The sequence below is a fragment of the Bidens hawaiensis genome, unplaced genomic scaffold (genome assembly GCF_021521415.1).
Source record: "Bidens hawaiensis isolate Kalapana, Puna unplaced genomic scaffold, B.hawaiensis_p1.1 tig00002631_1, whole genome shotgun sequence".
Taxonomy (NCBI): Eukaryota; Viridiplantae; Streptophyta; class Magnoliopsida; order Asterales; family Asteraceae; genus Bidens; species Bidens hawaiensis.
Genome location: NW_027491143.1, coordinates 15,386 through 87,474, shown reverse-complemented (window position 1 = coordinate 87,474; position 72,089 = coordinate 15,386). Strand labels below are relative to the sequence as shown.

Here is a 72,089-nt window from a genome sequence, read left to right as displayed (position 1 = left end):
ATTCTAGGCCGTTACGTCTAACCACCTATCCTAAAGTCAACGAGCTCTGATACCAATCTGTAACACCCCGACCAAAGGCGGATTATACATCGGGGCGCCACATATTGTTTCATTACTCGTGACACTATTTGGTGTCAATATTTATTAATACACATTTATCGCGCACGCGCAATGCAACACAAGATAACATAAATCAAACATAATCAATATATTATAACTCCAAATATTTAATAACGATAATTTGTCTGGGTACATTTTAATCTAGGTCCAAAATAAAATAAAACTTCCTACGTGTCCTCAAGCTCCAAAACAGCTACTGCAAACCTGAACATGTGTTAAAATAAACGTCAAACACTTGCGTGTTGGTGAGAAATCAAGTTTAATACAATACATAGATATCAATAAATCTGCGCGCAACATGTGTGTGTCTGGTTTTCAACAAGGGTGTAATCTGATCGGGACCAAATCTAAGATTCAAAGACTACCAGTGCTCACAATTGAGCTCACAAACCAATCAACTATGCATGAGTAAAAGAGAAAACATAAACGATAGTTCTCCCGTGTCCACAATGGATCCATGAGAGCTTCGGAATAGACCGACAAGACGGTTAATGATCCACACATACAAATAAACAGCCAAGTCTACGTCCTCAACACATGGGATACAGCGCGACTAAAGTTCATAAACAAGTTTAAGACTCTAAGTTTGTATGAACACATGAACATCCCAAAACATTAAAAATAAAAAGGGATTAGGTACGAGATTACTCACCTGATAACCGGGTGAAGATAGATAAAGCAAGAACCAAACAAGCAAAGTTAACCTATAATTAAAGGTTATCGTTTTAAATGATTTGTCTTAAGACTTGAATATATGTTAGCATAATTAGTAAGTAAATTATTATATATAATATATTACCGGAAAAGCAGGGATGACAAGGAAGAAAACGGAGGCAGAGAGGAAGACGGCAGGAGGACAACGGCAGAGGGCAAGGGAAACAAGGGAGAAACAGGAGAGTTAATGTGTTTGTGTGTGAAGTGTTAGGAAAATAATATTATTACTTATAGAAAAACCCTAGGAACACAATCCCTAGAAAAGGGGAAAAGATTCCAAGACAAACAGAACAAGACAAAACAAAAGATAACAAAAGATATTAAAAGCAAAAAGTTCAGAAAAGCAAAAGATATGGCAGGACACGGCGGCAGCAGAGAAACAGGGAAAAGCAAGGGAAAGCTGACAGGAAACAGTAAAAAGGCATGGGAGGTGTCAGGAAAAGGTACAGGTCAAAGCATGGAAAAGCAGATCTCAAAAGATTATGTCAGACACTTTTCTGTCAACCAAAGGGGTTGGTGCGCATGCTGCGCCGAAAGTAACTTTTCAGACATAAAGCAGATTAGGTCAACAGCTCAAAGGATAAGATATCACAAAAGATAAGCGGCTGGATAAAACTGGAGAAAGACAAGGGTCTAGCGCGAGGAGGCTGAGTGCGCGAGCGCGAAGGCAGGCACAACAATCCTTAGCGCGCCGCGGGAAGAACTACAATCCTCAGCGCGCCGCGGGAAGGATTACAATTCCTTCGCGCGTCGCGGGGAGAATTACAAATCCTTCGCGCACTGCGGGAAGAACTACAGTCCTCGGCGCGCTGTGGAAACAGCTCGCCTTAAACGGCTGGTCTTCACGCAGGCTTCCTTGCAAGGAGTCTGGCGCGTGGAGCTGCGCAGACATCCTTAGGCGGGAAGAATCAAAGGACAAGCAAGGAGATGGGAGGAGACAAGGCTGAAGGGATAGACAGAAAGGCGGGACGGCGACAAGAGAAAGAGGCGGAAAGGAAAAAAGAAGGGGAAGGAGAGAGGGGAACGGAACAGCGGGAAGGAAGAGAGGCGGGAAGGAACATATTATTATTAAGTAAATTATATAAATAAATATAAAATAAAAACAGAAAGAGATCGGGTCAGAGAAACGGGTACCTGGGTCGGGTCGGATCGGGCAGATGTTACAGTCTCCCCTACTTTAAGAAATTTCGTCCCGAAATTTATCTCGAAGTAGGTTGCGCAGAGAACAGGTGCGGGTACTTGATCTTCATTTGATCTTCCCTTTCCCATGTAAACTCGGCTCCGCGCTTGGACTCCCAGCGAACCTTCACGATAGGGATGCGACTGCGCTTGGTCTGCTTTACCTCGCGATCCATAATCTCAACAGGTTTTTCAACAAAATGCATAGACTCGTCAACTTGAACTTCATCTAGTGGAATGTGAAGGTTCTCGTCAGCTAAACATTTCTTGAGATTGGATACATGGAACGTTGGATGCACATTGCTGAGCGCGGGCGGCAGGTCAAGTCTGTAGGCAACTTTTCCCACACGCGCGAGAACCTTGAATGGTCCAACATATCGAGGAGCAAGCTTACCTTTCTTCCCAAAGCGGACAACACCCTTTCAGGGCGACACTTTGAGGAGAACAAGATCGCCAACTTGAAATTCGAGAGGCTTTCGCCTGCGATCTGCGTAACTCTTCTGTCGGCTTCTGGTAGTCAGCAGATGATCACGGATCTTGGCGATTTTATCGGTTGTCTCTTGAACAAGTTCGGGTCCTGTGATTTGAACTTCACCCACTTCGTTCCAACAAATCGGGGAGCGGCACTTACGACCGTAAAGTGCTTCAAATGGGGCCATACCGATACTGGAATGATAGCTGTTATTATAAGAGAACTCGATCAAAGGCAGGTGTGAATCCCAATTACCTCCAAAATCAAGAACACAAGATCTGAGCATATCCTCAAGGGTTTGAATAGTTCGCTCAGACTGTCCGTCAGTCTGAGGATGATACGCTGTACTCATGTCCAAGCGAGTTCCTAGCGCAGATTGGAGAGATTTCCAAAAGCGAGATATAAAACGGCCATCGCGATCGGATATGATGCTCAAAGGAGTACCATGGCGGCAGACAATTTCCTTGACATAAAGCTGCGCGAGCTGCTCAACACGGTAGTTTTCACGAATGGGCAGAAAGTGGGCAGACTTAGTCAAACGATCCACTATTACCCAAATGCTATCATGTTTGCTTGCTGTCAAAGGTAACTTGGTAATGAAGTCCATTGCAATACCTTCCCATTTCCACGTAGGAATTTCTGGTTGTTCGAGCAAACCAGACGGGCGTTGGTGTTCAGCTTTTACCTTAGAACAAGTCAGGCATTTAGCTACGAACATAGCAATATCCTTTTTCATACCGGGCCACCAATAAGTAATGCGCAAATCCTTGTACATCTTATCAGCGCCGGGATGAATGGAATACCGAGTTTTATGCGCTTCACTCAGTAGGACAGATCGGAGAGTTTCATCACAAGGGATCCAGATGCGATTGAGATAACAGAGAATTCCATTCCGATTAGGGACAAAATGCGCTTCCGCGCCACACGCTAACTCGGCGTGAAGGTTGCCACTGCTGATGGATGCGCGCTGCGCGTCACGAAATGCGCGACTCAAGATTGCTCTGAATCGGCGCGAAGCGAAGCTGCGTGCGCGGCAAGATACAGTTAAGCTGGCAGGGCTTTCGGCTGAGCGCATCGGCTACCACATTAGCTTTACCAGGATGATATCGGATCTCACAATCGTAATCGCAGATGAGTTCGTTCCATCGGCGTTGCCTCATGTTAAGTTCCTTTTGATCAAAAATATGCTGAAGGCTTTTATGGTCAGTGTAGAGGATACACTTAGTTCCATAAAGGTAGTGTCTCCAGATCTTCAAGGCAAATACAACTGCGCCTAGTTCGAGGTCGTGAGTTGTATAATTCTTTTCATGAACTTTAAGTTGCCTTGATGCGTAAGCGATAACCTTGCCTCGTTGCATAAGAACACAACCGAGACCTTGGTTGGAAGCATCGCAATACACGACAAAATCTTCATTACCCTCGGGTAGCGCAAGAACAGGAGCTTCACACAACAATCGCTTGAGCGTCAGAAAGGCTTCTTCTTGCTTCGAGCCCCAAATATACGGTTTGCCTTTGTGCGTTAGAGCTGTTAAAGGCAAAGCGATCTTTGAGAAGTTCGAAATAAAGCGCCGGTAATAACCAGCTAAGCCCAGAAAGGAACGGATTTCGGTAGGAGTGGATGGCGTAATCCAGTTCTTGATTGCTTCAATCTTGGATGGGTCAACATGGATACCCATCTTGTTTACAACATGACCAAGAAACTGTACTTCATCAGACCAGAACTCACACTTGGAGAGCTTGGCAAAGAGCTGCTCGGTTCGAAGCTTTTGCAACACCAATCGAAGATGTTGCTCGTGCTCGGCCTTGGTCTTAGAATACACCAGGACATCATCGATAAACACAATCACGAATTTATCCAAGAAAGGCCTACACACCCGATTCATAAGATCCATGAAAACGGCGGGTGCGTTGGTTAAACCGAAGGACATGACCAAGAATTCAAAATGGCCATAGCGAGTACGAAAAGCAGTCTTGGGAACATCTTCATCGCGGATGCGCAACTGGTGATAGCCAGAGCGAAGATCGATCTTGGAGAAACAAGAGGCACCTTGGAGTTGATCAAAGAGGTCGTCAATGCGCGGTAAGGGATACCGGTTCTTAATGGTGAGTTTGTTCAACTCGCGGTAATCAATGCACATGCGAAACGAACCATCTTTCTTTTTAACGAACAACACCGGAGCACCCCAGGGCGAAGAGCTAGGGCGAATGAATCCTTTAGCGGTCAACTCTTGAAGTTGACTTGCCAATTCTTGCATCTCAGCGGGCGCAAGACGATAAGGAGATTTAGCTACGGGGGAAGCACCAGGGACAAGATCAATACGGAACTCGACTTCACGAGCGGGAGGGATACCAGAAAGATCATCAGGAAAAACTTCAGGGAAGTCACGCACAACAGGGATATCGCGAAGTTTATTCTTTTCTTCAGCAGGTTTGACCACATGGGCTAAAAATGCAACACATTTCTTCCGCATGAGTCTCCGGGCTTCAGCGCAAGACATAAGCTTAAGACCGCGGGAGGGTTTCTCGCCATAGATATGAAGATCACCATCTTCACGAGGAATGCGAATCATCTTCTTGGCGCAAATAACTTCGGCGCGATTATGCGAGAGCCAATCCATACCAATAATAACATCAAAACTTCCAAGCGGCATGGGGATGAGGTCGATCAGAAAATCGTTTTCGTTAAGGTTAAGCGTGCAATCTTTAATCACGGAGTTAATTAAAACAGTTTCGCCATTAGCCAATTCAACTGAAAAATTCTCTTTTAAGTTATCGCGCGGTCGCGGAAGCTTCTGCTCAAACGTGCGAGAAATAAAACTTCGATCGGCGCCAGTATCAAAAAGTACAGAAGCATAATATCCGTTAAGTAAAAATGTACCATTAACTACGTCATTATTCGCTTGCGCTTGGTGCGCGGTTATGTTAAAAGCTCGTCCGCGCGTTACTTGGTTTGAAATCTGGTTTACCGGATTCGCTTGCGTGATCTGAACTTGTAGCCTCGGGCACGCGTTCCGGAAATGACTGGGATCACCACAGTTGAAGCACGATCTGGGTCGTGGGTTTTGGTAGATTGGTTGTGGGTTCTGCGGGTAGACTGGTGGTGTTGGTGCAATTGGGTTGGCGGGTAGGACTCTACAGTACTCGGCGGAGTGACCAGCGCGGCCACATCGGCTACATTGTCGACATGGGACTTGAGGTGGGTGGTGAAGTCTACAGGTTGGGCAAAAGGGATGGTTTCCTGTGTAGGGTTTCTTAGTTGGCGGGGCAGGGAGTGCTGGATTGGTTAAGGCATAGTTGTGGACTACAGGAGGTGTTGGGTAGGTTGATAGTGGGGTAGGGGCGTATACTAGGGGTTGGTAGGCGGGTTGCTGGACAATGGGCGGGTTGCTAAGCGCGTAAGCTTGTTTGCGTCTACGTTTCTGGTTGTGGTTTGAGGGTTCTGGTTTGGTTTCTGCGGGTTCAGGGGCAGTCTTGGTGGGTTTGGTCTTTTCAGTTCCCCGCAGGAACAGGGTTCCTGCTCTGACATGGTTGTCGCTGAGCACAGCGGCCAACTCGATGGCGTCAGAGAGGGTTGCTGGGTTTCTGGCCCATACAGAATCTTGAATTTCCATAGGGAGGCCCCCAAGGAATTTCTCAATGGCTCGGCGGGATGGGGTAACTAAGTGCGGGACAAGCAAGCTTAGTTCATGGAAGCGCGTCGCGTACTCGCGCGCTTCACCACTGTACTGTTTCAGGTTCCAAAATTCTTCCTCCAGGCGCTTAACTTCGTTGGGAGGGCAGAATTCTCGCGTCAGAATTTCCTTAAATTCCTCCCAGAGCATGCTAGAAGCAGCTTCTGCGCCACGCGCGTGAGCTACTCCATTCCACCATGTAAGCGCTCTAGATTCCAGGACACTGGAGGCATATAGGGTTCGTCTGTCTGAGGGGCATTGGGTGTTGAGGAAAGTGTGCTCAATTTTCTCAAGCCACTGGAGCATCACGGTTGCTCCTTCAAGACCTGTGAACTTTGGAGGGTTACCCGCATTGAAGGATTTAATGTTGTATCCGGAGGTGTTAGCATTGTTTTGGTTTAAGGCTTGGGCTATTGCGGTGGCCATTTCCTGGGAACGTTGCAGCGAACGTCTGCGCGCGGCTTCTTTCTTCTTAAGATGGCGAGCTGATAGCGGAGGCATTCTATAAGAGTTTTAATTTTTGTTAATAGCTTGGTTTTCGCGAGGTTAGATGCTATCAAATGTTGAAGTAAAATAAATGACTTTAAATGCAGACTTAATAAATGTAACAAATTCGAGTCAAGAACCGACAATTCACGTATCACCGTGACTTTCCGAGTTCTCAATTTAAAATATACAAGCAAATGAGTATTGGAGATTGACGATTCATGTATCACCATGACTTTTCAATCCTCAATATAAAATATAAAATATACAAGAAAATGAGTATTGGAGGTTGACAATTCATGTATCACCATGACTTTTCAAGTCTCCATCCTCAGAACATAATCGTAAATGGAAATTGAAAATCAACTATTCATGTATCACCATGACTTCTCGGATTCTCAATCCCAACAAACGAATATGCGAGAAAAATCAATAAAAATCGAAATCCAACAAAATCGAAATATCGCGAAATAAAATCATACACTGCGCAGGCGCAAGCATATCTATAAATAACGAGTAATAAACAATAAGCGCGTAAACATGAGATTTCTCTCATGCGCAAGAGGGACTCTTAGGTATTCTAGGCCGTTACGTCTAACCACCTATCCTAAAGTCAACGAGCTCTGATACCAATCTGTAACACCCCGACCAAAGGCGGATTATACATCGGGGCGCCACATATTGTTTCATTACTCGTGACACTATTTGGTGTCAATATTTATTAATACACATTTATCGCGCACGCGCAATGCAACACAAGATAACATAAATCAAACATAATCAATATATTATAACTCCAAATATTTAATAACGATAATTTGTCTGGGTACATTTTAATCTAGGTCCAAAATAAAATAAAACTTCCTACGTGTCCTCAAGCTCCAAAACAGCTACTGCAAACCTGAACATGTGTTAAAATAAACGTCAAACACTTGCGTGTTGGTGAGAAATCAAGTTTAATACAATACATAGATATCAATAAATCTGCGCGCAACATGTGTGTGTCTGGTTTTCAACAAGGGTGTAATCTGATCGGGACCAAATCTAAGATTCAAAGACTACCAGTGCTCACAATTGAGCTCACAAACCAATCAACTATGCATGAGTAAAAGAGAAAACATAAACGATAGTTCTCCCGTGTCTACAATGGATCCATGAGAGCTTCGGAATAGACCGACAAGACGGTTAATGATCCACACATACAAATAAACAGCCAAGTCTACGTCCTCAACACATGGGATACAGCGCGACTAAAGTTCATAAACAAGTTTAAGACTCTAAGTTTGTATGAACACATGAACATCCCAAAACATTAAAAATAAAAAGGGATTAGGTACGAGATTACTCACCTGATAACCGGGTGAAGATAGATAAAGCAAGAACCAAACAAGCAAAGTTAACCTATAATTAAAGGTTATCGTTTTAAATGATTTGTCTTAAGCCTTGAATATATGTTAGCATAATTAGTAAGTAAATTATTATATATAATATATTACCGGAAAAGCAGGGATGACAAGGAAGAAAACGGAGGCAGAGAGGAAGACGGCAGGAGGACAACGGCAGAGGGCAAGGGAAACAAGGGAGAAACAGGAGAGTTAATGTGTTTGTGTGTGAAGTGTTAGGAAAATAATATTATTACTTATAGAAAAACCCTAGGGAACACAATCCCTAGAAAAGGGGAAAAGATTCCAAGACAAACAGAACAAGACAAAACAAAAGATAACAAAAGATATTAAAAGCAAAAAGTTCAGAAAAGCAAAAGATATGGCAGGACACGGCGGCAGCAGAGAAACAGGGAAAAGCAAGGGAAAGCTGACAGGAAACAGTAAAAAGGCATGGGAGGTGTCAGGAAAAGGTACAGGTCAAAGCATGGAAAAGCAGATCTCAAAAGATTATGTCAGACACTTTTCTGTCAACCAAAGGGGTTGGTGCGCATGCTGCGCCGAAAGTAACTTTTCAGACATAAAGCAGATTAGGTCAACAGCTCAAAGGATAAGATATCACAAAAGATAAGCGGCTGGATAAAACCGGAGAAAGACAAGGGTCTAGCGCGAGGAGGCTGAGTGCGCGAGCGCGAAGGCAGGCACAACAATCCTTAGCGCGCCGCAGGAAGAACTACAATCCTCAGCGCGCCGCGGGAAGGATTACAATTCCTTCGCGCGTCGCGCGGAGAATTACAAATCCTTCGCGCACTGCGGGAAGAACTACAGTCCTCGGCGCGCTGTGGAAACAGCTCGCCTTAAACGGCTGGTCTTCACGCAGGCTTCCTTGCAAGGAGTCTGGCGCGTGGATCTGCGCAGACATCCTTATGCGGGAAGAATCAAAGGACAAGCAAGGAGATGGGAGGAGACAAGGCTGAAGGGATAGACAGAAAGGCGGGACGGCGACAAGAGAAAGAGGCGGAAAGGAAAAGAGAAGGGGAAGGAGAGAGGGGAACGGAACAGCGGGAAGGAAGAGAGGCGGGAAGGAACATATTATTATTAAGTAAATTATATAAATAAATATAAAATAAAAACAGAAAGAGATCGGGTCAGAGAAACGGGTACCTGGGTCGGGTCGGATCGGGCAGATGTTACAGGTAACTAGTGAAGTATGGATATGTATCTACGGATATGTATGTATGTGTATGTATTGTATGGCGTTCGATTAACTAGAACTCACTCAGCGTAGCTGACTTTTAGTATGCACGCAGGTGAGCTGATTACAGAGTTAGCATGAGGATGACACACGGCATGGATTGAACGGCTGGCATCTGAAGAAAGAAGTAAAGATGTTTTAAATATAAAGTTTTGTGTTATGGTATCAAAGAAAAGATTTAATGTTTTGTAACAAATGATTGATGTTTTATATTCCGCCAAAAGTTTTAATAAACTCTGATTTGAAGAACTGCGTTTATGAGTAAATCCGACGCTAAAGTAGGGTCACCGGGTTCGGGGACTTACACATCCCTAGGTACAAACAGCTACTAGTGCATAAGAACTTGGGATGGGCACATAACACACAATTGACTTCCGGTTTGTGCAAGACATGACCATTAGGCTATGTGTAGCGGAGGGCTACAAAATGGGGGGGGGGGGTGGATTTCGACACATGACGCCATGTCAACAGATAGGTTATTTTCATTTTAGTGGTGTAGTGGTGTTCAAGCCCAAAATCGTCACCCATTAAATGAAATAATATTTTTTAATCCCAACCTGCGACAAATCTTTGTCGACCCCCCCCCCCCCCTTATCGCCCTACATACTACCTGGTTGGGGTTGTAACCCGTTATCACACAAAAATCCTCTCACTTGTCGCTCAATACGCATACCCTTACATGCCATTGGAATCATAGCAAGCCATGATCATGGCCTTATAGCATTCACTTGCCATGTTCCTCATAGAAGGTGGTAGGCACGATTCCACGAATTTACTATCAAACCGCCCTACCTTTGTAACTTAGCTAAATATATGGAATATTGCTACATTTGAAACTTACGGAAGATTAAGATCTATAACACAACCTGAAATGGGCCTTTACTTCAAGAACGTACATGATACTAATCAATCCGTACTCTTGATCCAAGCTGTTTTCCACACATGACACTTTTAGTGTTAAAAAGGTAATTATGTATCACAAATTTTAAATATTCATATAATGTACAACTAAAAATAGTGGCGGGTTATTTTTTTATTGTGTGATAGGGGACTTAACACTAATTTTAAGGGGGTGATCGAGATTTTTACATACGAATAACACTAAAAGAAATTAAAATTAAGGTTAGAATCTTGTTTTTCTTTCTCCGCCCTTAACACTAATTTTAAGGGGGTGCTCAATGTTCATTTACAAACCAATGAAACTGAAAACCAAACTGAAGCGTAACAAAAAATCTAACAAAATTCTCATTTGATTATTCGGTTCGGTTATGAGTTCTACATATTAATTCGGTTCAACCGAATACAACCGTTTAATAGTTTATATACTTATGACTCGGGAATTAGGAGTGTATGATTTAACTTAACAAACCGTGAATCTCTCATCAGGTTTTCATGTGTTCTCTTAAAACACCATATTTTATGACATATAAGTTCATTGTTGATTGTCCTATGATTTAACATGTTACCTGTGTACAACTTTGGTGATGTGTTTGTATTTTTTTGGTTTAGAGATACATCTGTCTTCATTTCGAGCCTGGTTGTCCAGCTCACACTATCACTAATGAGAGAGAGAGAGATATGTTATTATTTAAATATATTTTTTTAAAATTGTTTGAAATATTTTTAAGAGAAAATTTTAAAAATAAAATAGGCCAAAAATTTTAAAACTCCCGTTAATAATTTACCGAAATCCATCTATGCCGTGACATTTGATTTCCCGTCGATGATTTTCAAACCCCAATAAAAGAGTGACACGTACGTGTAAAGCATCTGACATACGCCGATTGTTTTCCCCTAATATCTATCTGGGCCGTATTTTTTGTCTGAAAATCATCTCCACGAAAACCATCACATCCGTGATGTTTGGTCAGGTTTTCGTCTCGTCAGTGAGTTTTCAATTTTTTTTATAATTCGTGTTTTTTTAAATTTATCTGACTAGATGAATTGCAAATGAATTTCGCCATTCGGAGACCATTTTCAAAAAAACATGCATCGACATTACCATCATCGTGATCTCCACTTTCCGACCACCTTCGGTCAAATCGTTATAAATTTCTGGCGGTGGTGGTGGCTCGCCGGAAAAGGTTGAGCTCTTGGAGTTCGACGGGGAAGGAGATGGGTGGTGGCGGCGATGTGAGGATGTGTGGTAAATTATGTGAAGATGAAGATGAATATTGTTAAGAGTTTTATGTCAATAAACGAAATTCACTTGAAATTCATCAGGTCAGATGAATTTCAAAAAAACATGAATTTCGACTTTTTTTTTGAAAACTCACGTAGGAGATGAAAACATGACCAAACATCGTTGAGATGTTTTTCAGACCAAAGTTATCGGTGGAGATAGATTTCTATACAAAACCATTAGGGTAGGTGAGATGCTTTACACGTATCTTTGTAATATTGGAAGCCGAAATCCATTGACGAGAAACCCAACCTCACGGCGCCGCTCGTTGTCCAAAGATTATTAGTGGAACTTTTATAATTGTTGGCCTATTTTTAAACTCTCACTTTTAAAAGCCTATTTTAAGGTTTTTCCCTAATTTTAATCATAAACAAGGGTCTTTTTGGTTTCACGTTAATTGTCATTTGACCAATTTCTCAGACTAATGTGACCTCATTCACTTGTAAAAGTCAAGTAGTATCCATCATTATACACACACAAAGTCACAAATAGTATTTTAATATAATTTCACTGAAAGTTTGTCAAGTACTTCGTATTTAGAAGCATCATGGTGTCATTTCAGCCTTTGATTGGTGCAAAGGACTTGATTTTCAATGATGTGGAATTTTTTTATTGGTGTAGTCCAAGAGTGGAAAGAAAATTGACTTGCGAGGCGTCGAGTTGCCGTGTTAAAAAAAGAAGAATGATAAGTGTGAGCATTTGTCACTGGTATTTATTTCGACTAAATTGGTGCAATTTCGAGTCTCATTGAGCAGACAATTGATTAATTATAGGATTAAAATTTAAGGGGCGTGTGTTCATCATTTAAAAAAATATATATACCTTTATTACGAAGTGACATCAAAGATGACATTTAAAAATTTCGAGACGTGGAACATTGTCTCTCTATAGTAGAAGTACTAATATTGGATTATTTGCTAACATGAGTTGGTTAGGTTTTAATTCATGCTTATTCATAAGTCACTACAAAAAAATTGGTCTTAGACAACCTTTATTTCACAAAAAAAGCTACATTAAGTGAAATTGCATTAGATCTAATGCAACTTTTTTGTTAGATAATGCAACTGCTTCTTTCAAATGCAACCCTTTAAAAGTGTTGCAATAGAAAGAAACAGTTGCGTTATCTAACAAAAAGGTTGCACTAGATCTAATGCAACTTCACCTAATGCAGGTTTTTTTGTGAAATAAAGGTTGCCATAGGCCAATTTTTTTTTAGTGAGTGTTCGCGAAAACCAAGCTAAAAAATAAAACGTGTCAAAGTTGTTAAAATTAGTTCATTTTCAAGTTAAATGGGACGTGAGATCAAAATAATCAGTTACATGTATATCAATATATAACCAATAAATAAACAGCTTTAAACACATTTAGTGTTAGAATTATTCGTCGTTAATGCACACTAACATGACTTGTTTAACGGTACGCTTAAAAGATTGATGATTCATGCATATGAAATTATTAAATTATTCGAGTTAGTAAAGAAGTAAAAGTATGTTTCTATGAATGTAAAAGTGAACATAAAAGTAGATGACAAAACAGGATATTAAACATCATAATACTATGATATATGAAAATATATATAAACTTATAATCAGGGGCGGACCCACATAGGTTTGATCGGGGTCCCGGGACACCGATGTTTTTTAAAAATTACTTAGAGACGGTATATTAAATTTTGTAAGGACCCCACAAAAATTAATACTTGGAACCCATACTTATTAGGATTGAACTGGTACAGTGGAAAGTCCCTTGTTTTACTTGTGAGAGGTTGTAGGTTCAAGCCCCACCATACTCCTTTTTTGTTGTTTTTTTAATATCCTAGTCTTAGTTATTCAGTTAGGGTATTTGTGCTTTTTGTTAGTTTCTCTCATATAGTCATTATCACCATGTAACATATATAATGTTAACATGGATTTTGCATATTCTTTTATTATTTACCTTGTGTATGTATATTATAATTAATCATTTATTTGTGTTAGAGTTATTTTTTCATGTTTTGGTCAATTATGTAAGACCATATATATAGATTACGTTCATGTTTTTCGGGTATGAATTAAAAGTGTATGTTTCATCTAGTTTCTAATTTAGATTCTTTCTACTTACTCGTTTCCAATGACACCATAGTTCCGTGTTATATTATGTTCCTCGTCTCGACCCGACCCGACCCGAATAACGACCGACCCGAAAAATTTTGTAAACCGAAAAACTTGGGACCCCATTGACAAAAAATCCTGGGTCCGCCACTGCTTATAATAAGCATTTTTGTGGCATAAAGTGAATATTTTCTGTTAACAAATATGTTATGTGGACTATTAAAAAAGGTCAATATATTTGACTCCAGTCACTCATGTCACTTCTTTAGTGATTTTAAATCCTAAAAAGATTAAACTTGGATGGAGTGACTGAAGGCACAGTTGTTTTAACTTTTAAGTGCCTAAAGTTTGAAAATGGAAAAAGAATTTAGACAAGTGGTGTCCCTTATATATTAAAACTAGTATTTACGTCCTCGTGTTGCGACGGAGTTGTAAAACCTTATATTTACATATCCATCATACTCGAAAACATAAAGTTATCACTACCACCGCCTTTGTTCGAAATCCCTCACCCGCAGTCGGCAGACTTAGATGCATAATGTACAAAACACTAATTCATGTTTCTCTCATTTTATCATTATATAAATTAGTTACCTACTCAAATAGTCCTTTAAAAAGTAAAAAAAAAAGTTTGAAAAAATTAACCTTCGATAGTACAAAAATTTAAAACCGAGTCTACTGTTCAAATATGATTAAGAGTGAAAATCATTTTTGGAAAATACCCGGTCAATAATATGGGACATTGGAAAAAAAAATCAAAATAGGCCATCTGAGGAGAGAAAGACTCAAAATAGGCCTTAAGTTTCAAAAGTTCCAAAAATAGGCCATCGAAATCCATCTCCGTCGTGACATTTGGTTTCCCTCCGTGACATTTGGTTTCGTGCCAAATTCGTGAGATTTCAAGTCAAATCCATCATACCCGTGGGACTTCAAAGGAAATCTATATAACCCGTGAGATTTAAAGCCAAGTCCATCTAACCCATGAGATTCAAGCCAAATTTGTTTCCTTTAAAACCATCTCCTCCGTGAGATTTGGAAAAATTGTGAATTCATCTTGTTTTGATTCACCACCACCACCTTAGTTCTTTGAAATAATCTTGATTAATCTTCGTCACCATCTCCTTCCTTCAACATCCAACATCACTATTTTCGGCTGCCGTTGGCTGCGCGGTCTCCAACCATCGTCGCATTCACCATCTCCAGCCACTGTCGCCTTCAGCATCCAGCATCACCATATCGCCCACTGTCGCCTTCACCATCCAACATCAACATACCCGATCACCACCTCCATTTCGTGGTGAATCAACTTCGTCGTCTTCCAACATCAACATACATGCATCACGTCTTCACCGGTTTCCGACAAGTGGCGGTGGTGGTGAATCAATGGTTCCGTCGTCTTCTCCGGTTTTCGGCAAATGGCGGTGGTGGTGAATCAATGGTGAAATGAGGTCGATTCAGTTTTTTCAAAAACTCACGGAGGAGACTGTTTTTGTTTGAAATATCACGGGTCAGACGGGTTTTCTTTGAATTTCCACGGGTTAGACAACTTTGGCTTGAAATCTCACGAATTTGACACGAAACCAAATATCATGGCGGGAAACCAAATATCATGGCGGAGATGAATTTTAATGGCCTATTTTAAGAAGTTTTGAAACTTGTTAATGGCCTTTTTAAGAAATTTTCCTATTAAAAGGACGGGAAAAATGTAATTTAGTCTATTACATGCTAGTGAATTGCACTTTTGCCCAAATTTTATTTTAGCATAATTATCTTTTACCACGTAATAATAACTATTTGTATATAATAAGTTTATATACTTTTATATGTAAATCAAGGATCGTATATAAATATAAGTTAGATAGTTGGGAAAAGGTTAACTAGTAAAATGCATGTTTCATTCGTTTTTGTATATTATTTATAACCATAATCTCTTAACTTTTTGTCGTGTTAAGTTTCGTTTAATTCCAACTATATAGTTTCTTTTGTGTTACTGCCCATGGTAGTATCAATTGATTACATATTCTTTGTTGGTTCACAACTGGTCTCTACTTTGCCGTATATACATATATGCATCATTTTCAAAACAAATAGTAGACTACAAATTTATTCGCTGAGTCATGGAATCATATGCACATTGACAGACGGCGACGTGTCATCGCCTAGCTAAAGTAGCAGGTGACAGGGTTGCGGAGTCATCCATATAATATAGTTACACAATATAAAATAATAGCAGAGAGAGGATACTAGAAAAGATAAAGGAGCTATATAAACATATGTTATAATCTCATCATCCATATAATATAGTTACACAATATAAAATAATAGCAGAGAGAGGATACTAGAAAAGATAAAGGAGCTATATAAACATATGTTATAATCTCATCCTTACAGAGAGTTTGAATTAACCTGATTTCACTAAAGTTCAACCATTCATTTAAAATAAAATACTATAATATTAAATAACCAAAATCCCTAAAAACCTTTAATTAATAATATTCCACTATCTATTTTATAATATAATATAATATAATATAATATAATATAATATAATATAATATAATATAATATATTTTCTGTCTCAACCTATATATAATATATAATATATAATATAAAGACACTAGAGGTCTTTACCATAACTTGTAAATATAATCTGCTTTCTCATCATTTTTATTCTTCATCTTCCTCTTCCTCTTCCTCTTCCTCATCCTCATCCTCATCCACTTCAACATCCTTCATCTTTTCCAAGGTGCGTGCTTCTTCTATCAATAAATTTACATGCATCATAGCCACTGAGTGCAACTTCTTATATATTGAAGCAATTTGCTGCTTTTGTTGTTTTAAGCTCACCCCATAGCTATTCTTAAGAGTCTCAAGGTCCGCCTTCACGCATTTGAGTCGCAGGCTCGTCATTGGAATCTTCAACTTATACATTTTTTTAAATCTTTCCTTTTCTTGTTCACTTCCCAGTTCCATATGCTATTATGATTCAGAATTTCTCTATTTTCCTCCAGGTTCCTTAAACTCTTCAACTCTTGTTTAAAACTCTTTGTAGAGGGAATGGTTGTTTTGGAGGCCACAATGCCTTCAATTCTTTCTGTAATATCATCAAGTTTTTCTTTGATATCTTTTGTTTTCTCAAGACTGGCTTGATAATATCTTTCACCTCTTTCCATTTCATTCTCAATTTCCGACTTCAGGCTTCCCATTGTTTCACACAACTCCTCCACTTTCCTCTCTATACCAGTTGTATGTTGTTTCAACATTAACTCCACATACATATCTTTCTGTTCTTTCATTTCTAAAACATGCTTTGCCCAGCTGATTTTGTACTCACCGTACAAAACCGCGGTCACGTTTTCAAATGTCTCCATGTTTTTGATTTCATCAAGACATGTTTTATAATGCCTCACAAATTCTGCAATATTTACAAATGTAGTTAGTGTCTATTATTATATATAAGTACAAGTATTATATCTTATCTATAAATAATTTCAATAGAAAAATCCTTACCAGCATACACATGATTCATCTTCACTTTATATTCAAAAGTGTCTCTGAATATCTCATCTCGATCCTTTGGTGGGTTGAAACCAAGGATATCATTGACCTCTTTTGCGGCTTGTTCAAAAAATTCTAAATGGCCTCGAGTCATAAAGAAAACATAATCTCCAATTTTCTGCACGCCATTTTTCATAAATGCCTTCTTGTTTTCATAGTCATCGGATGACAAATCATCGAAGCCCGAGTCTGATATCAAGGCGCGCCTTAGCTGATCGACATCGTCTTCAAACACTTTACTCGTTTCTTTTATAAATTTCTCCGTGAAGCCCGTCACTTGTTCTGAAAACATGTCAAACGCATCCATTTTTTGCAGCTGCAATAAAAACACATTATGACAGATATTGATTCCTTATAGAAAAATCAAATTTTTTATAACTTGTAATCATTAAAGTTTAAAGACTGAAACATATTCAACCGATGCTAATATGGCCCTAAACGGGTTATCGGGTCTTTGTACGATTCTCACAGACCCAACTATCAGTATCAGGAAATGTTTTGAGAACTGGGTTTTATGGAATCAATCAATAATATTGAATCAATTGAAATCGTTTCAAATATATCAATTAAATTGGTTTTTTTAGAGAGTTTATGAATTTCATCTTCATAAAACCCTAATATAATAAAATATAAAACCCTAATTTTAGAAAACCCCATATTTTAATGTCACCAAAACAGAGCTTTTTTATTTTATTTTAATTAATGTCAAGAAATTGATTTTATTAACTGGGGTTTTCAACTTGCCATTAAAAAACACGATTCGAAAGAGATTTAATAAGAATATTTAGATCCTTTTCTAGATTCATAGTAATCACGTGATCTGAGGAAAAAAATTAACTATAAAAACCATAAAGTCCCGAAATTTAATCAATATAAATAAGGAAACCCCTTTTTAATAATAAAAAATAAAAAAATAAGAAATTTAATCAAAATAAATAAAGAAACCCCTCTTCAATAATAAAACCACCTATTTTTATATCATAGTACGGTAAAAATGATAACTTGAACAAAAATATCATTAAAAATTGATTCAAAATATGTTATTTTTATTTATTATTTACTTAAATATAATATAAATCAACATTATTAATGGATTGAAAACAGCATTTATGAAATCGATTAAAAGTCGTTGGTATACTTACCTTAAAACTTTCTAGAAAGCCTTTAAATGCTTCTTTGAATCCGATGAAAACACAAGAAAGAAGAAACCCTTGTAAACTTTTAAAACCCTTACAAAACCCTTTACTTTTTTTTTTAATTGTTGTGTTTTTCTTTTTATTACAGCAATATTATTACCAGTTTACCATGGGCCTGGCCCAAAGGAGAGTTGTATTTAGCTAAAACAATAGTCCAATATAAACCAAATTTTAGATTAGAATCCGACTCCACTTATTGAACGTTTATAATTTTTTTCAACGTTTTGATATAATTTTTATTCAAAAATATATATAGGATCAAATCTAATGTACTTTAATTTCTTCGTTAAAATTCAATTAGGCGTGCGTTCTTAAACACCTATTTTTGTGACAATATAAATACTATGCGTTCATGCTTAGTTAATCCACTTTTTGCTATATTATAATCCTTTAAAATATTTAACGTCATTTTCGCAACATTGTAATTGGTCCCTCTAGCTAATTTGTTTCCCAGATTGACAGATAAATCTATATAAATTTGTGAAGTCACATCAAGAAGCCATGTATAGTAATTACCACTTTTTATATATTTTTGCAAGTAATGTACCACTTTTAAAGATATTTGTTTTGAATATTTCTAAATGATATCTAACTTTTATAATGCATATCTTAAGCCAACGATTAAACCGTTTGAACCATATCATTTTGTTAAATTAGCACGCGACCAGGAATATGTTAACTTTATATTTGGTTGTATCGTAGCGTTTTAAATTCGTGGTTAGGGTTCGTGCTACTATTGTTTCTCTAACTTTTGATTTCTCGAGCGTTTCGTTAAGCTGAGTTCTTGACGTCTTTTTAAAAGGCTTTTAAGCTGATACACGTGCTTATTAAATTTATTTCCTTGATGAGTAACAAAGATAAATGTATATATCTGAATCTAACGTGATCTCGATTAAGACAAGTTAGTTTGTCAAAATAGGACAACAAGACTTTTCAAATGAAAGAGTACGTGTGTCCTAAAGACCAAAAGGAAGTCCCTGTCTAAAAGAAAAAAGTCGAGAAAAACCCTAGTAAATAAGTGGGTATGAGAAAATAATGTATTTGAATAAAATTAGTATACATTGTTTAAATAATAATAAATAATAATACTAATAATAATAATAATAATAATAATAATAGGATAAGCATATGAATCCACAAAGAAACTATTTATATATTATAATAAACGAAAAGGAAACCCTAATTCCTCCGATCCCCAAACAAACATTATCGAAACTCACCACACGAATCGAATTAAATCAAATCAGGTATGTAATATGCCACTCGATCCAATTAGGTTTTTTTAGATTGTTTCGTATTTGTTTTCAGTAAATTCAAAGTTTCCTTTGTTGAATTAGCTTTAGTTTTCTATCGAACCGATCGATCTGCGGTGGCTTATGATCTCATATTATTATTGTTATTATTAAATTCACAATAATAATAATAATAATAAGCAAAAACATGTAGATGTGTCTGCTTGCTTCTATGATGTAATAATTCACGCCGGCATATGCAGGTTTAGGTTTGTATAGAACCGATTGACTCTCAGTGGCGTATGATTTTGTATTGTTATTAAATGCACAACAGGTGTTTGATAAAATGCCTGAATGAACCTTCAGATCACAAATTATATATGTGTGTCTGCTAGCTGTTTAGTCTAATAAGTCGATTTCGTATACCATGCTATTTTCATCATCTGATAAATAAACTTCTTATGCATGGCATGGCATGGCATGGCGCCTTTGAGTTTACTAGTAAACAACAACTTGAGCACGCAAGCGTCTGCTTTCTATGATGTAATATAATATAATTCACACCGCTTTCTTTTTTATTATTTATCTCAACTTTACCCTTTTTCTTTGCAGCTGATGGAACCAGTCTGTGCGTATTTGCCGCAAGTGTTGCCTCCATCGCCAGCTGAACACGACGGGGTTTCAGTCCCTCCCCCGGACATCAGAAGCATGGTGGACAAAGCCGCAAGGTTCGTGGCGTCAAACAAACCCCGGCTTGAAAAAATCATTACTGAGACTGCCGGGATGCGCAGATTTACTTTTCTGGCTGCTGCAGATCCGTATCATGCCTATTACCAGCAGCGTCTGTCTGAGTTTCGTGCTCAATATGCATGGCCTGCGTATGAGGAAACCGGGCCTCAATGGGGGCCTCTGACAATATACGACTCTTACATTGAATTCCTCAACAAATGCGAGGAAAATGACTGGGCCCGTGAAACCGTTGTTGATTCCCCGATTACTGGCGAGTTGATTGCAGCCCGCAAGATGTCCCAGCATATGCAAGACCCTAAGTATGTTGAACAAAAGGAGGCGCTGTTTGCGAAGATCAGGGAGGCTACACGTGCCCAAGATGACCAAATCTCCGAAACTATTGCTGAGCTTGCTCGGAAGCGTCCTGATTTATTCGGGACCCCGCAGGAAGAGTTTTGTGATGCAGTCGTTGATGAGATTATCCCGTACTCGGTTTCAGACGAGCCTGAACGAAAGAGACGGAAGTTTGATGCTTCTTTGCTTGACTCCGAGGACGAGTTCTTGGCTGATAATCCGGTAACTAATTAAGCCTCGCTCGTTTGTTTGTTTGTTTTCAAAATCATATCGTGTCTTACTTGTAATAATATTCTGTTGGTGTGTTGTGACAGGGGAAGCCTGATTGTATCAATGTGTTTGCGGAACAAACAATGGATCTGCTGAAAATAAGCGTGGACTCGTTGTCCGAGAGTGTAGGCAGTTTCAAAGAAAAGATTGCTCGAGAGATCAATGTCCCTGCGAACAAGCTGCTACTGGAACTGCTTTGGATGCCAGGTTTTTTCAAAGATGACTTGTCTCTTGCTTATTACAACGTTTATGGAGGTGATCTGATTTCTCTGTCCTGGTGAATCAGTCGTGTTGCAACTTCTACTTATTTTTCTTCTTTATTTATGGGAAATAGCTGTTTGAGACATTAACCCGTGCTATATTATTAGTACTTGTGTATCTCATGATGGATGGACGCGTTGATCTTGTTACACTAGACTTGTTGACTTCTCTAAGAATCCGTTTTGATTAGGATTTCAGTCTTTCGTTATTGTTTGATTTCAGTAGTTCTGAACAACGGGTCAGTTTGGTTAGTAGTCTGGTTCGTACTTTGGCTGAGCTCAGTAGTCCGGAAATTCTGTGTGCTCACTTTAGTTCTCGTTGTTGAGTCTTTTTGAGTCACTAGTAGGCTACTTACAGCCATGGATTTACAGAAAACTCGAGCAGACTTTGATAAGTCAACCATGAGCTCAAGCAGGCTTTGTACCATATGCATTTCATCATAAGGAACTCTACACATGATTGCCAATCATCTATGATTTTGTCAGCCTGGTTGACTTTTACCAACATTTGTTGACTTACTTGCAGGCTCGCAAGAACTAAAATAACCACTATTTTAATGAAAAGCCAACACATTAAGCATTATTCTAAACTAAATCCAGTGATGACTAAAAGAAAAGTCAAATGCCATCTATAACATACAAAGGTCACTTATACAAGTGCTTGCTTGCAATGACAAGATGACTAAAAGTAGTCTTTCATTAATGATCTTTTCGCACCCTTTATGCTTCCTTGTCCTCCTCAGCCAGTGGCGGGCATACCTTATGCGGAACCGTAGCCTCCGCTATGGCTCAAATTTTTACGGGTAGTGTAAAACAAAAAAAATTGGTCGATTTTCGTGTTTTGTTACGGCTGGAAAAAATAACGTTCCGGTTAAGATTTTAAGGCCAACTAATATATGTTTTAAACTCAAACAAAAGATAAGGCCCAAACAAAAACAAACCCATTAACCCAACCCAACCCAACCCAACCAACCCATTAACCCACCTTTCAAAACAGGAAAAGGATTAAATCAAGAGGTTTCCCTTGCACGAGCCGGAGACACGCGATGGGGTTCTCACCCAATAATTATATTTCACCCACCATATTAACATTTCAACACACACCCAATGAGAAATGCGAAACCCATTTTGCCACCTTGACATAGCATCTTTCAGACTTTCACATTTCAATAACACAGCCTAAAAAATTACTTATCTTTGAACATAGCACGCCTTATATGAATAAGAGTAAACTATATCTTTTTTTATTGTGAGTACTCATCAAGTGTCTGTCTTTAAATTTCAAAAATAAAAATAAAGTAAAAAAAAACATTTTTCATTTGAAAATCTGTCACATTTTATGTTGCTTTTGACCAGCAATCATTAATATATTTTGTTTTAACGGTAAAATAACAATCATGGGGTAACATCATAGTCTTCATAATTGATCTTGTCACTCCATGGATGGTTTTGATTTTAGAAACTGATTAATGTCATCATTGCTGCAAATTTGCTAAAGGTTTGTAGACACAAACTGTCCACAATCCATTCGTAAAGCCTTGATTCAAGGTGCAACATGTCAGACCAATCTAAGTGGGTCTTATATTGGTGAATCTATGTATAATATAATATAATATAATATATTTTCTGTCTCAACATATATATAATATATAATATAATATAATATAATATATTTTCTGTCTCAACATATATATAATATATAATATATAATATAAAGGCACTAGGGGTCTTTACAAAACCGCGGTCACATTTTCAAATGTATAGGTCAGCCCATTAGGGTCAATGCTCATCTTCCTTCCTATATATAGGAAGGGAGCTCATCCATACAACCATGTTGATCTCCTTCCTCCGATCTTTTACTTTCTCTCTTGTGCTTTACACATTTGTTTGCACGGGAAGCTCACGATGAAGGTGGTGATGATCAGTGGCGAAGCTTGGGCTTAGTCACGGGGGTGACCGAAGTCATAGACTCAAAAATTGCCGGGTCTACGATTCGGTTCGTGTCGGTGATTTGGGTCGGGTCGGATCAAACAATATGACATCTATATATCTAATTTTTTTTCATTTATTTAAATAACTGTTCTTACAATAAAAAAACAAAATAACTTTTTAACCAATGAAGACCTAAAATATTAATGATGATGCGAGAGGAAGGGTGAGTAAGGATAAGTAAATTCGGTATTGATACCGGTACCGTAACGAAATCGGTACAGATTTGGTACTGTCGGCACCAAATAGATACCAAAGTTTTGAGTTTTGGTACCGGTATATCTCAAATTTTACCTTCAATACCGGTATCGAACCGAATATTTTGGTATCGGTACTGGCACCGGTACGGTACCGATCTCATTCCTAAAGGTGAATACCTAAAAGAAAAATTGCAAAGACCTAAATATTTATAGAAACAAATACTTTACTATTCGACTAGTATTTTGTAACTTTTGTTTATAAATATTACGAGGTTTTAGAAAAAAAAACGATGGAGTGTTATATTTAAAAAATATCAGTAGTGAATGGTAGCATTTTGGAAAAATACATCAGGGGTGACCACGCTTAATACCTATAAACATTTTCGAGAAAAATCGCGAAATTTACCCTACTACGGAGAAAACGGCAGTGGCCGGGGCCACCCCAGTCCCCACATAGCTTCGCCCATGGTGATGATCATGGTTTTCTGAGCTAGAGATGTCCTTCTCCACACCACCACTAAGGGTGTGCTCAATACCGAAAAAACCTACTCGAATCCGGGAAAACCAAACCAAAAAGAAACCAGCATTCAGTTTTGAGATTTGTGAAGAATCGAAAAAACCGGTTTGTTGAATTACTTTATCGTTTATTAGTTTATGTTTTATAAACCTAGATATTTGTTTTATTTTAACGTTAATTGGTTATGTTTTGTCAATTTGGATGAGATTAAATCATATAAGCTTTCAACGTTATATTATTAATTTTTAACAAAAAACTATTTGGCTCAATTGGAACTATCCCAATACCCGAGTGAATTTTTCTGGAACGAGATATCCACCGCCCATATTGATTTTAACGTTTCAGGCCTGACTCACTAGAAACACCATCAAAGAGGAAATCCACAACTATGGGAAAACCTCATTGAGTTAGGTTTCAAACCTGAGACCTCAAAGATCCCAAGCCTTAACGACTTGAAGACGAAGCTTATTTTCAAGTCTATTTTACGTTTCTTTGTTTCTTTGGATAGTATCTAGGAATCAAAAGGTACAAATAAGTTGGACCAAATGGATCTAAAACCCTCTTATTTTCATGTCATTTTGTTTTTCGGTTGCTTGGTTAGATTGTTATAACCAGCTCCGTGAATTTTATAAATCTTTGCCTTTCCAAAAGAAAATGTAAGCGACCCACTCGATAAATTGTTTGAAAAATCATTAGACTTTATATGGTGACCGAGTAGCCAACTAGTATTCAATCAAAGTAACATTAAATGCCACTGATTTATGTTGTGCCAACAATGTGGGGTTATAATACATTATAATAACATCATTTGAGGTTGATGATTTATTACTGAATTAACCACTTTCATGCATTTGAAAGGTGACCATCAAATAAGCAATGTTCAAAGGATAAAATTTTACGGTTTAAAATTGATTTTGTTTAAATTGTAAAACACGAATATGCCATTAGTTAAGATATTTCATCAACCATTCACCCGTAGTATGATGTAATTAGCGTATGCATACAAATAATAACACTATACATGTTTCCATTTCGAGTTTTTAGGTTCCGTTTTGTGTCATAAAAGTAGGAATCGTTTGTTTGTGCTGGAACAATGCTCTAGAATACAATCATGATTTATGTGCATTTTTATAGAATAATAATAACTTGTACCGCATATATCTATATCTATAATATATATAAACGAAAATAAAAAAATCTTACGTGTCGCGATGTGGTCGCTCCCCCTTTTTTGGAGTCACCAGATTTGCTTGATTTTTAAATGGAGGCTTCTCATGCATTTGACCCGAATTCACGGGTATGAGTCTTACCAAACCCAGATATTTCTTAAACGGGTTATAACATCTCATTAAATTAAAAATTATTCTCACCAAAATTATTGATATGAGAATCCTATAAAATAGGATATACTAATATACTAAAATTATTATATTATTTCTTTTTAAAAAAAAGTTATTATTTATAATCAAGAAACAATTTTATAGTAAACAAAATAAGCGGGTTTTGGGTCTCACCAAACCCATATAACTTTTAAACCGCGTTATAACATCTTAGTTATTTGTGAAACCCTTTTATCATCAAACTCCTATGTATATTATAAATTACCTTACAATAAATAAAATTAAACTCTAAAAAAGTATATAAATATTAAAAACGAATAATGTAAAACAGCTCTCATAATACGGGGATAAATATAGTAGAATCATATATAGCCAACCTCTTAGTTGCACAAAGGAGGATCCAAAACCAACGGACGTTATTGAATTATTTTAGTATATAAAGTGTTATACTATTATTGATCAACAAACATTGGTCTTAAAAAACAAAACGATATATTTTTAGAAAAAATAGAGTAAATTACACACTTTCGTCCTTCAAGGATAGATTATGATGGAGTCGGGGTTCTTAAACTAAACAAGTTTAAAAAAACTCATACATGAAAATGTGTAGCGCTTATTACGTGATTTTAGTTAAAAGGCGTTAACCTTTTTTATTAATTTCAGTCGTGTTGTACACATACTGCATTTTTGTCATTTTTCCTCATTATATATCTTTGCTTTTATTAAAATAGGCATGCTAAAAAACTAATTAGATGTCAAACATATATAACAAAGATCTAAAGTCAAGTGGATTACTTCAAAACTCACCCTATCTACGATCTCTACACTTGTTGATAGAACATCCGGACCGAAAGGCCTCGTCCTTCTGCGAATTGTGGCTTATACGGTCTCAATATCCATGTTCACACCGCCAACACAAAAGCATTCATCATGAAAGGAAACTCGTTGATCGAACCGCGGGGGGGGGGGGGGGGGGGGGTGTCATTCGTACTGTCATCAATGTCGTCATAGTTAAAATAAAGATGACTGACATATAGTTTGGGCCTTTGCTCAAACCTTTTTAGTTGTCTAAATCAAAACCCATAAGAGCATTCACGTGGTAACCTCTAAACTTATATTTATTGTATATTTTAGAGTGTAGAATAAAGAAACCACCTAAAACTCACTCCATTGGAATCTCTATGAATTGAATAAAATTTTGATAAAAACAATAATGACCCTCTATTGGGTTACTATTCATCAATCTATATAATTTTTCAAACAATTCATTGAGTGGGTCACTTACATGTTATGCTAACAAAACAAACTTTGACATTCACAATTCATGGTGTCCCATGAAGATTGTGTTTCATAACACAAATGTGTTATCATGCAATACATGATACAAATTTCTTTTCCAACACAACTTTATTATTTACAATGTTTATAAAAGTTTTTCCTAAATGAGTGTTGATGGGAAAATAACTCTCAATATGTTGTTGATTTATAATTATTTACCAAAAGAGTGTTTTAAAATTTCTTTATCCGATATTTAATCAAACCTTAAATGCCAATGGTTTAATTATATTTATACACCCTTAATGATTTATGTGGTGCCAATAATGTGGGGTCACTATAATTATAAAAACATCATTTGAGGTTGATAATTGACTACTAAACCACTTTCATGCAATTGAAAGTGACCATCAAAGCAATGTTGAAATGTTGAAAGCACAATTTTACCGTTTAAATTTGATTTTGTTTTATATTGCAAAACGCGGCAGTCGCTAACGTAACTAGTTAAGATATTTCATCAACCATCTAATTAAGATATTCAAATTTCGTGTTTTAGTTTCCGTTTTGTACGTGTCATAAAAATAGGAATCATTTGTTTATGCAGGAACAATGCTTTACTACATGCAATCATGTGCATGTTAGATTAACTCGTACTGCATATAATCATATGTAATCAACCTCTTAGTTGTACAAAAGAGGATCCAAAACCTACGGGCGATGATGTGTCTTGGTTGATTGACTAGATCTGCCCTTTAATAATGATGATTACGGAGATGCAAACATGTTTTTTTGTTGAAACCAGTGAAGATCGAAAACGAGGGAATAAGTAACCATTTCATGTTTTAGTTTTTATGCCAATTCTTGTAAGTAATTTATTATTGATTTTTGTATTTTAAATGATATATTCTTGTTGATCACCAAAATTAAAAAATAAAATGATATAAGTTTAGAAAAAACAGAGTAAATTACACGCTTACACACACATATATAAATGGCCTTAAATTCATATAAAAGAAAACAAAGATTTAGGAATTTTGTCCAAGGTGTCATGTAACAAGAAAATAAAAGAGGAAATTATATAGAAGAAAAGTGAACAAGTGGCTGACAATAAACACTTTACAAAGATACTCTTTTTATATAAAACATATATACCTCAAATGCATATTCATATTGTTGTAGTACAACCCAAACAGGCCTGTTTCAACCCATTATATTTCATGATTCATATCCATATTAATGCTTTTGCAAATGCTTTTCATGATTCATATAATATATCAAGTTTAATCCTCAAGTAAAACAACATATATAGTAAAAATGATATAGCTAACATGTTAAGGTCTCAAGCCCAAAAAGAAAGCACAAAGCTTAGAGTATATAGCAAAGTATCAAGTTTAACCCTTAAGTAAATCAACATAGTAAAAAAGACATAGCTAACATGTTAAGGTCTCAAGCCCAAAAAGAAAACACAAAGCTTAGAAGAATTAACCAAAAGAGACATCCATTCTTTTCATCACAACTTTTAGAAAATTTGAGCAACTTACAGCCTTGATAGTGTATGCTATTCAACAAGCCACAACTTTCTCCACAATTTAACAAGTGAGGCCCACCCGTTCAACACGAAGCGGACACGTGTCGCGTCACCTTCACTCAACCAACGAGGCCGTATATGCCTAATGTCCTCAACGCCTTTAAGCCACATGCTTTTCATCGTCACCTCTACCTCATACAACTCGGTGATAACATCTCTAACATCATTCCAATCTTTTTGATATACCATTTCGAATTCTATTGCATTCTCATACGCATTACCAATCCCCAAGTCGTTGATTTCAGCACCAATCTCGTTACGCGCATTCAAGGTTAACGGAGACTCTCGGTCTAGGTCTAACACCCTGTGTCTCAAAGACTAGAGCCTTCTCTTGACTGTTTCAACATCTTGAAACATTTGTGACACCAGCGGTTCTGTCTCTCCGATATTTAACCAGAACCATGATGTCATCTCCTCATACTTTGTTTGAACAGCAACAAATTCCACAGAAAAGATGGGAGCATGATTCTCAATGATTGCATCCACAAGTCCATGATATCTTTCATTGATTCTCATGAGGTGTGATCTAAAAACATTTTGGATTACAAAATAATCAGACTCGTCAAACTCTCCAAAATGCGGCATGTTTGCAATGTGCATGGAGCATTGATTGAATTGTGTGTACAAACCTGGTTACCATCAATGCATCATAATCGGTATTAATTATATATGTGTGTATTTTTTTATCAATTAATCTTAGATATATATATATATCAACGAAACATTCATACATTCTCTCGAGTTACCATTATCAGATTGTTTTATTTATAAATGGAGGCTTGTCATGCATTTGACCCGAATTCACGGGTATGAGTCTCGCAAAACCCAGATATCCCTTAAAAAGTTATAACATCTCATTAAATTAAAAATTAATCTCACCAAATATTTGATATGAAAATCATATAGAATATGGATATATAAATATATCCATTTTTTTAAAATAATTATTTATAATTAAGAAACAGTTTTATAGCAAAAAAATAAGCAGACCATGAGTCTCACCCAACCCAAATAAGTTTTAAATCGGGTTATTAAATCTCATTTATTTGTAAAACTTTTTTATCATTAAATCCTAAGTATATTGTTAACTTTTCTTACAATAAATAAAATTAAAATTAAAAAAAATTATAAATTATTAGAAACGAATAATGTAAAAGAAAGATTAAGATTGACATTAATTAATTATTACCCATCGTAATGCCTACAAACTCTGCCATGTTAACGAAAGGAACTCCTCCGGTTCCACAAAGCTCACGTGCTAGTTGTTCTTGTTCACGAATGAAATCTTCATGGCAGCTCTCTAAATAATCATGGTATTGCCTTAATTCTGTAACAATGCTTTTTAACTCGGTCTATGGAGACTCGTAACTCTGTGGAGTCAAGCTACTAAATCTTAACGAAACAACACCCAAAGCTCGAATTACGCATTCATTCACCTCGTGACCACACTCGTGCACAAACTGTTCCGTAAACCCATAATCACCTGCTGCTTGTCCAAACAATACAAAATCCATCTGTGCAATGAATTAAACACCCAAAATCAATTACTAATTTCAATAAGCAATTTATTTTATCATCTATCACATGAAGGAGGATCAAGATCAAACTCATATTTTGTCGGTAAAATTGCATCAATATTGTGACAGTTAAAAACCCTAAAAACACCCATTTTTGCACGTAAAATTGCAATAATAATAATTCTGAACCCACTCAAGAAATGAAACCCTAATAATTTCATGTTGTATGGTATGCGGCGTCTCGTAGTTTAAACCCTTGAGTTTTGCATTAATAAATTCATTCAAAAGTCATATCTAGAACATAAACAAAGTTACTTAATTAGTTTCCTAAATCCTTGGGTCTCGGTAATAAAAAAATTCATAATTTATTCACGTCATAATTACGTATCCATTGGATGTTAGGCTGAGGGGTGTGGGGGGGCGCGAGAGGGGGCGCGAGTGGGGGCTCCTGCCAATAATATTGTGACGTGTGGCAGAGAGAGAAACTTGATAAGATGGGTGTTGGTTGTGGTGCTCGCGCCCCTGGCCCTGGTGTGGAGGGGCGCGAGAGGAGGCGCGAGCGGTTTTTTTTTTATTTTTTTATAAATGTATTAAAAAAACGTATTATTAAAAAAACTCATAAATTATTTAAAAAAACACATATTAATTAAAAAAACACATTAATATCTAAAAAAAAATTAAAGTACTAAAAAAAACATTATGGGTTGATTTTGGGTACCAATTTCCAGCCATGTTTTTAAAAAAAGGTTTGGAAGATGGGTTGATTTTGGGTTTTATTTTGAAGTTGTGATAATTGTTTTAGGTGAAATGGGTTATATATAGAAAGAAAATTTTTTTTTATATAAAATAAGAGCCTAACGGCTCAATTTTCAGAATCCAACGGCTCTTTCACGTTCTCCCATACATCCCCCTTCCTTTTCCTCCCACTAGCAGCTTGGCGCCTGCCTTGGTTTCCGTGCTCGAGCCCCTCTCGCGCCCAGGTGGTGTGGGGTTAGCGCCTGGGGGCGCGAGCGGAGGGGCTCACGCGCCCAGGTTAGCGCCCCACACCCCTCAGCCTTACGAAAAAAATGAAGTCTTTTCAATGTGAATCATAATTACTGACCCTGACCCTGACCCATTGGGTTTTGCGAAAAAGATGGGTCATTTCATCTAATAATAATAATAATATAATAGTAATAATAATAAGATTGCTAACCTGATTCTTCAAGAACCTGGATTGCGTGTAAAGGAAGCAAGAGAAATTATACCGTGTTTTACTGTTTATACCGAAGGGTTGGGTGAATAGGTAGTGGTTCTTTCATTTTAAAACCTACATATGACCTGATCAACTCAATCTTACACCATCAGGAGCGGCTCAGAGGGTGTGTAGCTCGCACAATCAGCCGGAGCATATAAGTTTAAGGGGGACAAACTTTTTTATACATATTACATATATATTTTCGGTGTTAAAAATAAGGTTATTTAAAACTCGACCCGAGCTCCTTTTTTTATTTATTTTTACTTTTTTTTTTCAGATATTGATATAAACAACAAAAATATATATATTTTTTAACATATATTTGCATAAACTAGAAAATTTATAACATGATATGTTTTATTTTTATTTTTTTAATAATGTTTTAAAGCTTACAGGTATTATTTTTATTTATTTTCTTATTTTGGTATGCTATTATCATATTAAAAATTTATGGATTAATCCAAACGACCTAACAAGCCAAGCCAAGATCGATCCATGAGTCGAGCCAGCCCTAACTCAAGCTCGGATCATTAAAAAATCTAGTCGAATTTTTTTTTATGAGCTTCGAGTGAGACGAAAGCCACAAATTTTTGAACAACCAACTGTCATCTAAGCTTTATCCTGAAAAACCCCAAGATTACGTTAAGTGATGGCGCCAATCAATTCAATCACCCTAAAACATTTTAATTTTTAATTTAAAGCTACTAATAAATTACAAATAACTAAACAATACTTATTCATTACAAAAAAATACATAAAATAGAAAAAAAACGCTATTTCCAATTCTATCGGTTTTAACTTTTGTTTTCACTTTTATCATATCATGGATATTGATTTGTCTCATCATATTTTTCCATTTCAAATTCACTTGGTGCATAACACGATCTCTTGATTCTCTCCCTGACATAAAATAGTTACAAACTCGCTGCTAAATACCCAACATTCGTTGTTTCCCAAGGTCCAAGTGTATGGAAACATGTACCTAAGACTTTGCTAGCACCACTTTTATTTGTTCATAACTCCATGTTCGTGTCTTCTCCTAATTCTCAGTTTGGATTTGGTTGCTTCATGGAATGATGTTTTTGATATAGGAGTACAAAGATATTGAATAGTGTGTAGGAAAGAAGTAAAGAGTGTGAGTATGTTTTTAATGAAAAAACAACTAAAATAAAAAAAAATAAATCAAATATTGGCCAAAATTTAACGTGCAACGGCTAGATTCCTTTATACCATCGGTTTATAATACCCATATAAACTACCCGAAAATAAAAAATAGGGGGTGACCGCAGTGTACTCAGGAACCCGAGCCCACTACCCGCAACCCTCCCCCACCTGTTTATAAGATGCCAACATCAAAGTTAAAACGCTTATATATCTAAACCTTAAACCTCATCGTTTAGAGAAAAAGAAACGAAAGATGTTAAATCTAAAAATTTTGTTATATCAGTTGAAAACTATTTGGTGTGATGGCGAGTGTGACAGACTTTTAAAATGGAGGTTAGGAGTTCGATTCTCACTTGAGGTGGTTGTAAATAATAATTCGACTGTTAAAAAAAACCGTTGACGCAAAACGTTAATAGAATTTTGTTTTAAATAAACAAATTAATTCTTTATCGAATTTAATAGCTAAACAAATTAACTCTTTATCAATTTAATAACTTTTATTCATTACAGAAATCGTCATACGCATCTTTTTAACTAAAACATGACAATTTAAAAAGAGTGCAAGAGAGTATGAAGTAAGTGGATATGTTATGAACCAGGCCAAGGCAAGCCATCCCAATCAGGTTGAACAGCCTTTCAGAGCAACGGGTTTAATAGTTGTGTGTTTGATCTTTTTCTCCCACCCCACTTCTGAATTCTGTCTTATTAGTAGTCATTCCATAATCATTATATACGTAGGAGATTCGATACCGATTCAAAGTAAATTTTTTGAAAGACTGAGTATTGTTAAAACAACAAGCTAGTGAGACGCTTAATACTGTTCACAACACCAAGAGATCAAAACACCAGCCTCCACAAACAATACACGAAATTAAAAGAATTCAAACTCGATTCTTCAATAGAGGCCTCATGTTTTTTAATCTAAACAATCCACCCCCCCCCCCCCCCCCCCCCCGTTTTAGAATTATTGAAGACTTAAGTGAATTATGTTTAAAACCATTTATAAATAATTAAATAATTAAATTTTGTGAGTGGTGGAGGAAACGGAGGTGGCTTGTACTATTGAAAGTTCATATTATACTGTCCTCGAAGAAAGTTTATACTTTATAGTAGATTCATTCATCCCATGATATACCGATATTGCATACTTGACACCACATAAACTTTGTGAAAACGTAACCATTTTTTATTTACTTTCAAAACATGTTTATTACACTATTGAACGTTACTTGCTTTGAAAACACGTACTATTCACTATAAAGTACTCTTTAAGCATGCGTATCACCCTACAAACATGTAAAAGCTCACACGTCCGTATAACTAGGTATTCTATGCTATCACAATATTGTTCTTCAAATTTATACAAAGTTCACAAGTGAAACTGTCAAATTCCATACTCAACAAATACTCCAAGTATTCACTTATCTAAAGTACTCGCTTAGTCATGTATATTGTGTTATGTTGTATTGCGTTAAGTTATGTTATAATGTTATATATTATATCATCTATTATCTAACAAGATTAAAAGACAATGTTGGTGCCGCACTGGTGTAAGGCCTCCATCGGGTCAAGTGACAGTAGGCTCGAGCACCGTTCGGTTCGATTATTAGACGAAACCAAAGTCATCGGTTATTTTAATATACCAACTGATCGGTTTCGGTTGTAGTCGGGTTTTCTCTCTCTGATTCTGTGTAGACATTGCAAAAAATAAAAATTTTAAAAAGCTTGTAAGAACGTATTATAGTAGTGTTTTAAATTCAATAAAATTCTTAACCAAAAAACATTAAAACTTTATACATCGGTTCGGTTTTTTAAAAATGTGTAACCGAAACCAAAAATTTGGGTTTTTAAAAAGAAAAAGAGAATGAAAATAATTGTCGGTTAATGGTTCGGTTCGTTTTTTTTTTTTGTTTAATTTGGTTTCAGTATGGTTACTTCGGTGTTCTGCCCAGTCCTAAGACCAACCGCTATGGGGCGCGGTGGTGGTTGATGGCGGGCGCCCTTGGGCGCTGAACACCACCAAGGGGCACCCTTAGTGGTGGGGCGTCGTGTATGCCCATCGTTCCAACCATTGACGCGGAAGAGAGAAAATGGGTGCCCCCTCTCTCTCTCTCACACACACACATATATTATATGGGCGTCCTTAAGGCATTAAACATAGCGGGACATTATTGGTTGGGGCTTCGATGCCCCCGGTGCTGACGTGGCACTTATGGAATGGCTTCAAAGCCCCCTACCATAGAGGATGGTCTAAGTGATGTACCACCATTCAACCATATTGTTTGTTTTTATGTTTTAATTCCAATATCGTAACACACTTAACGAAAACTTGTAGTACAGGTATAAACTCGTCAACTCAACTTCCGGAACCGCCAACACTTAATTATATATGTATTTAAAAATTTTAATACAATTATAATTCATTCCCCCACCGCCTACGCCCGTGAGTAGGTTAATACATATATCGTTTTTCCAATCAAATAGATTTTATTTATTTGCTCATTGTAAACATGGTTACGGGATCAGGTTCGTATGCTATTCAGTTTAGGGCTTCTTTGATGATGTAATTTTTTGCCCTAATAATTTCAATTGCCTACCAATTAGGAAAGGAATTCGATCACTCTGCTTGCAATTCGTGGTATCTTAAAGCCTGGAAAGAGGTTCATATGTTTCTTAATTATTTGATTTTTCTTTTTTATTATTATTATTATTATTATTATACATTCCGGTAGGGGCGAGCAGAAAACCGAATTAACCGAAAAAACCGAACCGAATCATTAACCGACGGTTAAGTCTTTGTGTTTTTGAATAACCGATTTGTCGGTTTTGGTTCGGTTTTCCATTTTTAAAAAACCGAACCGAACCGATTAATGGTGATGAAGATTATGAAGACTGGGATTAAACTAACAAGATGATGAATGAAGATTAGAATTAAACCTTTTAGTGTTTTGTGGTTAAGAATTTTGTTGAATTTTAAACTCAACAACTTTGTATACGTATGGTTTCACGTAACATGCGTCTAATGTTGTTTTTTGTGTTCAATATATTTGTGGTACTTTAATACACTCTTACAAGCTTAAAATTATCATCTTCATTTTTTTTTTTTTTTTGCAATGTCTACACATAATTAAAATAAACCGACTATAACCGAACCGAAACCGAAAATAATCGGAAAACCGAAACCGAACGTTTTGTATATTCAAAAACCGATGACTTCGGTTTTGGTTTTGCCTAAAAACCGAACCGTGCACAGCCCTACCTTCCGGTATACGGGTTATGGAGAGGGGCTTTGAAATCCAGAATCTTACGTGGAGATGACGCGGAGGGGCCCCCAATGGTGAAGAGCCTTATTAACTCTTGTTTCCTTCGTATAGAGTTTAAAACATCCGCAAAAGCCACGGAGGAGGACGACGATTGCAGTACCCGAAGATGATCATGATGGAAAACGGGCCAGGGAGAGGTACTGCTTATTTATTCTTCAAATTTATTATTAGTATAATTATTATTATTATGTGATTGATGATGATAAATATTGACTGTCTATGTATGTATAGGATCATGCGGATTCGTTTAGCTAGAGAAAAATATCATTTTGATCTTGATGGCATTACTACTGACTATGACACAACTGAGAAATTGGTGTATGATGTGAGTTGCCTAATTGCCTTGATCCTAGTATTATCATATAATTTTAATTATTATTATACTGTTTTTGTAGGAGGATTTTGGATATAGGGATCATGGTCTCGGGTCGACGATTCTGAATTTACGTGCATCGTTAGGGAAATATCTGAACATGCCACCTCTCGCTGAAAAAAAAAACCAGTGCTGCAGCTACTGAAGAAGCAGTTCTTCCACTTTCACTGGGACAAAGTGAGGTAAAGTTCAGTTTTTATATATTATTGTTATTATTATTATTATTCCAAAGATATAAGATTTGAGTGAGGTAAAGTTTCAGTTTTTATATATTATTGTTATTATTATTATTATTAATATTATTATTATTATTCCAAAGATATAAGATTTGAGTCTTTGGTCTTGCAGGAGATGGAGAGCAAATATGAAGGAGATGCTTGCATGATTAATAATCCAAAAGGTAAGTAAATCGGTAACCGGCAAATCAGTTTGGGAAAAAATTTTTATAGAAGGGTCATTTATTAGTACTCGCCTTGGGTACTTGAAACCTCGTAGACGGCGCTGCTTGTACCAGATACAACATACATCCTTAGATATATACAGACATGTTCATTGATGATTTGATTTTGGCTCTACAGGTGATATTGCTCTAACCGAGCTTGTTGAAGCACTTGAAAAGGTGAGTGAGCTTTTTTAAGTTAATAATGATAGTAGCATGCATGATGAATGGTTAACTAGCAGTATTTGTAGTTAACAACATACAAATAAACTGCATGTTTTAACTTAAACCATTTTTGACTCATTGTCCTCTTATAATAATAATAATAACTACACTAAAATTTAAGCATTTCTGTTTTCCATTTATAATAATATTACACAGCTAAGTGCTTGATGGTTTGCTTATACATTTTTTTTGCCATTTCAGATACCACTGAAGGAGGACAATGAGCATATAGGATGAAAAATGTTCATCATGGAAGACTGACTGAATGTATAACAATGCACTTAATGCCATTGCAAACTAAGTTCTAGCTGCTTTGACAAATGACTTGAGAACTACTTTTTAATGAATGGAAAATATCCTTGTTAATTAATCACAATTTTATGCCAAGTGACTTGACTTTTATGTGATCTGTGTACTTGCTTTTTCCGTCATCGTCTGCATTTAGTTGTAGCTTATTTATATGCACGTCTTGCATTTGATTAAAACATGGTGATTGAATGAGTGAGTGAAACAAGTGGTTCGAGCCTTTTCATCTGTTTCGCGAAGCGTGTACACCCGTGCATACTGTGTTTGTGTAAACTGTCTTGAGATATGTAGGAGTTCACTATAATTGTTTCTTCATAGGCTTTCATTTATCTATTATTTACTAAGAAAAAAGAAAAGTTTGTTTGTACTTCTTGATGTATCATCATCTGCTTGTATTTTGATTTAACATGGTGCATCCACCATTTAAGTAGACATGTGCCTTCAATTCATATAGAATATACTAGTTTGAAGTCCGTATAATACACGAGTAGTTCTTGAAAATACAATATTTAATAAATAATCAGTATACAAGATATAATAAACCCGTTAAACACTATTAATACAGTCGTTGTACAATAGTCTTTAAAACAATTTTAAAGTAAAAGATAATTATAAATATCAAATGTTTAATAAAAATAAGAAGTAATTATTAAGTTAACTAATTTTGAAGCATAAATTTTAAGAATGACATTATTTTACTATTATAAATTTGTTAAAAATGATGAGGTTTAATATAGGAGTGACAAGTGGCAAAACTTTATTTTATTAGAGAGTATAGATAGATACATACATACATACACAAAAGGACAAATAAACAACGGTTTTAAGGGCAATGACCATCAAATACATGTATTAATTATTTTTAATAACTTCTTATTTATATTCGAATCAACTAAATGTCACGTGCTATACTTGTATTGCGATTTTGGTGTTCAAAGTTCTATTACATTCGGTTTAATAGTTTGCTCGAACATATCACCATTGGTCCTTGAGAGAGTGAATGAATGCTTTGCCAATGTCAATTTTGAACACCATAGTTTGCTTGTTTGTTTTCTTGATCCATGATAATAGAAGTTTGTACCTCGTTTATTATAGATTCGATAACCTTCTTATCTTAAGGTGATTAGCAAAGCACCTTAGATATCCGTTTTGGATGCTCATCCGATAAGATTAATAGGACGGAATATGTCGATATCTTGTGGGATTTAGGCAAAGCGATGAAGCGTGAATCGCAACAGTTGCTAAGTTTTCCATTTATGAAAAAATATCCCAAAATGTTTACAAAGTCTTCTTCAAATAGTGGCCAAAAACGTCTTAAGAAATGTGGGGGTCAATATAAACTATAAAAAAGGTTGATGGTTGATTACTGAAACACTTTCTTGCACTTGAAAAGTGACCATCAAAACCATCTTGAAAACACACCCTTTGTTTAAACATGAAAAAAATTAGTTTGTATCAACTAAGCTAGATTTTGCTAGCTTAATGTTGTAATGTTAGAGAGTTGATCCAAGAGTTAACATAGTCATATATGGGACCAACCGAAAGGGGAAAAGGAGGGGGGGGGGGGGGGAGTGCTAGGAAGAGGGCCAACTTAAAAGGGCATAACTTTCGATCGGTATAGATAAAACATCAAAAGGTCTTTAAAAGACGCAAATGCATCTTACCATCTCTCATGTCCAAATTATTTCATCTCCAAGTTTTAACTCTAAAAGAATTTCATCTCTCATGCCCATTTTTGCAACTCAAAATGGGGGTAGCGGTGCAAGTTGTTGCACGTTTGCCTTCTATTTTGATATAATCAATACTTTTCAGTTTAAAATTTCTTTTCATGTTGCTTTTAACATTTAGTGCTAATTGTAAAACACACACACACATTTAATCAACTGTCTAATTTAATACCAATTTTGTCAATTTATAATTAACCGGTTACAGAGCATGGACTCAAATCAAAAATAACTTCAATTTAAAATAAAATAAAAATACGTATACAGGTTCTTCTTTCAGATGGTAGGAACCAACAATGTTCCTCCTATGATGAAGGGTAAAGACATAAAGTATATTGTGGTGGCTAGGGGTGTGCGCAATATGGTTTGGTGTAGTTTTAGGTTAAAACCAAACCTAGGATCAAGTTTCGGGTATATTTGTTTTTTTTTTCAAAACCATTCGGGTTTGAGTTTTGGGTTTTGGTAATCGGGCCAAATAAATCTGGCCCGTGTGAAAAAACATGTTATGCTGACAAACTTTGACATGGACAATTGATGATGTCCCATGAAGATCATGCAACTTTGTTATCATGCGGTACATGAAACAAGTTTCTCTGGAAAACACAACTTTATCATTTACAATAATCAACTAACTTCTTCTAGTGTGCATATAAATTTTATTAACATTTAACACAAACCAAGCTACATCTAGATAATGGGTGAGCGAGCAACAAGTTACATCTGCATATGAAAACCATGATCTTTTATTATTAAGACATGTAGCTTTTTGTGTCCTAAATGATGTGTAACAAACTGTCTAGTCAACTTTTCAGGTGGCTTATCTTGATTACATGCAACTGTGCTCATAAGGCCCCCTACCATACCTCCATAGTTGGCATGCTAATTAACCCACCTCTAGAACACCAAACCAACAATATTTAGCCAATCAAGATGCATCAACATTTTGGTTTTGTGGTTGAGTTATTATGTGTTGATGAGAGTGGTCCATGAGTAGGGGTGGTGGTGAACTACCAAAGCACATGTAGATTGGATGTGATTACATAAAAAAAGGGTCCATAGAAGACAATTTCTGGTAGTACTATGATGTGCCTTTTTTATGGTTCTGTTTAATACGGCAAGGCCTACTGGACCAACTACTTTTTTCCTTAGCTTAATGAGGGCTGGATTGGGTTGGTGGGTTGCTATACGTTTTATGGAACTTTATCCATTCATTGGCTTATATACTAACAGTTAACATAAGCTTGCTAGACAGCGTGTAGTGGGGGTGGCAATTTAGGCGATAAGGGACCATTTTGGCAAAAAACATCCCCCCCCCTTTCTGGCGATAAGAGGGACGACAATTGGGGGGGGGGGGGACAATATATGTTGTCGGGTTTGAGCTTGGAAATAATAATTTGTTAATATGTTGTGTGTGTAATATATATTTATATACAATATATATATATATATATATATATATAGTTTGGAAATAATAATTACATAATAACTCTATAATATAATTACATAATTAGTTTATTACTCTACTTGTATATATAATTATTGTTCACCAACCAATAAAATAGAAATTATATTACTACATCTTTTTTTAGTCCCATATATTTTAAAAACCAAACATATAAAAGTTTCTAGAATAGAGTACAAACTACAAAGTGAAAGCCTTGTCCCCACTAAAAATATGGTGGGAAACACAAATACAGACAAACCATACACAAATTGTATAAATTAGTAAATATTATATATGTTGACAAATATGGATGACCGGCTATACAGAACAATTTTTTGGCTGTTTAATGGTTTTTGACTACTTTTTTATTTGCTTAAGATATGGTATTTCGGATTTAGTTATGATACAGCAACAAACGTAACTGACACTGACAAATTCACATCAACTCGCTATCGTAACGTTCGGTTTTTACCAATAGAATAAAAGTCGTTTTAAATATTATAATTTTTTGTATTATAATTTATAAGCAACACGAGTTTTTTTTTTTGTTCATGTACCGTAATAGATGTAACCGAATTCATGTCTACTCAACCCCACTTTTTTCGGATTTTACAAAACGATTAAACTTTGTTATAAATATGTTATTTTTTTTATCACAAGCTTTACGAGTATTTCAAACATTTACCAATAACTGTTTTTGGTTTAACGCCAATACCAACCGAACACACATTAATGCAAGGTACAAACCAGCTTATATTTAAACTTGAAGATAATAATTAAAATCTTAAAACTAACACGCATATATAAAAATCTTCTGTTGTTTCGTTTTAGTTATGGTATAGAAATAAATGTTACCGAAACCGACCAATTCATGTCGACTCGCTATCGTAATGCCAGGTTTTACCGACCAAATAAAAATCATTTTATATTTTATTGTTTTGAATCATACACAACATACACTATACAAGTTTTTTTTGTTTCGGTACCATAATTCCCGGATTTTACCAACCGAATTCATGTCAACTCGACCCCAATTCCCAGATTTTACCAATCGAACAAAAATTGTTTTAAATATGTTACTTTTTGTATCACAAGTTTTACGATTATTTCAAACATTTATTAATAATTTTTTTTTGGTTTAGTACAAGTAGTGTAACACGGTATCCTAACAAATTTAACTCATAGCAACCGAAAACGAAAACGCATTAATGCAAATTACTCCGTACAAAACTAGTTTATATTTAAATTTGAACATGGTAATTAAAATTAACAAGCATAGATAAATTAACTTCATTAATTATATATTAATGAAAATATTTGTTTTTCACAGAAAACACAATTGTAAAGCAAACAAATAAGCAAAAACAAAACATACTCAAGTCCTATTTCAATCAAGAGCATTCGGTCCAGTGCAGTAATTAACCACATGGTTCCACACCCACTGCACCAAAAACCTTCTTCTAATCCCTTGCATATTATAAGTAGCACCATCTCCATCATTCAACATTTGCCCGGTGTAAGACCCGCCTCCGCCGGTCCCGTAAATCCCCTCGCACAAGTCCGCGATCTCCACGGGGAACGTCGGGTCCTGCCCGGCGTACCACGCGTTGACCAGCGGGTTTGACGCGACCTCAGCGATCTCGTGCGCGATCACGCTGATCATTCCGTCAATGCCGACCACACCGTTGGGTGCTTTCAACGGTTTTAAGCCCGGGATATATTCGGGAACTGCGAACGGGTACGCGCAGGTACCCGGACACAGCTTTGCTGAGTTACCTACCCATGCGTAGGGTAACGTGTACCCCACTATTGATGGGTAGGTAAAGTAGTGGAACCCACATACGTTCTGACAAAAGTCCTGAACGTACACGTCTTCCGATGTGAGTAAAAGGTACAACCCACCTTTGGGTTGTACCGGTAACGGTTTGGTTTTGGCAGTTATTGCTGATTTTATAACTGACTGTATAGATAAACGTGTCAGGGTTTTACCATGTGATAAAAGCCTGTCATTCTTCTCTCTCCCGAGCTGGAGAGTTCGGGAGACGTTGGAGTCCGTCTGGTCAGTGTACAGCTGGACGGTCTTCCACCATCCGGACACTGATGGTGATCGGTGACTGGATCCGGATATAGAGTTAATAAACTCACGAATAATATGTTTGTGCGCGTTCGGCCACGTGCCGTACCATATAATATGCACGGTGATATTCTCGGTGAGAACCGGACCCATGTGGTATTTTAATTTAACGAATTCGGACGAGCCTTCGTACTTTTTATTGCTTCCGAATTGGAGCTCGGTCGTGTTGTATGTCTGGTTCGGCCACGGGCGCCATCCGAGCGACGGGCGGATGAAAAATAATAAGGAAAGGAGGGTGAGTGTCACTAGAGGCGGTGACGATGAAGTACGGTTGCGGGTGGAGGAGCACCACATTTTAGTAGAGTGGTGGTTAAAACTTAAAAGGGGTACTATAGGTGACATATGGTTCGGAGACTAAGACATGGTTTGTATATATATATGTGTGTGAATGTTGATACATAAGTTTGATATAAGTACTAAGATATTATTTTGTGAAGAGATTGCTAGCTAGGTAATTGACAGCAGGGAATTAATTAATAAACTTGATTAAAGTTTTTAAGAGGTTATTATTAGAGGTGTATCTTTTTGTATATTAGAACATTTTTGAATTTTTGAGATTGAGTTTGGAAAATGTTTATTGGTGTTTTTAAAAACTCAGTAAGTTAAAGTGTGTTCGGTTATCTCGAAAATTCTTTTTATTTTAGCTTTTTGATAGGGTTAAAAAACAGTTTTCTAGAAGCTCAAATCATGGTTTTTCAAAATGGTATTTTGAAAAAACTAATAAACATTTTTCAAACTCAATCCCAAACATGCTCTTAGATTGTATTCTTATTCTTGTGCATTTCCTAATTTCATTACTATCCTTGTGGATGTGTATTGTGTAGGGCTTTTCACGAGCCGAGTCGAATCAAACGAGGGTTTGGTCGTTGTTTGACTCATTTACAGACTAAGTCAAATCAAGCGCATATTTGCCGAGTATTTTTTAAACAAATATCAAACGGTTTAGACAGCCCTAGCAAATTAGGTAAGTTATGTGCATAATGTTTAATTGTCGATTATTCAACCATTACAGTTGTTGTTTAGTTGTTTTTAGGAGTGAGAAAATAATTTTATACCTTAAATGATATTATAGTGAAACTTACCTTTATATAAAATTTATTTTATTATATATTCAAAATTTTAAATGTTTTATGAAATAATAAAATACAAGTCATGTAAATATCTCCGAAACTAATTCATGTAGGACCCACTTAAGTAGAAAGGTCCCTACCGGACGTCCGGAATCATGTTCCCCATTCTTAATTATTTTAGCTCAATTTACTATTTTAATAATATGGATGATTGATGGTTAAGAATGATTTTTTTTAAAGTACCGGGTTTTCTTTTTTATGGTGTTTTTAATCTTGTGTAAGTCAGGCTTTGAACGTCAAAGACAGTATGACCAGTTGACATCAGGTCTCAGAAAAACTCACTCAGGTATTATAAGTGGTTTCAAACACTTTAAAAAAACATACACACAAGTTAATGTGTGTTTATATGCTTTTGGTTAAATATTTTGATTGATATAGATAATTATTAGATGTTGGAGAACCCCATTATGTTGCATATACTATACATGTTGCATTGTAATTGTAAGTATTGCTTAACTAAGTCTAGAGAGTCAAATCTTACATAACAAGTTTTAAACACTACTTAAATGTGTGAACAACTTTAGTTTATTGCATCGATTAATCAAAACCATCTATGTCGGTCTTTTGTTGTTTTTCTTTTCGTACTTCTAGTTCTGAAATACATTTTTCAATATATTAAAATCCTATGATTGTATAAATTATATTCAACCATATGAGATGTGATAACAGTATTAAGAGAAATATTTTGATTTAACACTACTCGTTAGAGCTTACTTAGCCATCTCTATTCTCCTTACCACATTTTTGAATTATTTTTTGACAGAAATACAAATTTTGTCCTTTAAACACACATGATTTACGAATCATGTTCTTTAAAATGTTTATTTCCAGGCGGTGTCATATATATGTTATGTTTATATGATTTTTTTTCTTTAAGCTAATTGTCATCCAATTCTTCCATTAATTGTCTTCATTTCTTAACAAAACATCTTTAAATCAACTTGAAATCTGACACTACACTTATGTGACGGTTTGTAAATGTTGACGTTACGGGTGTTAAATTTTTTTTAAAAGAAATTTAGTTTAAATAGTTTTAACAATTACTAGGAAGTGTATATTAAAATTCAAAGACACCACTACTCAAAACTCTCAAAGTGCCTAGGTGGGGTCACAAAGCAAGTGAGGGTCAAGATGACGTGTCTTTTAGTGGTATTTTAACAAAAGCACTTCTAAAGGAATTTAAAAAGTATATAAAATTTATACAAATATTTAATCTCTATTTTGTAAAGCTACTCCAAACTTATTTTTCGGATATTCTTTTTATGAAATTAAAAGTAAAATTTAATCATCGAAAATATTTTAACTCTAGCATCTTGGTAGACGTGTCCTTTTAACTTTAAGTTAAAAAAATGCCAAATTAATTTTTTTAAGAAACATATTTTAAAGAACTTAAAATGGTTATACAAGTTACTGTGTGAGTCATGACTAAAACGTCAAAATCGATATAAACAACTGATATTTCGTCTCAAAAACACTGATTGAGGTATTTGGGAATTAGGATAGTTCCAAATATTTTTTAAAAAATAGTTATAGAAGTTACTAGTCATATATATTCATTATCCTTTATTTAATGTAAAAAACTTTTGGATCCTAATTGAATCGTAATTCAAGTGCTACATTTATTTAATTGAATTTTAACATAGCACGTACGTGTATTATTGAATGAAAAGTCGTTAAAATTTATGAGAAATGATGCGTGAAGGTCCTTTCTAAATTAATATTTCACTTTTTCATAGTAGCATCAATTTATTTCCGAATGAATAAAGATGCTTTGATTATTTTGTTAGTTTGAAAATAACATTTTTATTCCTTAAAACTTGTTATTTAGAAAATAGTTTATATTTATATTATTAAACAGGCGGGATTCCTCCTTACTATGTGATGAGAATTTGTTGTCCAGTTGTATCGATTTGGTTCATCACACTAGTACCGATATCGGTACAATAACTCTACTTGTTATGGTCTAACGACTCAAATTTTGCTTTAAATATGACCCATAGAAAGCATGAGCTTTTAATCACCTCAAGTAATTTATTGATCGATATTTTTTTGTTAGAAAATATCATCATTCTGGCCCTTCTATAAACACAAACAAGCTATGAGAATTACTGTGTGGGGTGTCTTTGATTTAACCGAGTTTGTAGGAAGACTTTTTCTTCACCTCTAAGAGATCCCGACCTAAGAAAGCAAAAATTGAAGGATTTTTACAATACTGACTAATAATTTGACGCATGGTAACCGTTACATGAACTTAAGACGTGCTCTAACAATTTTAATCATTCAATACACAACTGTCACCCCTTCGAATGAATCAAAATCTATCATTGAACAAAAGCATCAACAGTTAGAATGTGACCCGTCTATGCTCATTAAGCGAAATTGTCTACTTTGAAAGGCACCCATTTACATTAGTGCTTCTATCATTTTACAAATCTTTGGTTTTATTATTATAATAACACATAACAATCCTAAAAAGAGTGTAAAACTTGTATGAAATTTAGGAATGTGGATTTATAAAACGTAAGCATGACACAAATATAATATGAAATTTATTAGTCTTGTTATTATATAAACGGGCTCGTAGCAGTTTCGGGTTGAACCCATGAACACAATTAGGTAAAAAGAAAAGTTGGGTTCAAATTGACCTACTGTGTCGTGGGTTGACCTAGTTATTTTTTAAATTTGCGCGGATGTAAAATCTTAAAAATTAAAACGGGTTTATAATAATTTTTCAAAAATCAAAAGAGATGTTGAACATAGAACATAGAAAAGTTAGGTTAACTAAGCAACTTGTGAATTCACAAATATTTATGTCATGTTTGATGCTTATTTTCGGGTCCGTGTTATATTCGACTATTCGAGTTGATGTTAATTTTATGAGTTTATGGTGGATTCAATCCCTCAATTCACAAAAATGACCCATTCATCACCCCTAAATTACTATGATTGATTGTCATATAAAATGAGGATAAGTAAAAGATAAAAAAAACTAATTATACAATATCTAACTATACTACTAAAGCAATAAGCTTTAAGTCCATATACCCTCTTTCTATTGGTTGATTCTCATAGTTTCCAAATATATCAATGTCTTCTCTAATTTTCAAGTGAATAAAATAAATCAATAATAAATTAAAATAAGATTCATCAATGCTATTAAATTATTATCTTTCCTCTTTCCTTTAATCTTTAATTTTTCATTTTGAATACTTAAATAATAATGTAATAATGTAATATTTTAATATTACATTTACCTAATAGCGTAAATTTAGATAATTAAATAACAAGACAAAATATTCTAATTAATGTAATATTTTAAAATCGTAGCTATAGTTTGAATACGAAATATTCAAAATTTATTTTTTTAAATTTTATTATTTTTTGTTGATTTCATTCACCCCCTTTGTTATTTTTTGTTTGATTTCATTCGCCACCTGTGTTAATTTTATAGATGTTATATAATAAATAATTTAATTAATTATTTGTTATTTCATATATATAAGAGATTACGTATTTAATATATAGATTACGAATAATATATATATATATATATATATATATAATATAGAGATTACCGATTTAAAATATTATAATTCTGTTAAAATATTATATTATTTAAATTAAATTTGTCAAATTCGTAAGAAAATTAAGAAAACTAGGAAAAGATGACCCATTTTATTAAGGAAATGTTTAATTACAGATTTCTAAATTTTTAAATTTGATATTCACCCCTTCATATTTGAATTAATTATTGTATAACTTATGGTCTAAATTTGAATGTAAATTTAATTAATTAACAATCATTAAGTTTTACTATAATTACGTTAGTTGATCCATTGACCCATTGACCCACTGATTTAACTAAAGTAATTTACTTTTAAGAATTAAAATACAAATATATTGACTTATTATTGTTTAACAATAACAATTGAGTTACAAATCCATTGTTGACCCATTCACCCATTCACTTATTATTGTAAACATTGACTTAGAATTACGGTTTACTAATTAACAATTGAGTTACATATATATAAATAAATTAGTAACTTTTTATTTTCACACCTTATATGAATTACAATACATACTATATAATTAGTAACTTACATTTTTACATTATGTAACATTGCATATTATTTGAAAATCCATTAATTACGATATCAATTCTATTCCTTCTTACTATAATTTATTTTGAAAATTTTTGAAATTTCCTAAATTTATGTTTGTAATCAATTACATTTATACCTTCCTTCTATAATCTACTCTACCCTAAATCCTTTGTGTATAAATATGTACATTTGATAGCCTAATTGTTACACCATCAAAGGCTCTTTAGTAAAAACGAGTAGTTTTGTGTGGCAAGGTTTTTAGTTTTTGTTGTTTATATATCTTTCCATTTTCATATTTTATTTTTGAGGCTTAAAAGTGTTATTGTTATTTAATTTTAAGTTTTTTTTGTTTTTTTAAATTTTTCACTACTAGGAAGATGGAGCCAACAAATATCACCATGTTGAACCAACTCGATGTTCTTAACAGTGAGTGTATCCTAAAGGTCCGTATTTTGAAACTTTGGTGGCTGAAGGACAACTCAAAGCCCGGGCAAGATTGGTCCATCGAAATGATTGTTCAAGACGAAATGGTATTGTTAACAAATTCATTGATTTACTATATTATTCATACAACTATTTACAAATCTTAATAATAATGTGGCAGGGCAACAGAATGCAAGCCTGTGTAAGGAAGCCTTGCATTCCCAAACATGATGTTTGGCTTGCAGAGAATAAATATTTGATTGTTCGAAAGGCCTCACTCGGTGCAAATATGTCTACTTACAAATACATCGACTGCCCACACAAACTTTGTTTCATAGCCGAGACGCATCTATCAAATTCTTACGAATTTGAAGGCCACTTGTATGGGCTGAAATTTGTTAGTTTTGATGACATTATAAGGTGTCGTCTTGTAATGTTTTGTTAACAGATATGATAAAAATGTATGTTTTGATAGGTTGTAATTAATCATATTTTCTTTTTCTTTTAATAGGTTGTATCAAAGAAAGGTATTGTAATTAACCAGTTTTTTAATTTCTCTTGGTTTTTAATATGTAAAGTATTGATATTTTTTGTATTTGTTTGTTATTTTTTGAACTATTGCCATAATACAATGTTAAATTTGAATTGTTATGTTAATTTTTCCATTTTGTGTGCAGTTTGTAGTTAAAAATATCGCATTAAAAGTTTTCCAATCTCAATATTCTTTCCAACCTTTTTTTAGAATTCTATTAAAGTACCAATTAATTGTTACACGATTCTATTTGAATTTGAATTTGAATTCAATATTATATTATCAATGTTAATTATGTCAAAATTATTGGTTAAAAATAAAACCCTTTGGTCTTTAAATTATTTATAATTATAGATTCATATAATAGTTCTAATATTAAAACCTTCTAATTATGTCAAAATGAATGCTTAAAATAAAACTCTGCATTAAAAATTTTCCAATCTTAAAATACTTTCTAGTTTAAGGTTAAACATCCATTATAATACAAATTAATTGTTACATAATGTTCTTTGAAGTTAAAAATCCGTTATTAAAAATATTCCAATATCAAAATACTATCAAGATTTTTTTTAAATTCCATTAAAATACCAATTAATGGTTATACGATTCTAATTGAATTTGAATTTAATATTATATTATAATAATATGTTAATTATGTTGAAATTATTGCTTAAAATAAAACCATTTGTTCCATAATTTATGCATAATTATGAGTATAATAGTTGTAAGATGAAAACATCTTAATTATGTCAAAATGAATGCTTAAAATAAAACTCGCATTAAAAGTTTTTAAAATCTTAAAATACTTTGTAGGTTAATGTTTTTGTAATAATTCAAGATTATATTAAAATATTTTAATTATGTAAAAAATGTTGCTTAAAATAAAAGATTCTTAATTTATGCATAGTTATGAGCATAATAGCGGTAAAATGAAAATTTAAATATTTTGATTATGCCAAAATTAATTGTTAAAATAAAACTCGTATTAAAACTTTTCTATTATCAAAATACTTTCCATCTTTTTATTTAAATACCAATTAATCGTTACATAATATTGTTAGAGTTTAAATGCAAGATTATCATAAAATCTTTTAATTATGGCTTAAATTAAAAACCATTGGTCCTTAATTTGTGCATATAATAGTGGTAAGAAGATAAAAACCTTTTAATTATGTCAAAATGAATGTATAAAATAAACACAAATATTTTTAGCTGATCCTTAGTTTATGCATAACTATGTATATAATATTGAACATATATATGGTTTATAATAACTTTTATCTTTATTTATAGTTATATAATTAGATAGTTATATCTGTATTTATAGTTATATAATTATAGTCATATACTTTTAATTTTAATGTTACTTAAAATATAATAAGTTGTTGCTTAAATACGGAATTTGAAATAAATCATTTTGAAATTATATTTATATTTCAAATTTTAAATAGTTACTATAATTGCTTAATTTATGGTTAATAGTCATAACATAATTAAACCCAATTAAATATAGAATTTTACAAACTAAACACAAATTTTTAAGCTTTACATAATTTTCAATCTCAACAAACTTTTTATTTTCTTATATTTGACCATTTTTATAATATGTCTAAATGTCTAAAATAAACCACCGATTATAATATTTCAAAAATCAAAAACCTTTCCATAATTTTTTGAAGTTGACCAATTAATCATTTTTTTTAATATTTTGTAACTATTTCGAAACATGTTGTTTTAATTTTAGAAAAGTATCAAATTTGTTCGGTATGAATTCGTGTCGTCACAAGTTATTTTTAAGTTATACTATTTTTTTAACTAAATAGGCATATTCATTTTTCATATATAAATCATTTCGTAACCGAATTTGACAAATATGAATATTTAATTAAAACCGAAATTTACACACTTTAATATTCAAATTTAATATTCAGATTTATTTCGTAACCAAATTTGACAAAGTATGAATATTTAAATTAAACTGAAACTTACACACTTTAATATTAAAATTTAGACAAAACTAACACAATAATTAATTTGATTACATCCTTAAAGTTTATCTAAATCATTTATAAATAAAAATTGTCTAATAATTTTATCAAACAACTTCTATTATTAACCGTATGATAATATGATAACTATCTCTATATAATTCTTATTATAAACTTCATTCTTGCATTCCATGAATGTACATAGATATTTATGATTTGCTTATAAGTTTTTGAATTGTATTTGTACCTTTATTTCTCTTATTAACAATACATTGAATTTGATTTTGTAGTAATTTTAGTTTTCTTCTTTATAAGTATAAAAAATTATAACACATTTCTTACTATTTCGATGATTGTTTAATAAACAAGACTTTATGACTTCTTATATCATGATGTAGTTTTTATTGATATATCTTTTTGGCTTTATGGATTAAATTAGAAAGATGTTTTTAAGTTGGCATTTTACGTTATTAATTTGTTGTTGTGTGTTATTTTATTTTAATAAAAACAATATAATACCTTCTAATGAATGTAAAAGTATTTGTTCTTATAAATATTATACTATCAATTTATTACTACTACTACCGCCGCCGCCGCCGCCGCTACCACTACGACTACTACTACTACGACTACTACGACTACTACGACCACCACTACCACCACCACCACCACCACCACCACCACCACCACCACCACCACCACCACCACCACCACCACCACCACCACTACTACTACTACTATCATTGTCGCTATATATATTTATATACAATTTTCACGCGTATGATATACATGTAACTAGCCATTGAAAGATATTGAAATCTTACATTATTGTTTGAGTCTTCGTCTCCAATTCTTCCAACATTATAGAAAGACATTTTTTTAATATGTGACAACATTTTGTTATAAAAATCATTTTTATACTCATAAATGTATAATAATATCGGTATGAATGTTTTGTTTTAAAATAAATCAAACACCAACGTTTTGTTTGCAAATTATAGTTTATAATTAATAGTGTATAAATATATCAAAAACTTATTATAAAAGTCATAAATAAAAATCATTATATAATATAACTCAATTTACGTATTACATGCTATATATATTTTTTACTTTTATTATAATTTTCAACCGTGTGTAACACGTGCTTTCATTATTAAACATGCTATTATTTTAATGGTATATTTAATTTGGATTATATTGTTTTTTTTTAATTTTCAGGTGGTGAAGCAAAATGAGTTTCTTTTGTTAGAATATTTGAAGAAGTTGATGGTGGTTTAATATGAAAGAACATGTTTAGGTCTTTTGTTGATGTTTTTTTTGTGGTTTGGTGTACACTAACTTATAGTAACTTTAAACTTTTAATATCTAGACATTGTAAATGGTTAACGTTTTGATCCTAAAGTTGAAGAAGTTTTTTGTGCTTAAATTTGTTGTTTAAATTTATTATGTTTGTTAACATGTTTTTCCACCCGTGTGTAACACGTGTATATAACCTAGGGGCTGAATTTCCTACGGCTTTTTTTTGCATTCCGAACATAAAATTCATAATCCTGAGAATATAGACAAATTTATTTCAGCAGAAATTCCAGATCCGAATGAAGATCCAGAGTTGTATTCTCTTGTAAGCGACCACATGATGTATGGTCCTTGCGGTGTGGCTAATCCAAAATGCTCGTGTATGGACGATAACTTGTGTTCTAAACAATTCCCAAAGAAATTTCAGAACGAGATGTCAATTGATTTGAATGGGTTTCCTGTTTACCGAAGAAGAGATTTGGGTAATGTTGTTGTCAAGTCTGCGGTGAATTTAGACAACAGACATGTTGTTCCATATAACAACAGATTGTTAAAAAAATATCAGGCTCATATCAATGTTGAATGGTGTAATCAAGAGGGTTCGATTAAGTATTTGTGTAAGTACATTAATAAAGGCCCTGATCGTGCTACTATATCACTTGCACAAGACAAGACTAACAATCAAGGAGAAGTGGTCGACGAAGTTAAGGCGTTTTATGATTGCAGATATCTCTCTGCATGTGAGGCTGCATGGAGAATTTTTGCTTTTGATGTCCATTATAGAGTACCTTCTGTGACTCGGCTTCCGTTTCATTTACCTGGACAACAAACAGTTGTATTCGCAGATGATGACGACGTGGAAGACGTTTTAAACAAATCGAGTGTTGGTTCTTCAAAATTCATTGCTTGGATGGAGTGTAATCAGCAATATGGTCTTGCTCGAACGCTAACCTACGCTGAGTTTCCAACAAAATTTGTTTGGAAACCCGATGAAAGGGTTTGGGAACTACGTAAACGAGGTTTCTCAATTGGTCGTGTTCATCATGTCCCTCCGGCTTTCAATGAAGCATAATATCTAAGAATTTTGTTGAACAAGGTTAAAGGCCCTATGTGTTTTGAAGATATTCGTACAATTGATGGTGAAATGTGTGCTACTTATAGGGACGCGTGTTATAAAAGAGGGCTTCTAGACGATGACAACGAGTATATATGTAACATCCTAATTTTGGTTACAATAATAAAATAAATTTCGTTATTTTATAGTGGGTCGTTATCGGTTTAGATAAATAAAATACGAGTTGGGCTAGTGTTGGGTAAATGAATATGGGTTATGGACTTGGGTTAGGAAAGAAAGAAGGAAAGACCATGGGCTTAACCCCATGATCCATAAATATATAAACCCTTAATCACCATTTAATTCCTCATTCATACATATTCCATACACCACCCAAAACACACACTTAAGCTTCTCTCTAGTTCTCTCCTTGTCTAGCCGAACCAAGAAAGAGGAATCTATCTCGACCCGAGGTAATAATAGTATGATGTTGTATGAGCTTAAACCCGTTAGATATAATCGCGAAACGACGAGCTGACACCGTTAAACCGTTTAAGTCACGAGATTCGGGTATAAATCGAACCTATGATGAGCTTAGGGGTCACCCTAGCTCAGATCTGGATCGAACGGGACGAAAAACGGTGAAAAACTAGTTAAAACTCGTTTTTCCAACGAGTTCGCTGTTTTCCGGCGGCTTTCCAGCCATGGCGGCGCCGGAAAAGTTAATACGAGGTTAGGGGTGTCAGGGAATGTTCTGACATTCCCTGACCTAACCCTAGTTCACTAAGGGGTAACTAACGAATCAGAAGTAATTCGCTAGCTGATTCGTCTAAGGGAATATAACGAACTAGCTTCAGTTCGTTAAGGAGAAAAGATAGCGAACTACCCTTGATTCGCTATAGTTAAAAGATAACGAATTGGAAGGTCCAATTCGTTGCATAGACTGGTTCGCTATGGACTGATTCGTTAAGGGTCCAGTTCGTTAGAGGGTTCAATTCGTTACAAAGAAGCAGTTCGTCATGACAAGTCAATTCGTTAAGGATAAGTAACGAATTGGAAGTTTAACAGAATGACAGAACAGTCCCTTGACTTCTAAAAGAATGAATTAATTACAAATAAGCTCTTGAACTTTTGAGTTAGCGAATTAAATAATAAATTAAAATCCTAATGGAAAACGTGTTACGACAGTTAATGGCGGCGCAAGAAAAGTTAATACGAGGTTAGAGGTGTCAGGGAATGTTCTGACATTCTCTGACCTAACCCTAGTTCGCTAGGTGGGATTAACGAATCAAAGGTGATTCGTTAAGACGATTCGCTGAGGAAAGCATAACGAACTAGTTGTAGTTCGTATCTAATTTGTTAAGGGAAAGGTAACGAATTACCCTTGATTCGCTATAACCAGTTCGTTAGAGAAGATAACAAATTAGATGGACCAATTCGTTACTTGGGCTGGTCGCTTGGGACTGATTCGTTAAGGTTCAATTCGCTATATGGACCAGTTCGTGAAAGGGTTCAATTCGTCATAAGGACCAGTTCGCCATAATGCTTGATTCGTTACAAAGCCATATTTGTTATAATAGTTAATTCGCTATGAAGTCCCATTCGTTAAGGACTGAATAACGAATTAGAACTTTGAAAGAATGACAGAATAGTCCCTGGACTTAGAAAAAGAATGAATTAATTACAATTAAGCCCTTGAACTTTTGAGTTAGCGAATTAAATAATAATTTAAAATCCTAATGGAAAATGTGTTACGACAGTTAATGGAAATAAAATTTTTCCAAGCTGACCTGGCAGCTCGACCCCAGCCAGGGGCTCTTCCCCTTGGACCCTTCTAGGGGCTGCCGCCCCTAGACCCCGCTGCCAGGGGCGGTGCCCCCAGACCCCCGTTCGTTGGGGGTTATGAATAAACTAGAAACGCGATATAGATAGTGATAGTTAATTGATATGTGTAATTGTTATACAGTTTGTCGCGCACAACTCAAGAAAGGAATAACCATTAACGGTGAACGTAACCGACTTCAGGTGAGTTTCTAGCCCCATTCCTTGTTACGTTTTCGGGGCTGTGTGCATACTCGATGTGATTAGTTAATACACTTATCTCAAGTGATAAGTGTATGCCATATATGTATTATGTGAAATGTATGAATGGTTTCTTTCCGGTACATGAACGATCTTCGGAATTGCATGTACTGCCAGGAAATGGTTGATGTTATATGTATGTTGTAATATGAAGAATGAATGATGTGTGTATGTGCCAAACTTACGATTATGTATATAGAAAGTATGTTAAGGAGGTATGGAAGAAAGGGTACCAGACCCTAATAATATCCGAGGATGGAGGGTACCGGACCCTAATGATATCCGAGGTATGTAGGGCGAATGCTCTTTATAACGTAAGGTTAGTTATGATTGCGTATGATGATTGATGGACATGTTAAGTATGTAATGCGTACCCTCGGGCACGTATATGTGTATGTAAAGTAAGTGATGTGATTAACTAGAACTCACTCAGCGTAGCTGACTTTTAGTATGCACGCAGGTAAATAGGTTAAGGCAGCTCGCGTGATTGAAGACATATGGCACGGAATCGAAGATACTGGCATCTCGAAGAAATGTTGTGATGTTTTAAAGACTGTGTTTTGTTTTAAATGACTATGAATGTTTTATAAGACAAGATTTGAAGGTTATGTATTATATTATGGTTGAAGTTTTATATTCCGCGTAAAGTTTTAATTAACTATGAATTGTAGAACTGTATTTATGAGTAAATCCAACACCAAGTAGGGCTACCGGTAACGGGACCTTGCAATATAGAAGCTATTGAAGAAACAAGTCATACTGCAAGTGATTATTATTTACGTAGTTTATTTGCTACAATGTTAATCACATACAGTTTATCTAGACCGGATGATGTATGGGAAAAGTGTTGGCATTATTTAATTGATGGAATTATTTACAAACAACAAAATGACCAGAAAAATCTAGGTACAAATCATTTTTAATTTGTTATTTTTGAACTTCTTTCACACATTCATAAAAATGTTAAGTTAAATAGTCAATTTAAATATTTTATCTATCGTTACAGATTTGGTACTTTCAGAGACACAACTAAAGAACCTCGCGTTACTTGAAATTGAGAACTTTCTTCTCAGAAATAATTGTACTCTCCGTTGTTTTCCTACAATGCCTTTCCCTGATGATGATAGTATTTTGGCATCAACAAATCGTTTTATGAATGAGGAGCTAGCGTATGACACAGAAGTCATGACTGGTGAGTTTGAACGTCTTTTTATTTCATTAACAGATGAGCAGCGAGATGTATATAATCAAATAATGGAAGCAGTTGATCAAAAGAGGGGTGGTATTTTTTTGTGTACGGTTATGGAGGGACGGTAAAAAAATTTATATGGAAGACATTATCGGCTTCCATAAGATCAAAACGTAAAATTATTTTAAACGTTGTCTCTAGCGGTATAGCATCTTTGTTACTTGAGGGAGGTAGAACCGCTCACTCTAGATTTTTAATTCCTATAAATCTAACTGAGGATTCTACATGTTCAATAAAACGAAATCCAGATATTTGCAAGTTAATCAACAAAACTGATCTCATTATCTGGGACGAGGCTCCTATGATACATAAACATGCTTTTGAAGCCTTGGATAGGACTTTAAAAGATGTTATAAAAGATGGTAACCGTAGCAACTGTCAACATCCATTTGGTGGTAAAGTGATTGTTTTTGGTGGTGATTTCAGACATATCCTACCCGTGGTACAACATGGGTCACGTAGTGACATTGTTAATGCTTCACTTAGTTCATCCCACATTTGGACCAAATGCAAGGTTCTTAAGTTAACCAAAAATATGAGGTTAACTGTCGGATGTCAATCATCAAATTTGGAAGACACCATTAGATTTGTTGAATGGTTGTTGGAGCTCGGTGAAGGAAAACTTGGTGGTGACAATGACGGTAACGCCATTATAGAGATACCGGATGATCTTTTGATTCGTGATTCTTCCGATCCTCTTTCTGATTTGATTGATTTTGTTATTGGAAAAATGTAATGATATTATATATTTCCAAGAAAGGGCCATACTTGCACCTTTAAATAAGGTTGTCGAAGAAATTAATGACGTATTTTTGTGTATGTTTCCTGGAGAAGAAATTGAATATCTTATTTCTGATAGTTTAGACAAATCTGAAAGTGTAGGTCCTGGTTTCGATGCAACATTACACTCACCGGATTTTCTAAATGGTTTAAAGATTTCTGGTATGCCTAATCATAGATTGGTTATAAAAGTTGGTGTGCCAATAATGTAACTAAGGAATATTGATCAGAAGAACGGCTTATGCAATGGGACCAGATTACAAATTATTAGTTTGGGGATGCGTTTTATCGAAGTCAAGGTAATTTCAGGTACCAATATTGGGTTTCGCACTTATATAACTCGTTGTGGTCTAACTATTGTAGATAAGAAACTGCCATTCAAATTAAAACGATGACAGTTTCCTGTTTTGGTTTGTTTTGCAATGACCATTAACAAAAGTCAATGCCAATCACTCGCAAGAGTTGGCATATACCTACGAGCACCGGTGTTTACGCATGGTCAACTATATGTTGCTTTATCACGAGTGAAGAGTAGAGACGGTGTTAAAATGCTTATATTAGACAAGGAAGGAAAAGTGACAAACAAAACTACAGTATTGTTTATAAGAAACTCTTTAGTAATATATGAAATTGTTATTTTTAATCTATAAAATGATTGTAAAATGCAGTTTATTTTGCTTTTGAAGTTATCTTTAGTAAAGTTTTTATTTTGTTACCCACGTTATTAACCATTGTGTATTATCTTTATCGTCTCGATATGTATGTATGAACCTATGTTTTCCCGTTTTATATTACCGGTTCATTTTAAAAAATTTATATTTTTTCACCCGTGTCGCTCACGGGTCAATAACCTAATTATATATGATTATTAAAGCAAAAAGAAAAAAAGGAAAAAAAAATGGTTCCATGCGTGGAGAAATTTAGTAGGCAGGCAATCACGGAGTGGATTGCTCGGTGCTTTAAATTGGAAGAGAAATAAAATACACTGTCAACATTAATAACATTTGACTTTTGTCATAACTGTACAAAAGTTTCTATATTTATAATTGTGTGTGTCACGTTGAATTTTCATATGTGAACTTTAGATATATTGTGGTAAAAGTAATAATGGTTTCTGAAACCGTGTGAATAATTCACTTCCATAAATCATAATGGTTGATATATTTTATGGGTCGATGAAGAACAGAGGTAAATGGTGAAATTAGAATGGGATACATGGTGCTCACTCTCGTTGTGAGATCATGCAATCCGGTAGGGGTGTTCATGGTTCGGTTTCAAACCGCGAAACCGTCCAAACCGTTCATTGGTTTGGTTTCGTGGTTGGTTTTTTCCGTTACTTTCGGCCGGTCGGTTTCAAAAGTTTTAAACCGTAGCGAACGGTTTGGTTCACGGTTTATACCAAAAACCGGCTGTATGAAACCGGACCGGACCTTGAGGTTTAATTACCATTTAAATTTTTAAATATATCATTTATATGTATATATAACTATTTAAATTCGCTTACTATAAATTTTAAGTGAACACTATGCTAATTTATGAAATTTTAAGTGAAACATTTTTATTTTGCAAACCGTTTAAAATGAATTGGCCCTTAATTATTTTGTTATTCCCGTTCAAACTTACAAGACTTCATTTTTAGTTATGTCGAAATGGATTTTAAAACATAAGAACTACTAATTAATGTTTGATCGGTTAAAAAATCACATCGTGTGATAAATTTTCAATGTTTATTGGAAATCAATAAGTCGGCTTTCAATTAAAAAAAAACAAATTATAATTTTCAAACCGTGAAAAAACCAGAACCAAACCGTTTATAACGGTTCGGTTTGGTTCGGTTTTATATTTCAACGGTTTGGTTTTGGTTTTCGCAAATCAAAAACCGTTGACAACGGTTTGGTTACGGTTTGACCCAAAAACCGTCAAAACCGGACCGTGAACACCCCTACAATCCGGTGAAAATATTTACCTTTTAGTTTATGTTTTTTATATGTGATATCGAATTTTAATAATCACAACAAAAGGCTATTTACAGATAATAATCTTAGCTGAGTTTATCGTTATTGGTAGTCCCAGATTTTTTAGAAAATGGGTCTCATTGGTATCTCGTTAAAAAAACTTAACGGCGTTAATTTTTTTTTAAAATTCAAACTAATTTTTAGGACTTCTAATCGGAAGGAGAATACGAGTCGACTGATATAAAACTTAGCTCGAAACGATGCTCATAATGGCTTGATTAGTGCTTCAAATTGGGTGTTTGAACTTTCAATTAACAAAAATTAAGTTGTTTGTAACATTGTTTCGAGCTAAAATTTACATAAATCGACTCGTATCATCCTTCTTATCAAAATCCACAAATGAACAGTTTGAAATTCATAAAAACTTTAACACCGTTAATTTTTTTTAATGGAGGACCACTGATAGCCAATTATTTTAAATTTGTAACTTTTAGTGGTGATAAACTCAGTTGAGATTATTATCGGCAAATATCATTAAGTTGAAATTATTAAAATCCAATATCGCTTTTAATAAAATCTTGCATTTCGAAAAATTCAAAACTGTATTTTCTTAATTTATCAAAACTGTATTAAAATGAAATGAAAATACCTAACTTGATGCAATATGAAGAATGAAATGTATGAATCGTTTAGAAAGTCAAAACGGATCTTTTACTAAACAAGCAAACCTACCAAGTACCCACATTAAGTACAAGAATCCTCGTCTCATTAGTTGACATAATTTGCTAATCTAGCTAGCAACTTTTTATTTTGTTCAAAATCTATTATTATATTATTTTAGTATCAATAGTAAGTACTAAGTAGTAACTCCTCATTTTTTCAATGGACACTTATTCTTAAGTTATTAGGATATCTAGGGCGTTATCGGGCCACTACCATCTCCATCTCGGTTTCAGCTTTCGGCTTGTAGCTTAAGTTTCATGAAACCGAATGAAAGAAGGCTTGTTGTGACGCTCGGGTATTATTGTGCATGTCGAAAACCACCCCTAATACAATCGGTTTGTTGTGAAACCGAAGGTGAATGCTAATGTATCACACTTTTTCTCAATGTCAATGTGTTACACCCTTATATATATTTTTATACTTCTTCCAATAAAATTGTATTCTTAAGACTTGTGCATTTATTATATTCTTATGTTAATAATGCTAATATTTGCCCTCTCATTTAAATAAGAGTGGCTTACAAAGCTTTCTAAGATCTAGTAAATAAGTTATTTAAAATAATAACAAGGGTACTAAATAGAAAAAAAGTCATCCGGCCAAACGAAGTGGTGAAGGGGGAGCGACCCCTCATTCATCGGTTCAAAATATGTTGGCCTCACCTTCTTCCAACTTCAAGTATTTTGTACGCAACGGTGGGAGACAATTGAGCCCTCTAAACGTCCCCAAACGTCCAGGGGGCGGTGTACCTAGGGGTTTTGCGTCATTTTCCCATCCAAAAAGCCCCATTACGAATGGTCTTATCAAGAGTTAGACACTTAGTTTGTGACAAACAAAAATAATAAGTAAAAAAGTGTACAATAATATAGAGTCTTTAGCCTAGTGGTATTAGTTGGTTTATAAGACTCTCTTTAAAAAAGTTTAACAATAAAAGTGAGACACAACTCACAAGAGTGAACAATTGCATGATTAGAAACATGCCTAGTAAAAAGATGTAAACTCTTGTTTCTTACTCTCAAATTGTTTCACCAAAGAAAACATATACTTTTTACATCGAGAGTAGCCAAAGTGAGTTTATCATTAACATTGTTTGAATGTGTTTTATGTGTGACAATAGATAAAACAAAAAACTATTAAAATGTGTGAGAAATACAAGTTTAGTTCTTTTATGATTCCTAAAGACTTTGTCATGTCAAACCTTGAAAAGATACTATGTCTATGTATACGTTTTAAGTAATCCAACGAAGTAGAGGCGAGCAAATAATCGAACTAAACGAATCCAGACCAGTTAAATCGAGTTAACCGAACCACACTATTAATCGATGGTTTGTCAGACCATTCCCGATTAACCTACAAATATGATTGGTATTTGACATAACCAATAACCAAACCTATATGACAATGAAACACTATTATCCACTTCAACTTTAACAGCTTTTGACACACACTTTATATAATGTGTTTGCATCTTTATTGGCATCTATACATGAAACAAGAACAACACACTGGTGACTCCGACAAGGATTGATATTGGCACCGAAAATATCGATATTGAATCTGAACAAAAGTGGGTACCGAGTACGGTACCGAATATAATGGCACGGGACCACGCTCATACGGTACTCGTTTTGGAACCGCTTTTGTTTTACTATCTCTTTTTTTAATCTCCGTATATTGAGCTTGGTGAAAGAAAAGAGTCGTGGGTTGTGTTTTCCAACAAAATATCGTGTTCTTGATCCAATTATTCCAATAGTATTCAAGAAACCATACATTCCTAGAAAATCGTATAGAAGAGTGATCGATTAAAATTCTTAAATTCCTTAAAAATTAAACTGGTACTAAAAAAAATAGAAGAGATATACACAGATTAATTCAAAAAAAGAGAAAAAAAATCACATATAAATTCAGAACCAATATTACTTTTTACCCAAAAAGCAAAGTACCGAATAGACTAATCGCTACAGGTATGGGTACCGGTATTGATATGGATACGGATACTGATAAAGCACCGATATTCTGAAAAAAAACCACAACCATAACCCGTACCAATGCAAGACTAAAATCGTCTCCCTGCAAAATGGTGGCAAATATTAACAATGTATTCGTGTTTAACAAAAGCAAACTTATCATAAAACATAAAAGTATGAGAAATAGATTACAATGTTCTATTTAATCAACTCTATGATTATCACAACTTTTAAGTTCAAGTTTTCCAAAGAGGAGGAATACACAAATTTAGACTTCTAATGGTAACCGATTTTAACCTAATCACATACCATCAACTAAACGAGTAAACAAAATAAAATTAACCGAACCCAATCTGTATTAGAGATCCTATAACCGAAAATTTTGGTTTCGGTTTGGTTGGGGGCTCAAAAACGAACAGGGTACACTTGTAGTCCAAATATAAGTTTTAATATTTATTTACAAGATTGTAACATACCGTAATAACGTTTATATCATATGTCAAATTCCAATTTTTCATGTTTTTGAAGTTACATGCTTGTGACACGCAAATATTTGAAAATAATATTTATTTGGTAATGTGTCTAAACACGTGAGTTTTCGGTCACTTCTGCAAATAATTTGAGATTGTCTCAAACGGGAAACAAGCTGTGTTACTACCTTTTTATGAATTGCAAACCTTAATCTTTTAAAAACTATATTGGCTGATCTTGGAGTCGTAACATTATTGTGTATTAGCAATGATTGTACTTCTATGTGTGATCACGACAATCACTAGTTACTCTTCATATATTTTGGGATTGTGGCTGGTTAACTTATTGCATTCCTTGTGTGCTACTTGTCAAGAATTGTAGTCACCCCTAACGAATTCATGACATGACGAAATCAGTGATGCGTTATCATAATCGAAACAATATAGTTGGTCTCCTCATGGATAAAACGAAGTTGCATGGGTTGATGGAATTATAAAAGAAATATTATTAGGGGTGTTACTATAGAGGCGAGACCCTCACTTGTTATACATGCCGTATTATATTTACACAAGATACACTTAGAATTCTATTAAAGTCATATAGGATGTATAAATTTTGTAGACCACCCTTAAATAATTAATACAACAATTCGTATAAAGTTATTTCACTTAACATACATGTTGTATAAAGTTATCGTACTCGGCTTGTTTAACTTACACAGAGCTCCAACTCAAGCACGACTCGTTTCGATATCTATTTCTAAAACTCGAGTCACCTCGTGAGTAGTTTTTGAAGCTTGAGCTAGGCTCGTTTACTATTTCCTAATTACTTTTTATATATGCTTTTTTTTTAATTTGTAATTTTATGTATGACATGATGTATATTATTTAGTTATTTTTATAATATTATATAGTTTAATTTATAGTTATTAAATAATATTATAAAAATTATATTATTAACAGACTGGTTAAGGCTTTTGAGCTGGTTTGAGCTCAATAAGTTAAACTTGGCCTCAGACTTGTTTATTAAAAGAAGTTAGTTTAAGCTCGAGCTTTTTCACAAGCTGATTTCAAGCAGCTCGACTAATTTGCGCTAATAATTTTGATGGACAAGACTATATGGTAATAAAAAGTGACAGTCACGCGCTGTCCTGACACGGTAGTGATGGATGAAACAAGTTGCGGGAATATTGGGGTCCATGGTGTACAAACTTCTGAACATGTTACGGCGCGTGAATATCACCTTCCGAGCTAAATGACACCAACACTACGGAGCAGGTATTTTTTACTGGGCCCAGCTAACCTTTCCCGTAGGAGATATTATTATTATTAAAAGAGGACAGGCCCATGGGCCCACTTCATGTGGGCCACAAATCACACCTACACTGGATTGACTCCTTGTCATATTCTTCTTTATTTCTAATTTAGGCCCCTTTTAAGTTTATAAAATTTATCTACACCTTATAAAAAAATTAGTCAATGTATATATGGGTTTTTTTATATATAATATATGCATGTTGAAGATGGTAGGTCACTAGGTTGTATATTGTTGACTTCTTATTAGTTGATATGGTTTTATAAATATTTTTGAAGCTGTAAACTATGTATTCATTTCTAAAATATTGTTAAATTTAAAGCGTTTTGCTAGTTAGTCAAAGAAAGTCTCAAAAGTGAAAGGTGAAAGATTCTACTTTAACATGTCACTTATCGTCTATTAACTTTTTCTTTATCCTTATTTATCTAAATTTTAACTAGTTTATTTATCTTTTTAACGATAATAATAATAATAATAATAATAATAATAATAATAATAATAATAATAATGATGATGATGATGATGATGATGATGATGATGATGATGATAAAACAACTATCAAATACTTCTATATGATTTGTAGCAATGAATAACAAGAAGTATATAATAGTTAGAATCTCATAATTACAATAGTAACATCAATTATAACTTAAATTTGGTAAGAGTAACTATTGACAGGCATGTAAAATGGTTATGTACTTTTCTTTTGTTGTTCATGTGAATTATTTTTTTTTTTTACTTTTTTGGCTGATGCAGCTGTTACTCCTAACATTATGTAGACATAAAAATTATTCAACCAAGGGAAAGAAGAGACGCTATTATGTTATTATAAGATGCAAATTATGATTTTCATAGCTTGATGATTAAAGTAAAAGGTAAATGTAATAATCATCTCCCACATCCAAAATTTTTAAATTATCCTAAATGATAATGGACTAAATCAACTTTATAATTTCTAAATTTCAATCAAAATGTTAAACCATGATTATTTCCCAAATATGGAAGTCAATGAAGCATGTTTAGCTACATTTGTTTTGTTTTATGTTTTTAACTATCCTTGCTTGATTTAAACAAAACATTTAAAAATAATAGAGGTAGGTGACTCTCAATATAAAGTTAAACAATGGGGTGTACAATACTTGATATGCTAAGCATATAATTCAATAAAACCATTACAAATGTAACAAATACATTATCAACAATGTCATGCTTCATTATTCACTTTACAAATCAAGATTCAAGACAAATATAGTCTTCACTTTTTGTGTCATGATGCACATGACATGATGTATCCAACACACGTTAGTAATTCAATGTTGGTTATAACTTTTAAGTATACACATGTTTGAAGCCAAAAACAAATGACAAAAAATTTTGTGGAATTAAAAACCCACCGTAGATATACAATTTTTGGTTTTGTTTATTTACTATATGGTTGCCACATAACATACAAGCGTTGCTTGTTATTATAGAGAGACATGTGAAACCGAATCGAACCACCAATTTGATTTCAGTTTGAGAATCTCTTCGTTGAAACCAGGTTTTAAACCGGATCGGGTTTCAAACAAAACTGATCCCTTGTAACTTCGAGACCAGTTTTAAAATTGAACCGGTATGGGATGAAAAAGGTTTTGTGCGCCTCTAGGATAAGAGCATTCTCAGCCATTCTCTTATCCCTATCTCTATAGTTAATTAATTACACTAAAAACACTACATTTCTCTTCCCTTTTTAATATATTTTTTATACATTTATCATTATAGTTTTCTCTCTCATTTACTCACAACCAATTTAACAAATGTTAAAAAGTAAATATTAATAAACAAAGTTTCCTCAATTTATAGAAAATCACTATATTTTATCTCTCAACTTTATAATTTACACTTACAACCACTCAAAACCTCATCTTATAATTTACACACTCCTCTCAAATAAATCTAGGGTATGGATTGAGAATGCTCTAATACTCATAAATCTCATTTAGTAAAATACTAAATAGGTGGCCTTTTTTTCAACTTTTTTTTTGGTCTCATTTAGAAAATTTGGTCTTTTGTTGGGCCCAAAGATTAAAAGCAGGGAATTTACATGATGGGTAAAAGGACGTAAAAGCTATACCTCAATTATATCAACTCATGATGGATTTGATGTTTATAGGCATGAATGATGGGGGTAATTCACATTTATTTCATTTATATTTGACTCATAATAGTTTTATCTTTTTGTTTTATTGTTTGTTTGGATGGTAAATGGAGCTTTTGTTTAATAAAGCCACAAGCAAGGTGCTAGTAGCAACCAGCCAAAATACATAAACACCAACACCACCAATTTACATTATAACATAGGAGGCAAAATCAAAAGTAAAATAAAACCATGAGCCCATGAGTCATAGATTTTGATATATTTTTCACTCATAAATAGCCAAGCGTCTTTTCCTTCAAGATTCCACCAACTGAAGCACTTTAAAAATTTTAATTATTCGTCGCTTTTGAAATACACCAACATGCCTCAAGTATGATAGATTGGGTTGGTTTCATTTTCTTTGTATCGCCGAGAGGTTCTTATGCAAGTCTAGAATGTCACGAGTCAAGAATGCTTAAACTAGATCCCATTTGCACTAATATCCCACTACTTGCCACACCAATAACGTTATTCGACCGAACCAGCACTGACTCCTCTTCTTCGTAATGCTAACTTGGTGAGCACCCAGTTAGCATTCATAAACTACCAGTTGAGTACTTCGGGCTCTATTTTTATCGAACAAAGCTCGTATTGATTTAACACTGAATAACCCATTGTTATCTGCCCCCATACCCACCTATCACCCTCATTGCTACTCATCATACCTTGGATAATTTGCATGCATTGACTCCACTATGGCACTATGCAATAGTATGCATACTTGCCATTTGCCAATTCCCAAGCCCATCTCCAAATCCACTGTCTAGGCCCATTAATTTCCATGAAGCAATCCCCAAGCGAGCACTTTATTTTTAACTTTTATAAAAGCATCATCAATTCATCATCATCCGTTTGTGTACTTCAATTTGCCAAGAGGTATGGATTAAAGTTTATGGTGGCAATCATGACCCATTTGAAAAGGGGTTGATTTGAGCAAAAAATATACATTGTACGTGGGTTCACTTTGGTCACCTCATTTTGTCACCACCCGTTGCCACCTCACCGCCCAATGACTCATTTCAACCTGGCTCTATTTTGACGAGAACTCATTTTGCTAATACACATTCCGAACCGAACCAGTTTTGAACCGAAAAGTTTTATTATGAGTTTAAGAGGTCTAAAAAGGATTGGACAATGTTAAGAACTTACTTACATAATCTATGCGAGTGCTCAAAAACTTCCTTATTTCAATACCAAGACATTATAATGATTCTTAACGTACAAGCACATGATATTCATGAGTTAACGATCAAAAGGCACTAATAGCGATGAGCATAAACGACTCATTTAGTTATCGAGATTTGTATCAGAAGCTTGTTTAGTCGTTTATGCTCATCAAGCCTTAAGGGGGCTTGTGTATTTTTTAACTTTAAAATTTGACCTATTTTGGACTTATATTTATTAATTTCACACTACAAAGCTAAGGTTTGGCTCGTTTAAGGTACCACACGAGCTCGAACAGAGCTTAGGCTCATTCAGGGATCTTCACAAAATATATAAAATAATTTAAAAGGTATATAAAATGATTAATAAATATTGAACGAGCCAAACCCGAATTGTAAACACAGCTCATGAGCCGAGCTCGGACTTAACTCGTTTACATCCGTAATACTATGTTACAATTAATTGTATAACTAATTGGTTTGAATGATAATACAGTAGAAACTCTATAAAATAATACATTTGGGACCACCATTTATTAATTAAAAGAGTTATTAATTAATCGATAAATTAATAATTATTAATTTATATATTAATATTTTATTAATTTATATTAGAATACTTAGTTTACAAACACCTTTCAAGTTTCCACTTAGTTATTGTATACAATGCATGTATATCAAATGAACGGCCAATTTGAAAGAAACCTTCAATCTCTCACCTTATTATGCTTCTTGTGTTCAATGTATTACTTTATGGACATTAAAAATATTTTCTATATAAATACAAGATCAAAATAGGTTAACACAAACAAATCATGCACACAACATGGCTTCCCATCTTAAAGGTAATATGCTATATATAATGAATTATTAATTTATATTTTATATGGGGTCTAAAGAAATTATCAAAAATGTATTATCTTATAATTTTAGTGAATTATTAATTTAGCACCATATCCTCGAGTAGGGACCGGCAAAAAGTATTATCTTAGAGGGTTTATTAAATAATCGAGTATTAATTTATCGAGTTTCTACTATTGCTTTGTATTATGTTGGTGTCGTTTTACGGGATTGATTTGAGAGTGTATAGCTAATTGGCTCGTTGGAAAGTGTAGTGTCGTTTTACGACGCTGAGAGTGTCGTTTAATGGGTTTAAGTTTGGTTAGGAATAAAAGTTTTGGGCTGCTAGTAAGAGGACATAGCCCAAAGAGAACCACATCGGGCCCAAACTGTAATTGTTAATGATAATAGCTTTGTATTATAGAATATAGAGTATCGACTAAAGGCTGTCCCAAATACCGACTATAGCTCGGGTTGCTCCTTGGTCCCTTAATTGAGTCGGGTAGGGGTGTAAACGAGACAAGCCAAAGCCCATGCTTGACTTGTTTTGAATTACCAGAGTTCGAGCTTGACACATGAGACGTGACTCTTGAGTCATTTTTTCAAGCTCGAGTTTGATTTGGGCTCAACTTGTTTATTATTATTATTATTATTATTATTATTATTATTATTATTATTATTATTATTATATGAATTTTTAATTATTTTATAAATGGTTTCTGGAAAAAACTTAAAAAGTCTAAGTTCGGCTTAAGATCGTGTGCGGTACCTTAATTGAGCTAAAGCTTGGCTTGAGCTCGTTAAACAGTTTAAACTTGGTTAAAAATTAAAATTAAAAGACACTAGGCTTGTGAAGGATTGACGAACCTAAACGATCTTGTCATACAATGTTCGAGTTTCCGCGATAACTAAACAAACTCTATTTGAAGCTCACACTAGGTAAGGCTCGGCTCGTTTCGAGCTTGTTATAGATCTAGTCTCAAGTAGCTCATGAGTAGCTCGGCTCGTTTAAACCCGTTGTGTCAATTTAGGGTGTTGATAGTTTCAGTTTCTTGGGTTGGTTTTTCAATCTGAAGATGGTCTATACTCTATACAGTTTCTTAATTGTACACGCTTACATCATGGTAGTTCTACATGGGTTGACTAGACACAAACCGACACCCTCAACTGTCTTGACCAGTTGCCTCCTACTAAATTCATTTTATTACCTAGGTAGCTAGTTTTCATACACCAATTGGCTAAAAACGCATTGTAGATGGGCGTTTAACAATGTCTATACGGCCATTTACAAGTCATGTATGAAATCAGTCAATCACAAGTTCACAACCTCTTTATATACAAATTCTTGTTATGGTGAATCGTATCATAGTGTTTACAAGTTACACTTTGTATGCGCGAATAAAATAAACGGTATAGAAATCATCTTTTCAAATAGACACTTAATATTATGTAATTTTAGCATCACTTAATATTATCTTTTCATTATATCAACCTATATCAATCTTTAAAATATGTTTATCAATGTTAAAAATACGTTTACAATATGAGAGTTGGATTCGAACCACATAGTGATTAGTGTTATTAAATTCATTGTATACAAAGTTAAAAAAGAGAATGTGAGTTACTTTTTTCAAGTGATGCCTACTGCCTTTTGTGTTCTTGTGATGCCCACTCATGCTTTGTCATGCTTTCAAAATTCCTTTTCATTTACAAAGCAAAGATGCCAAGTGTGGGACTTCTTGTCTTATCTTACTACTTAATTAAAAAAATTCATTTATGAAAACTAAACATTAAGACACTCATTAGAAGCTTACACAAATAACACTTATATAAGAAAAAAGTAGTCTAAGTAACTTCATTGATTTGTTTTTTAAGAATTTGTATTCTTACAACTTACATAAATAATATGTGCTGCATTATAGTTTGTATTCGATTGTGTAATAAAATGGTAAGAAAAGAAAGCATACATGTAAAATTGGCTTTGGAATAGCATAACCAAATGAAAAGAATCAAATTTCGTTAAAACAAGAAATACTATTTGTTTCAACATATGAGGTAAAACATACAATTAAAAAAATTGTATTGGAGCCATTCAAAAAAAATAAATAAAAATAAAAAAAATTGGTATTGGTTTTTATTAATCCCAACTATCATCTTTTATCATTATCGGCTCTAACTAACGCATTGGTTGAAAACGATCTCATCTTTTCTTATATTTGTTCCCAAAGGTCGTTAATTGTAGGTTGTCGGAAAAACGTTTTTGGCTGGAAAACTCACATTGTTTTCCGTAAAACTCAACAATTTTGTCCCAAACATCTTTGTAACTTTAGATCGAATCTTTGTGAACCTCTTTTTAGTAAAAGCCCCAATTATTGAGGTCGTTGGAACCCGATAACCATCATCGGAGTTGGTTGGTAGTGCTCAGATGGTGGTGGTTGGTGGTGAGTCAGTTGGTGGTGGTGGTGTTCAGGTTGAGTCTCATGGCAACAAATGTGACTTTTTCCGTCCAAAAGTGTTTTTCCGGCGACCTCCAACTAGCGACGTTTTCATTTTGTTAGTCACAGACTGTTGGGAACAAATATGATAAAAGGTGTGATCGTTATCAGCAATTCTTTTGTTTAAACCGGCAACGACCAAAAAATGATGGTTAGAATTAACAAAAACCAACACAAAAAAAGGTTTAAATTTGAGTTAACCATAAGTCATGCCTCTTTATTAATATCAGGTTGACCCATCTTCTTACTGGATTACATCATCAATATATAATCCAGTAAAATGAAGATGTTTATTTCAACGGTATGATTGATTTGAACGCATTAACATCATTATAATAGACTCTAGTAATGTCTTTTTAACAAGTCGTAAAACTTGATATTAAAAGTAAATAAATAGGCAAGAAAATGAGATTGTTACTACACAATCAACACTATCGTTCACCGATTATATGATATCTCAACTTACTAAGAAAATCAATGTTAATTAACAAACGGGAAAATTAATATATAAAAGAAGTAAACAATATTCTTTTTCTTTAGATAGAGAAGCAAAGATAAGTGGTGGTACCATAAAATAGCAAAATGCAAAGGTGTCCATGTGAAACCTTTTATATTTGATAAAAGATAACTTTTATGTTATTATTTCTAACTTTTTATTCACAAGATTAGGTTACAAAAGTTAGCAACTTTGCGAATTTCTTTTCATATTTTGTTATGGTATTTTAAGAGTGATATAAAATCTTCTTGGTCATTTTCTTATTTATACACACATGTATATCAAGATAACAAGCAAGTTGTGTTTTAATGACAGTACTAAAGAAGATTAACTGACATACTTTATTCTAACCAGATAGTTATAAATTGTTCTAACACAAAATAAATGTTAGTTTAAGACAAACAAAATTATTTATCCAATAGAGTGTCATTATTATTGTCAACGAAAATAAAAATTAGGAGTGTTTTTAGTGCAGCTGCTTCAATCACGTACCAAGACCCTTTAATCGATTTTTTTTTATAAATTGAGATTATTAAATTCCTATTGGTCTATAAATAAGACAATTGCATTTGGTAAAATTATCATTATGAAATTAGAAGTATTATAACAAAAACAAAGCCAGATATGTAACACTTTATTTTAGGGGAGTTTTGGAACGTTCATATGCAACAAATTTTTATTCTAGTTTTTTTTATTATTTTTTAGATAAAAAAGCGTGTGATCATTATATTGTCATCCTAAAATCTAAAAAGCACACATAATTATGAAATTATTATTCATAAACAGGTCAATAAAGACAAAACTATGTTTTAGTTGTTAAACATGTGTTTTAAAAGCAACAATCTATAAACAATTCACAACAAAACTTCTCTTTTTTATTGGATTAAGTTTTTTAATCTTACAACATCGTTTCACGTGTAAAGCAAATCCAGATTCGATAGATAGCTTTCTAACTATTGTATTCATGTATTGCTTTGGCATTATTAACTATTGTATTAGTTTTCATAAATGAAAACCTTTTTTTAAATATAAATATAGAGGGATTTAAGGTGTTGTGAGTGAAAATATTTTATATTTTATAAAACGCAATAATTTTTTTTATATTTGAAAAACTATTATTCAACCCTATAACTTTTTAATATATTTTGAAAGTGATTGTGAGTGAAGAAAAGATAAATTATATTGATAAAGGTATAAAAAGTATTACTTAATTAAAAATTAGAGAAAAAATGTAGTGTGTATTACTGCAATTTTGAATTTATAGATAGAGAATAGGACGGGAATGCTCTTATAAGACCTGCTAATTACATAATTAGTATAAACGTATGGAAGATAAATTACACGTGACGTGGGAGAGAAAAAGAAAGAGAGAATTACGGTTTTAACATTGTGGTTTGATCAAGTATGTGGTTTTAGATCAACAATTTCAAATTTTTTATTTTCGTCTAATAGCTTTATTCCAATTTGTAATTAAACCAGGCCGCAATAATCTTGTTAACTCTAATCACTAAACCTATTAGTGCGCCCCTCAAATAATGGGCAATTTTGTCCTTTACTTCCCAAAATAAACACCAGCTATAATTCCTAAGTACCATTTTCATCATCGTCTTGCGAGAAAAAGGACAAAATTACCCATCATGTGATGGGGCACACTTAGAGTTTGACGACCAAAGTTAACAGGATTAGCTGGATCGTTTTTAATTGCAAGTGAAAACAAAACTATTTGAAGAAAACTACAAATTTAAACAATTTTATTAAAACCGCAGATTTTGTCAAACCACGATGACAGAGACTACAATTCTCTCTAAATAAACGTTTATACTATGATTACAGTTCCTATTAGAGCAGGTGTGGTAGGCTAACACCCACTTCACGTGAAAAAAATGCCCTTGGTGCCAAAAAAA

The 72,089-nt window shown here is 34.1% G+C and overlaps 2 protein-coding genes, 1 long non-coding RNA gene and 1 pseudogene across 3 annotated transcripts; 3 read left to right on the top strand and 1 right to left on the bottom strand.

Moving 5' to 3' along the window:
• Positions 1–20,016: 20,016 nt before the first annotated feature.
• Positions 20,017–21,182, top strand: LOC143620666 (putative splicing factor 3A subunit 1). Its single transcript, XM_077092303.1, has 2 exons — positions 20,017–20,842; positions 20,935–21,182. The coding sequence occupies exons 1-2, from the start codon at positions 20,153–20,155 to the stop codon at positions 21,169–21,171; spliced, it is 927 nt and encodes a 308-aa protein (XP_076948418.1). The 5' UTR covers positions 20,017–20,152; the 3' UTR covers positions 21,172–21,182.
• Positions 21,183–34,576: 13,394 nt separating this feature from the next.
• LOC143620665 (uncharacterized) lies at positions 34,577–36,971 on the top strand. Its single transcript, XR_013151372.1, has 7 exons — positions 34,577–34,637; positions 35,352–35,437; positions 35,532–35,625; positions 35,696–35,855; positions 36,022–36,073; positions 36,252–36,292; positions 36,539–36,971. It is a non-coding gene; the product is annotated as an uncharacterized LOC143620665 (long non-coding RNA).
• Positions 36,972–41,085: 4,114 nt separating this feature from the next.
• On the bottom strand, positions 41,086–42,343 carry LOC143620713 (protein EXORDIUM-like 3 pseudogene; annotated as a pseudogene).
• Positions 42,344–51,763: 9,420 nt separating this feature from the next.
• LOC143620633 (uncharacterized) lies at positions 51,764–56,544 on the top strand. Its single transcript, XM_077092280.1, has 5 exons — positions 51,764–52,420; positions 52,520–52,626; positions 55,374–55,465; positions 55,566–55,751; positions 56,057–56,544. The coding sequence occupies exons 1-5, from the start codon at positions 51,764–51,766 to the stop codon at positions 56,542–56,544; spliced, it is 1,530 nt and encodes a 509-aa protein (XP_076948395.1).
• Positions 56,545–72,089: the final 15,545 nt, after the last annotated feature.

Coding starts and splice junctions, on each gene's coding strand:
- LOC143620666 (XM_077092303.1), top strand. CDS start 20,153: ATGGAACCAGTCTGTGCGTATTTGCCGCAAGTGTTGCCTCCATCGCCA. Junction 20,843..20,934: donor AGTTCTTGGCTGATAATCCG/GTAACTAATTAA, acceptor GTGTTGTGACAG/GGGAAGCCTGATTGTATCAA.
- LOC143620633 (XM_077092280.1), top strand. CDS start 51,764: ATGTATGGTCCTTGCGGTGTGGCTAATCCAAAATGCTCGTGTATGGAC. Junction 52,627..55,373: donor CTTCTAGACGATGACAACGA/GTATATATGTAA, acceptor AATCACATACAG/TTTATCTAGACCGGATGATG. Junction 55,466..55,565: donor AAATGACCAGAAAAATCTAG/GTACAAATCATT, acceptor CTATCGTTACAG/ATTTGGTACTTTCAGAGACA.